This window comes from Alosa pseudoharengus, unplaced genomic scaffold (assembly GCF_046254945.1).
Source record: "Alosa pseudoharengus isolate Yale_2024_CS ecotype anadromous, Long Island Sound unplaced genomic scaffold, YU_APseudo_1.1 YU_APseudo_1.1_scf_15, whole genome shotgun sequence".
In the NCBI taxonomy this organism is placed as follows: domain Eukaryota; kingdom Metazoa; phylum Chordata; class Actinopteri; order Clupeiformes; family Clupeidae; genus Alosa; species Alosa pseudoharengus.
In genome coordinates this window covers 5,609,961-5,681,529 of record NW_027468620.1, presented here as the reverse complement: position 1 = coordinate 5,681,529, position 71,569 = coordinate 5,609,961, and the positions used below count along the sequence as shown (strand labels likewise).

The 71,569-nt window shown below is 40.4% G+C and overlaps 5 protein-coding genes across 13 annotated transcripts in view; 3 read left to right on the top strand and 2 right to left on the bottom strand.

Moving 5' to 3' along the window:
• LOC143124069 (phosphatidylinositol 3,4,5-trisphosphate 3-phosphatase and dual-specificity protein phosphatase PTEN-like) overlaps positions 1–776 on the top strand; it is a 16,972-nt gene extending 16,196 nt beyond the window's left edge. Inside the window, exon 9 of one of the 2 annotated variants that reach the window (XM_076285349.1) lies at positions 1–776. This exon is cut by the window's left edge and continues 241 nt beyond it. The gene's annotated coding sequence lies outside the window, so the exon portion shown is untranslated. The other variant, XM_076285348.1, reaches the window with a different exon arrangement.
• An 18,218-nt stretch (positions 777–18,994) lies between these two features.
• Positions 18,995–28,099, top strand: fas (Fas cell surface death receptor). Of its 4 annotated transcripts, none has more exons than XM_076285345.1 (9): positions 18,995–19,142; positions 19,653–19,743; positions 19,830–19,964; positions 23,079–23,190; positions 25,095–25,159; positions 25,278–25,373; positions 25,705–25,736; positions 26,211–26,226; positions 26,706–28,099. In XM_076285345.1, the coding sequence occupies exons 1-9, from the start codon at positions 19,113–19,115 to the stop codon at positions 26,987–26,989; spliced, it is 861 nt and encodes a 286-aa protein (XP_076141460.1). In that variant the 5' UTR covers positions 18,995–19,112; the 3' UTR covers positions 26,990–28,099. The 4 variants fall into 4 exon arrangements, with proteins under 4 accessions (XP_076141460.1, XP_076141459.1, XP_076141462.1 ...); XM_076285344.1 differs by having other exon boundaries at positions 26,208–26,226; XM_076285347.1 differs by lacking the exon at positions 25,278–25,373.
• A 1,252-nt stretch (positions 28,100–29,351) lies between these two features.
• On the bottom strand, positions 29,352–35,591 carry morn4 (MORN repeat containing 4). The gene is made up of 5 exons (XM_076285343.1): positions 35,467–35,591; positions 34,790–34,888; positions 32,406–32,520; positions 32,204–32,313; positions 29,352–32,081 (listed from the first exon to the last, which is right to left on the bottom strand). Exons 1-5 carry the CDS (start codon positions 35,495–35,497, stop codon positions 31,933–31,935), a joined length of 504 nt encoding a protein of 167 aa, XP_076141458.1. The 5' UTR covers positions 35,498–35,591; the 3' UTR covers positions 29,352–31,932.
• Positions 35,592–36,274: 683 nt separating this feature from the next.
• On the top strand, positions 36,275–61,205 carry LOC143124065 (ligand-dependent corepressor-like). Of its 4 annotated transcripts, none has more exons than XM_076285339.1 (7): positions 36,275–36,371; positions 42,679–42,744; positions 45,220–45,299; positions 45,752–45,887; positions 47,564–47,878; positions 48,511–48,595; positions 56,511–61,205. In XM_076285339.1, the coding sequence occupies exons 1-7, from the start codon at positions 36,275–36,277 to the stop codon at positions 61,054–61,056; spliced, it is 5,325 nt and encodes a 1,774-aa protein (XP_076141454.1). In that variant the 3' UTR covers positions 61,057–61,205. The 4 variants fall into 4 exon arrangements, with proteins under 4 accessions (XP_076141454.1, XP_076141457.1, XP_076141456.1 ...); XM_076285342.1 differs by lacking the exon at positions 56,511–61,205 and adding an exon at positions 50,104–51,309; XM_076285341.1 differs by having other exon boundaries at positions 36,286–36,367.
• Positions 61,206–64,377: 3,172 nt separating this feature from the next.
• Positions 64,378–71,569, bottom strand: part of LOC143124064 (slit homolog 1 protein-like) — a 104,165-nt gene continuing 96,973 nt past the window's right edge. For both annotated transcript variants that reach the window (XM_076285336.1, XM_076285337.1), the window contains 5 exons: positions 71,271–71,401; positions 70,921–71,075; positions 69,460–69,748; positions 68,866–69,077; positions 64,378–68,463 (listed from right to left, as the gene is read on the bottom strand). In XM_076285336.1, the coding sequence (XP_076141451.1) occupies positions 68,225–68,463; positions 68,866–69,077; positions 69,460–69,748; positions 70,921–71,075; positions 71,271–71,401 (1,026 nt within the window). In that variant the 3' untranslated portion in view covers positions 64,378–68,224. The remainder of the gene's footprint in view (positions 68,464–68,865; positions 69,078–69,459; positions 69,749–70,920; positions 71,076–71,270; positions 71,402–71,569) is intronic.

The window sequence follows — 71,569 nt, the reverse complement described above, 5'->3', positions numbered from 1 at the left end:
AAAATACCCACAACCAGAGAAAAAAAGGAGAAAACTTGAAAACTGAACTGAAGAAAGTACCTTTCAGCCCTCTCCCAAACGGCAATAGAACATTTGTGTCGCTTCAAAAGAAAACACGCCATCAGTTATAGAAGAAGAAAAAAACAAATATCCTGACCAATATATTGTTTTATTTTATTATTACTATAATTATTATTATTATTATTATTATTTTATGTGCGGATATTGACACAGTTGCCTGCTGGGGAAGGGGAGAAGGTCCTGTAGCTATTCTGTGTACATAAAAAACAAAAGAAAATCCCTTTTTGTGTCAAAGACAACAAAATGCGTTGAAAAATCAAGGCAATCAGGAGAGGGAAGGAGAGGAGGGATGGACACAGGACCCTCTCTTTCTCCTGTCCACACCAAGGCCAGTGCTGCAATCACTTTTTTCTTTCTCTCTTCTCTCTCCTCCCTTCTCCCTTTTCCTCCTCTTCCTCCTCCTCCTCCTCCTCCTCTCTTGTTCCCTCCCTCTTTACTGTGAATGCTTCTTGTGCTGTCTGCAGGCTGCCCCCTCTGAACCAAGTGCAAATTGATTCAGCTTAGGTCGGCCTGCGTTAAGGAGGCTAAGGTGTGTTGGCAACGCCATCCTCCCCCCCACCCCCACCCCCCTCCCCCACTGTGTATAACGTTAAATTATGCAGAAAAAAAAAGAAAAGAAAAAAAGGCATCCCATGTAATTGTCAATGTTTTTTTATCCTAAGATAATAAAAAATCTAATACACGAAACAGCAGGTAAACAGTGTTTGCAATAATATTAACACATCATTTAAAGGACAAACTGATGTGCATGCTATTTGTATTTAGTGTCCATGTTTTAATAAATATACAGATGTTTTCATGAGAGGTTAGAAAAGAGAAAATGGAAAATATTATAAAACACCTAAGGGTTTTTTGTTATGGCCATCACTCTGATACTAAAAAAATGGCAGTGGTTATTGATCTACATGAAGTTAGATGAATACAATTCATAAGATTAAACCTCTGACCAAATAATGTAATAAACAGTTTCACACTTAGTTCTGGTAAAATATGCTTGGTATATGATGAGGTTTAGATGGAAAAGCAGTTGAGTTGCAGTTTAAAGAGTTGTTGGTCAATGTCATCAGGTTTTAGTGTGCTATTGGCTGCTTTTAGGCATCATTAACCTGCCTCTGAATGCACAGAATCGTATCTCACTAGTTGTAATTATTGGCTTGGGTACAGTGTTTTTCTTCTGGTGCAAAATGCCTGTCAACCAAAACTTAGCCCTGATGGAATATGGAAGGCATGTTAAAGTCTTGATGCTTTCTGGGACTGTTTTCTGTACATGGATTGATTAAAGTCCTAATTTAGTATAGGACTAAGATGAAGCCATGTATGGGGAATCTGAGATTAACTAAAACATGATGCATGCATTTTAAGAAATCAAATCTTATTATTACATTGGCTGTGGACAAAACAAACTGTACGGCAGGTTTTGGTTGAGCCGTTTTGTAAAGAAGATGCACTAAGTTTGGACACTTGTTTGGTGTTTGCAGGGTGTTGGACCATGTGTGTGTTAACAGTTCAACTCACTACTTCTGTCACATAGAACTATAAACAATGACATCATCTCTAGGCACTTACACAACACTAGACCATTCTATGTGACTGACTCATAAATGTGAAAAATGTGTCATGGTTGAAAAGAAACATCTCCCCTAACTACAAGACCATTGCAGTTGAGAGTAACAGAACTGTCCTGAGGTTTTTAGATGGACACAAAAGGTTGAAGCATCCCACCCCAACCAAGCCCAAATCGGGTTAGGGGATAAACTAGAGATGATGGGTATTAAACCATCTAGCTCAGGTACATCCTACTGAAATGCTGACCCAGTACATTACATGGATACATATATAATAGGACATCTTAACAAACACTAACACAAGCTCACAAACTTGCTTTGTCATTTACCTGACAGGACCTTGTGTGTGTGTGTGTGTGTGTTTGGAGTTGGTTGTGCGTTTAGTTCAGTGTGAGTGCACGTGTGAGTCTGTCTGTGGTTGGCTGGGTTCTTGTGTGTTGTCTGCAGGCCGTACTCCATAATGGGATTAGCGAGCATGTCGCAGGGAGAGGAGGCGTATAATAATCGCATCATAATGAAAGGAAGACGGCGATATATAATCTGCTATCCCTGACCATCTTCCTCTTCACTGCTCTCTCTTCCATTCCACCGTGTCTCTCCTCTCCGTTAGTGTCGATCTAACTCCCCTGAGTTCTCTGTTCTGACTCCGTTTGTGTCGATCTAACTCCCCTGAGTTCTCTTCTGACTCTTCAAGTTGTCTTTTTATCACCACCCCCCTCCCTCAGTACGCGTGTCTGCTTTCCTTGTGTTGATAATAGGACTGTATGTTTGCATGAATCGCATATCATGATAGAAGGAATGAAATATATTGCATAACTACCATCATGTTAGGAAGTAGGCTACACGACACCACAATATACATTCAGCATTTTCAGCTGCAGTTTCCTAGAGAATAGGCCTAGGTAACCCCCATAACCTCGGGGGAAAATGCAGTAGTGAAAATGTTGGTTGAGCAGAAACATTGAGTCTGTCCAATATGGCAACTGTGCTTTTCAAAGTTTGTCCACAATCCCAACCTGGCAACCACCATCTCCCACCCCAACCCCCTCTTTGGGAGAGCACAGCTGTGTTTGGATTAGGCCCAGTATGAAACAGGAAGTAGAAATTAAACACAAGCTAAAGGGAAACACTCACCAAGAGCTATCAAATGTTTTGTACACAGACGCACTGACTAAAAGCCATCAACTCGTACACGGCCTACGCCAGCATGCATGCTTGTCTACTTGCGCACACTCAGTCAGACAGGATTTTACACTGATTCTGATGAGGCTACAAACATACACTACTGCCAGGCCGAAACTCAAGTGGGATATCCTACGAAGCAAGTTAGAAATAACTAAGCTAACATGGTAATAACCTCTGATGAGCCTAGAAATAACTAGGCTCATCAGAGGTTATTACCATGTTTTGTTAGCAGCTAACTTTATTTCTTAACTCAGGCATTCTGCTTCAGATTCTGTGTGCGTTCCCATTGCAGGGGCGGTATTGTAACTATATGGCCAATCGCAAATTATGAATAGGTCCGAGGCTGCCTATTTGAAAAAAATACTTCCACATTCAATAAGCTATGACCATCTAGGGTGAATAATCGGACTATTCTATGAAATAAATTTGTTATTCTATGAAATAAATTGGTTGTCATGTATTCAGACCTCACACATTCCTGAAGAAATCCAGCAACGCAGGACCATGCACATTTGTGCAAATGTCTTTTGTGGAGCCTACATTCTTTCATAGCAAAAGATTTCTGAATACTGTACTGTAGGCTATATTGTAGCAGAGGATTGCAGTCTGGACGTATTTCTGCATGCAACTCTGTAAAGTACTGCTGACCAACTAAGCGTGTTCTGTTCACTTCTGTTAAACCAGTAGATCTGAAACTGGGGGTCGGCAAAAATATTGGAGGGGTCGCGAAATGATTTGCAGTCTGGATTAAAGACATTTTTGTAAAGGTTTTTAGGCAAAGGCTGCCATTGGCATAATGCCTTTGATGTTGACATAGCCTACCTATGAGAGAAGACATTTTCTGCGTCTGCTTCCAATGCCCATCTTACAACCTTTCTAAAACAAATTCCACTGGTTAGAGAGAAGGGGGGGGTCGTGAGACTTGGCCCATGTTTTTGGGGGGGTCGCCTGACAAAAAGTTTAAGAACCACTGTGTTAAACTAATGTTACTCTCAACTGCAAAGGTTTTGTAGTTAGGGGAGATGTTTCTTTTCAACCATGACGGTTCATCCAGAGTTAGTTTCCATGTCATCTTCTGAGCAGGCCATGTTTTTCACATTTATGAGTCACATAGAATAGGCCTAGCGTTGTGTTTAGTGCCTTGAGATGATGGCATTGTTAATAGTTCTATGTGACAGAAGTAGTGAGTTGAAATAAACAGTAACGTGAAGGTTCGAGTCCACTAATACATAGGTACTGTTTATTTGTGAACATGGATGCTGTTTGACTTCCACCCTTGAGGTTTGAAACCTGAACACGAGGAGTGAAAGCTAGGGAAGAGTATGGTGCACTTTCATCACAAAAACTTTGCAACCTCTTTTTTTGATAAGCACACATTATCACAGGCTCAACCCTATATACATCCACCAAGAAAGTGTCATCTGTGTTCACAAGTCAAATCTTGGATTTTTTTTTTCTCTGTGCATGTAGGAGAGGCCGTCTCACACTTCCATCTGTATCAGTGGAGAAGCAATGACAATGCTGATGAAGTGTGTGTGTGTGTGTGTGTGTGTGTGTGTGTGTGTGTGTGTGTGTGTTCATTCAAACATGTGTATCCTTTCATTCGCGACAGACTGCTGATTGGAAGGAATCCTGTGGGGTAAAAAGGATTAGGATTACCGAGCGTTTCCCCTGGAGCCGGATCTGCTACGGCGAGCTATGATCTGTCACCAGCAAATGAATAGAGGAGCTGTCTCTGATAACACACTCTGTGCTCCCCATATCAATACTGTGGAAGGTGTCCTCTTCCTGAACCCAGCTTGCAAGTGTGCGCACGCACGCACGCACGCACACACACACACACACGCTCGCTCGCTCTGTCTGTCTCTCGCTCACTCACACAAATTCACTCATGGTGTCTTTCTGTCTGTTTCTCTCTCTCTCACACACACACCCACACAGACAGACATAGGGATGTGCCGAGGAAAGGTTTAAAATCATTTCAATCAGAGGCACAAAGCCGAGCCCCAGATTACTGCTCCTCTCAAACCGCTCTCAATCTCAGCGCTTATTTGACCCACATTAACTCCAGCTGACACAAACACACATACACAAACAAATGCACACAGAGATTTAGCTCATCTATCATTATCCTACACACACACACACACACACACACACATTATCTGACCCTGATAAACATAAATACGAGCACCATTTAGGTTTGTGAGTCTAGAGACATCTATGGCACATATGGCTGAAGATCGTTTTTTAGGGGAGATGCGTCAAATGTCAATGTAGGGGAAAAGACTAAATAGAGGTTAAAGTTCAACCACTGCTTACTTTAAAATAGACATTGAAAAGTAGATTTGCAGGCAAAACTGAAAACAGGAAGTGATTACCGGTAGTCATAAAACAACAGAAGGTACACTTGATATAGCATCAATGGCCACTGTCAGATTTGGTCTTACAAGTGCTCATCAGTTTGGCAGTTCAGAGAAAATCTTCACCCAGAGATCAAGAGGGTGACGTTAGAGAGTGGTGCATTGAGGTTCGCAAAATAATGACTAAATGATCCTTGGGAGAGACTAGGGCAAGGATGTTCCGATTTTATGGCGTAGGAATGGATGATAAAAGGTCAAAGACAGGCAGAGCCTAGAGAGTGGATGTGTGGATGTAGAAAGAGATTGGTGATGGTTTCTAATCTGTAATATTCTTATATCACAACAAGCATGTGTAAAAGAGCATAAGGATCACATAATGTACACACACACGCACACACACACACACACACACACAGAATATACAACAACAGGGATCATTGAAAAGCAGGTTAACTTGACAAATGTCAATACCAGACAGGTTGACCTGACATCCTCTCTCTTCCTGGAGAAGCGTCTGAGGGTGAGGTGTGTTTGTCTGTCTGTGTGTGTGGGACCCACACTGTGGCAGTCTTGGTGGAGCTCGCTTCTCAAAATATATTCATTCATTTAAACATAAACCATTTCAATGTTATTTCATAATAATTGTGGTTATCTATTTCCCCATATGTTTTTGAATGGGTCCGAAGCTCTGATTCCCGTGTGCAACAAAGAGGTTGTGGGGATTCATTTACAGGCAGAACTGGACTAACCGTCACAGGCGTCACTTCCTTCCTGCCCAGCACGAATAGTGTGACCACAGAGGAACCTACAGTAGCTCACAGTGCTGCCCTGTGTGATCAGATCTCGGGGGGGGGGCATTCTCTCTACGTTAGTCCCATCAGAGATGGTTAGGAAGAAAGAAAGAAAGAAAGAAAGAATCAGTAAAGAGGATTGAGTCTTCATATCAAGACCTTTAAAAGATGTTTAAAAAATGTATTCAGCCTTTTTGCACATACACACACACACACACACACACACACACACACACACACACACACACACACACACACACACACACACACACACACACACACACACACACACACACACACACACACACACACACACACACACATTGTTTTGGGCACACTGTTATCTGCCCAACCTCTGGTGCCATCTGGCAGTGACTGTGCAGACATGCAAATCAGAAGCCTCACAATGCACAGCAGCAGCTCACCCAATCAGCACAACCATAGAAACTAGGTCAGACAACCGAGCAGCTGTGTAAGTGTGTGTGTGTGTGTGCGCGCACAAGCGCGTGTGTGTGGCAGTGCATGCGTGCGTGCATATGCTGTGCGTTGATATAGTCTCTTTGTGTGATGCCAACACCACAGCTGAGTTAGTCTTTGTGTGTGTGTGGCCGTGTGTGCGTGCGCACGTGTGTGTGTGTGTGTGTGTGTGTGTTTGTGATCATTTGAGACAATTGCAAAAAGACCTAGGTTAAATTAGTATATCCAATTGCCATGAGATATTTAACAAACTAAATCTGATTTTGAATCAAACATACAACAATCACTGTTGAACTGTGTCGTGTCTGTAATAGGAAATAAATTGTTAAAATATTGCTTGTTTTAAAGATGTAGGAGGAAAGTGACACTGGCTTGATTTTCCACGAGTCCATCTCAATCAATTCGGTCAGGTACCGAGTTGTGAGTTGAATACACATCAGCATTGTGTGTGTGTGTGTGTGTGTGTGTGTGTGTGTGTGTGTGTGTGTGTGTGTGTGTGTGTGTGTGTGTGTGTGTGTGTGTGTGTGTGTGTGTGTGTGTGTGTGTGTGTGTGTGTGTGTGTGTGTGTGTGTGTGTGTGTGTGTGTGTGTGTGCTTACACGCATGCGCAGGCACACATGTGCATCAAAGCCTAGAATCATAGCTGATGTAACTGAGTGGTAATACTGCAACCACATACACACACTCACATATAGAAAAAAAGGGTGGAAAAGAAAACCAAAAAATAGCAAGTTAACATACACCCAAGCAAACACAAACACACCCCAAAAATCTATATATTAGAGTATGTGTGCATTGGTGCATGTGCATCAGACTGGATTATTGGTTCAACGGCAAGTGGGTTAGTGTCTTCACATACATTATTGATAAAGCCTGAATATAACCACATCTTGTGAATAATATATGATTACATACATCAAAAGAACTACATAATTTTATTAGTAGTTAATGGTTAGCAAGTGAGTCATGTTGGACAGATTGTTTGTGCATTATGTATTATGAACATCATATATTATATATATATATATATATATATATATATATATATATATATATATATATATATATATGTGTGTGTGTGTGTGTGTGTGTGACAGAGAGAGAGAGAGAGAATAGTCATACCAAAGTTTTTTGGTTGAGTAATGAGGTGATTGGTGAAATAAAAAGTACAATAGTCAATGAGGGCTTGCCTAGGTAAGTGTGCAGGGTTCCCACGCATCCTGGAAAACCTGCCATTTTTGAGACTAGTTTTCCAGTTATGGGAATGAATTTAAATGATCAAATACCCTTGAAATAATCTATATTGCATTTTAGCACTTCATTTACATTGCCTACTATGTAAATCTCAGGGCATACTGTGCAATAGGCCTGTATCTGTACATGCGTGGGATAGCTGGTAGCAAGCTACTCAGACAAGTTATAAACATAAGGGGCAAAAGAGCCTCCCCTGCTGTGGTGAACCTTAATAAGGTGCTGAATCGATGCAGGGGCAGTTGCTGCTCCAGTTGCCCCCTCTAGGGCACGCTTCACAAGGGCCAGTGACCCAATCAGTGTGCCACTTTGACTTGGCTTAGTCAGTTTTGGCTTTGCAAGTTACTCGCCATCATGAATTAAATAAAATTGTGCCATCTGGTTAGCAGCAAATCTAATGAGGCTACTCTACCACCAATGCTGTGGTGTCTGCTATTACTGATGCAGATCCTTAACAATAGTGCCAATTTTATTGACATGGAATTGTTTCATTGATCAAATTCAAAACTCCCCTCCTTATATGACTTGGATGGATAAAATGTGCACATAGTTCTGAAAAACATCTGATATATTGTTCGCTGGATAAGGATCAGGTGGAGGGCACCACTATAGCCTTGATGTAGTGAAGGGAGAGTAGCCTAGGTAGGCACTGCTTGGAGCAACAAGACCTTCCTTGCCCTGTCACACAATATTAATAGAGCACACACACTTTTTGGGAAATAAGCAAATTTGCCATCTACCCCAGAATAAGATAGGATACTCTTCTCTCCTCTGAGCATCTAATAACCCAGTCTGACACCCCCACCATTAGCCTTGCTTAGCTTAAGTTTATGAGTGGAGTTGGGTTAGGTCAGGGGTGTCAAACATAAGGCCCGGGGGCCAGATCAGGCCCGCCAGCAGGTTTCATGCGGGCCCCAAGATGTTTTGGGTAGGAAGGGAAAATTAGAAAGAAAAGATATTCACATCCAGCTGTCGTCAACAATTTCAAATAAGAAATATCTGTGATAAATTGATTAAACCTAGCACTACAAACCATGCTCAGGAAGGAAGAGGATATGATGAGTAAATGAGTTGTACTTGTTTGCATGAGTGGGTATAGTTAAGGAGTATATCATCAAACAACACTCTGATACCAATGCAGAGAAATGATAATGACCATGACAATGAGGAATCATTCCAACAAATCTGGCCCATTGCCTAATATGAGTTTGACACCCCTGGGTTAGATAGAGTTTTCCAATATCTAGTTTTCAGTGGACGCATCTGCACATTTAGCTTTGCAAGCTATGCCAGCTAACTTGAGTGAGCTATCACATTATTATAACATTGTTAGCCATTTGATAAAGTATTCAAATCTCATTCTACAGGCAGAGGGCATAGAGACACACTAACTTGTCAATTTTTCAATTTAGACTTAAATTTTGTGGATAAAACACCAGAGATACAGACTGTGAAAATGCTCTTGTATGCTCTTTGTTGCCACAGTTCCATTGATTTTGCATGGATTGTTAACATGCTTCTGTTTCGATATGTTCATAATAACAATGCAGCCCCATATGCATTAGTGTTCCCCGTGGCCATCAAAATATAATCAATTTCTGTGAATTCTGAAGGCAAGTAGAGAAACAGGCAGATTATAACACAACTAATCCATTATTTAGCTCTAAATTCAGTGTAGCTTGCTGTAAGGCCGACATGTTCCAGTGTTTCATGATTGGTAGTCACGAACAGTAGGCCTAATATAACAGAGATTTTGTGACTAACTGTAATGCACAACAGTTTACCCCTTTAAGGACAGGCCTTGAATCCTGCTTATCTAGCATGTATTAACTGTGCAGTATGTCTTTTACTATACCCAAGAACTATCCAATGAAGAGATCCATGCTGGCTTAATCTTCACATCAGTCATAGGATGTAAGCATGTGAAAACTGAATCTGTGTGTGCTGAAGTCCACAGTCCTCAACTCCATGAACTCTGACTTCAGTCAAGGAAACTGAACTCCCTTGCCTCATGCAAGTGGCTCAGTCTCCCATGAGCATCATGACAGAGAAAAGGACAATGAAACCTTTTCTGAGGTTCATTGGCCAGACTCTAGTCAGTGGATACACAATGCACAAAACACAAAAGCATAATACCAGTTTGACATTATGTCCAAATAGCACCAAATATCAAATAATCTGATTTGTAATGGAAATTGTCATTCATTTGATCAATCTTGTTCTGTGAGGAATGCAAGGTATATAAGATTTGTGAGAAATCTTGCTAAGAAATGAGGACTTGAACAGAAATAAACTGAAAGTGACATGTCATTGAGAACACAGGGCCTGCATGTGTGCCACCCACGTATCAGTCTAAATAAAAAACACTCTTCTGACGAAATTCCTCAGTGACCTTTGACCCATATTACACCCAACTGTGTTGGTGATGATACCGCTCAGCTATTATGTCACATTTGCAACTCAGGACAGTTCCCTCTCTATGACCTATGATGTCCTCTTGCGATGAACCAAGACAACAAACACACAGCGGACTTCACTCTTCCTGGAATCCCACAGAGTACAAAGAGCTGGAAATTTAATATGGATCCCAATGGACCGTCCCTCAAGGAAGTTTGGATTCTCTGGCCAAGAATGTTGTAGGACTACTTGGAAAAAAAGGGGGAGACCTAACAAGGTCAGAGTTACAGTGATCATTGAGTCCACTTGGCAAGATCGAACAAACCGAAGTCTTCAGCCCAAGTCTGCACTCATGTGGAAAAGCTACAGACCCACATGTGTGTTACAAGTGGTATAACCTTTCACCCTGTGACCCTTGCAAATGCCTTACTCAACCAATATTTTAAGAACAATTTACGGATACTTTTAGGCTTGACAAATGTTATCGTATGCCCTATGATGAAGCTGAATAGCATTAGCAGCTTATCAGAGAGTGTATAAAAACGTAGGCCTAACCTACTCAGGCTCAGCTTGATCTAGGATAATTGGCATAATTCTGTGATTTGCTCACAGAAACCCAGTTAATCACAGATGCTCGATGACAACACACAATTGTTACACAATAATGCTGTAAAGTATAGCAGCTTTGACTTCGGTGTGATTTTTTTCTAGACATTAAGGCGAATGTAGCAGGCTCAGGCTGGCCATTCATCAGTCAAATTCGTAGGCCTACTGTAGGTCAAGTCTTATGTGCGGCTATGGCCTGTAACAGATATAGGCTACATAGACATCTGTTGGTCATGTCTAGTACTGCAATCAACATCCTCCTCCCTTCCCTGGATCATTAAAAACAATACTATGTGTATCCCAAAGAGATTATTAACATGCATTGGGAAAATGCCACTTATTTTTGTGCGAACAAATAGAATAGGCTTTATCCCCTCAGAACTTTTTGTTGTTGTTTTTAAACAGCATTTAGCCTATGTTTTAACAAAGGCTTAATCTTATGCTCCCCTAAGGTAGGTCCCCTTTAGGTAGCCCTAAACTATCAAAGACTGAACATCCGTTGATGGGTGGTTGACATGGCATGGCCTTTTTGTGGTCCTGAGTGTCAAACATAAGTAAAGAAATGTCTAATCTGCAAATAAATGTGGTTATATTGTTCAGAAACCAGGAAAAGCTCATATGGTGTGACTGTCCCAAGCCCATTTCAAGTTTTTTTTTAATAAAACCAATACAATGAACATATTTCCCCTTATTATGACCGCCGCGCAGCGAAGCGGCGGTCATATAGGTTTAGTCAGATTTTTTTTTTTTTTTTTTTTTTCGCATGCCCAAATTTCTGTCAATGATTCCCGGGACACTGAAAGACTGGGGTACACGAAACTTGGTGGGCATGTAACCCCACATGGATAGCATGGAACCATCGTTTTTCGTTTTGATCTGTAGCCCCCCCGCTGGACTGGACCCCCCGAAAGGAGGGTAGGGCAGACACAGTTCTCTGTGAATATCTTGAGAACTGTAGGGCCTAGGATGACCATTTTTTTCCGTATGTTTGCCTCCAGGGGTCATGTTAACCCATTTCATGTGCACACATGTGCACAAACAGATACACACACACACACACACACATACATTCACAGTAATCATACGTATGACACATACTCACACAGTAGACATATGTACGCTTGCATGCACAGGCACATACGCAGGCATACACACAAGCACGCACACACACACACACACACACGCATAACATAAACATGTACATGCACACATGCACACAATTCAAGAATTTCTCAGAATTATGAACAGGCAAGATGGAGGTGGGGTTGTATAAAATGAATTTTACATGTGAAATCTATGAACTAATCATGTTTTGCTACTTGTTGTCTAGCAGATACCAGTGAGAATTGAGTGTGGATAATGCAATTTAGTGAGACAGTTAGAATCATATAGGCCTTTCAGCGTGATTTATTTTTGTGGAAAAAATGTGCTGGACTGGGCGGCGGTCATATTTTGTACCGCTCTGCGGTACATCTAGTTAATGTACATAACACCACAGATGTCTACTTGTAAGTCTGCTGTTTTAAAAGTCCAGGCATAATATTTTGAACCAGCCCTGAACAAAATGATTTTGTCCCAAAAATCGATATGGTGTGAGCCTACATATATAAACTGCAACTGATAGTAGCCTATGTGATATAAACTACATTTTCCCACATAAATAATGTTTTTTTCATACAGTTTAACTAATAGTTAAGTGTACTGTATATTTTTACATAATTAATATTTTTTAACATTTATCATTTAAGATGTGCATGTTACATGTACTGTATGGTGAATCACATCAAACAGAAATCACCCCCTCACACACTCACTCACACTACAGCCTTGGCATATAAATTAGTGCAGATCAATCACACAAGCTCTAAGAACTTTGAAACGTGGCATGTGTATAGTCAGGAAGTTGCTTTACCTACTAGAAAAGACTGGATGTGAATATCTTGATGTATGGAATGAATAGAGACATGTAAACATACACCTAATATAAGCGGACATGCAAAAAATGAATATCTATGCAGAATGTTTTCATTTACTTTGTAGCTGCTTTACCAGGGATTATCATAGAAACACATATGATGGCTTGTTGGAAAGGTGGGGTTGTTTTGAATCCAACAATACCAAATATGTAAATATAGTATGACGAATCAGGGTGTTCTGTCACTCAATGTATGAGGTGTCCAAAATGAAAGAAAATGGAACACTGGCAAAATACAGTCTCAAATCCAAATCACATTATCAGTGGTGAGAAGAATGTTGACAAATTCATTGTTACTGCAAGGTAAGTGCTGCTCTATATTTACATTTAATAATGATACATTTCATATGTCCCAGTATTAAACAATTCATATGAAACACAGATCCAATTGAATCAGTTTAATATTGGAATGGAACACCTTTATTAAAATATTTATATTCATACTTGAATTTTGTTTTGGTAAGGTCATTACTGAATAATGGAAAATAATATTGTTAGCTTTTGTTTGTCCAGACCAGCAGTGGACAGTACAGCCTACACTGCTTACTTCACCCCTAAGTAGCTAAACAGATAGTTGTAGAAACTACTTTCCCTAGCTAAGAAAGTAATTAGCCCTCTGACCAATGTTGCACGTGTAATTCAACTTGATTTGCATTTCAATGAAAATTCTGAAATGTATATCATTTTTCCTTTTCACTAGTCTTTTGAATTATGGAGAATGTCTTACAGGCATTGGATCTGTCACGGACAGAAGACGACCCAAGAGCGCAAGTTCAAATTCAGAGTCTTTTTATTGAAGGGTTCAGGGGGGGAAGAGGAGTAAGAGAATCGTGAGGTCTTGGAGGTTCCGGTTCCAGGGGTGCTAGGAGTGCCAGGGGTGTCAGGGGTTCCAGTCCAAGGTACTGAGTGTGTGTGTCCCCCAGTGATCGAGCGGCGTCTCGGGCTGAGGGTGGTGACGCGTCTGGGCTCACTCGTCTGGTGGTCGGAGGCCTGGGGGAACACACACACAACAGCAAGATGAACAGCAGGCAGTAGTACAGACCAGGGCTAGGCACTAAACGTGGTGAGAGACAGAAGGCAGATTCGAGTTACCGGGGGGGCTGAAGATCGGAGAGTAATCGAGAAGATCCGGAAGGCAGGTCGGGATTACCGGGGCAGTAGAACAGGGAGGCAGTCAAGAATGGATCCGAATCACAGGTAGGAGTCAGAGAGTAGACAAACAGGCAGGTTACTGGTCCAGGTTTGAAGACGATCTGACAGGGCTTGGCTGAAAAACAGGGCTTTATATACTGGGAGAGGTTAGTGGAGAAATGCAGTGCAGCTGGCAGAGTAATTAGAGCAGAGTGGGGCAGAGCCAGGTGGAGCTCGTTAGGCAGAGTAGAGAGAGAGTGAGCAGAGTGGCAGAGAATTGAATTCAATTAAGGTTGTTACCAGGGAGAGAGAATGCTCATGACAGGATCCAAAGCTTTGTATCATTTGTGGGAAACATTTTGAAAAGGGCAAGAAAAAAGATCCCTATGTCCAAAACCCTACAGTAGAAGGCCTCCAACGCATACTTACCCTTGCTCAGCAGAGAGAGATGGTGATATCCATAAAACTCTGGCTCCAAATACAGATGATATTTCCTTCAAAATCAAAGTTTCATATCATGTAGAGTGAACTACTGCAGTAAGACAAAAATCAGTGAGCAGCAGCAAGTTGCAAATGTTGAGAGTGAGAGCACATCTGCACCAAGAAGGCTGAGTAGGGTTGAAACAACATAATTTCAAATACTGAGAGATTGTTTAATTTGTGGGAAGGCCAGCTCTAGATCAGAACCTCTGACAGCCAATTCGACTGGTACAGGCCAGGGGCAATGTAAATTATAGGCCAAGTATACTTGCGTATACAAGTATACAAGGAATTTGGTCTCTGCATTTATCCCATCCGTGAATTAGTGAACACACAGAGCACACAGTGAACACAATGAGGTGAAGCACACACTAACCTGGAGCAGTGAGCTGCCTTATTACAGCGGCGCTCGGGGAGCAGTGAGGGGTTGGGTGTCTTGCTCAAGGGCAATGTGGATATGGGCATGGGAGAGCAGTGCTCAACCACTTCCCCCGCCTTTTTTCCTTTCTGGGTCGGGGATCGAACAGGTAACTCTTTGGTTAGCCCGAACCTCTAACCAGTAGGCCACGGCTGTCCCCAGTACCAGAGACAAGGTCCTTCGGGCAGCTTCTGAATGTACATTCAAATTCTTTCATGCCCAGATCTCTTTGCATATGATGGCAAATACCATAAAAAAATGACCAATATCTATAACAAAGCCTTTATTAAGCTCACTGAAGACATTGAAACAGTATTGTCCAAAGATATAAAAGTGAGGACTCAATTCTTTGACTGATAGCTATGACAACATACTAAAGACCATTGCTGAGCAAGAAGGTGTGTCTATAGTTCAACACAAGAAATTATAGATCCTGGAAACTAAAGGAAAAGCTGATACAGCATTATAAAGACAGGCTTGCATTTGTTCCACGTCCATGACAGTCAGATCTGATCTGCTCAGATAGTATGACCATATTGTGCACTGAGGGAAGCTGCTAAACTCACAGAAATAACAGTAGACTGAGACTACACTTCCACAGACAAGTCAGAGTCTTTCTGAAATCCAAATATTACACAGGGCTGCAGACATATTGAGGAAAAGCATGGATCAGGTAGAGCATGACAGTGAGTGTGCAAGGCATTTTATGGTATTTGGTATCATGCAAAGAGATCTGGGCATGAAAGAATTTGAAGATGTCTTCATCAAGCCTTTCAAAAGCTGCCCGAAGGACCTTGTCTCTGGTACTTGCAACTTTTGAAATTGCTGTCAGAGGTTCTGGTTTAGAGCTGGCCTTCCCACAAATGAAACAATCTCTCTGTATTGGAAATGATGTTGTATCAGCCCAATGTTGTATCGGTCCAATCGCGAGCCTGCTCAATTCGTCGGAGAGGACAGTACGGCGTAGAATGCAGGAGCTTGGATTTAGGTACTGTCCTCTCCGACGAATTGAGCAGGCTCGCGATTTTTGTTGCTGTCATTCCTAACTGCACATAGGCTGTAATCGTCTCGGCAGGGATATCCTGCCTGGGCCGGCCTCGTGTGATACAAGGGGACTCTAGGGCCGCTACGGCCTCGTCTTGGACCGATCTGGCTGTCATCTTGCCGTCAACCAACCGCGTTTATTGATCTAAAGCTAAATCATGATCATGGTAGGCGCATTTAATTTGTCGTCACCAGAGCACCACCCACATAGATCTCATTAACAATGCAGCTCATTTGCATGTTGTGAACTTGAAAATGAAAATGAAAATCGAGAAATGGAAAATAAATCGCAGGTGTCAGTTTTCATTTTATTTATTATTTTGGCATACATTGTGCGCATTGTCAGGAAAAGGCAAAGTCAAAGTGAAGTTTGCATTTTCATTTTCCAACTAACATTTTCATTTTCATTTTTGGCAGTAATATAGCCTACCAGGATGGTAATGAAAATGAAATGACAAATAGACGTTTTCAATTTATTTTTATTTTTGTCACAAATGTATCGTGTTTATCAGGAAAATTAAAAGCCAAATGTATATATTTAATTTTTTTTTTTTTTAAATTTGGTAGGATAATTGCACTGACACTGAACAACGAGTTTTTCATTTTAATTTCACTGTTTTCATTTTAATTTTATTAATGGCAGGACAAAACCCCCATATGACTGTCCCAGGCACATTTCACAAATTTTGATTTTGAATAAAAACAAGAAAATGAATTCATTTTCTGTTTATTCAATCATATATTGATAACCCAGATGTCTACTTGTGAGTCTGCTTGACTAAAAGTTCAGGCATAATATTGTGAAGCCACGCTTAACTAAAACACTTTGTCCCAGAAATGGATATCATATGGTGTGACGCCATATTACTTTTTTTAAACGGGCAATTGTTTGGAGACCTTTGGGGAGTAGGGGTCCTCCTTCTTTCAGGAGGAAGAACAACACCTCAGAAGGACACTGAAAGTTACAAGGCGAGTTATTTCTCTTCATGTTTTCAAAAAAATCAAGTATATCCGGCACTCCTTCTTCAGTTCCCTTTTGCACTGTCTTTTGGTGTGAGGCATTTTACACAAAAATGCCCAAATAAAATTACTTTTCAGTGAATATTACCTTTAAAACTATATTGTCATATTGCAGTTAGCATGGTTTTAGGATGTTAGGATAAAAGCACATTGCTTAATGTCATGCTAAGTACATGAAACCTCATATGGTGTGACCCCATATCATATAATGTGACCGGGTTTTCTCGTCACACCATATGATTTATTTGTCACACTGTATGATAGAAACTGCATTTTCCTACATAAATAATGTTTTTTTCATACATATGTTTAACTCATAATTAAGTGTAATATATATTTTGACATATTTAACATGATTTAACATTTATTATTTAAGATGTGCAACTATTGCATGTATTGCGAATCACACACACATAAAACACAGAAATCACCCCCACACACACTGACTCTACAGCCTTGGATACAAAAGATACATATTTGACATTCTAAATATCAATAGTAGTCTGAGAAAATAAATTCTGGTGTTAAAGAAAACCGTAATATTAATGTTGTCTTTAGCACTATAAGTAATTGCAACAATTTAATCTGATTATAATGCAGGAAAAGTTTTTAAATTATCTGAATAAATTGTTAAATTTGTCTTTTAACAGATATAAAGAGAATAAACTCAAAGGGGAACTACAAACATTCAGATTGAAGCCCACCATTGAGAAGAGAAAATCTCAGGGAACCCAAGAGCTATACAATATTTGGTGGCATTCTGTTTTACATAGTTGTGATTTCTGAAAGTTAACCTTTACATGATATACCTGTCTTAAATTGTCTTTTGTTGCTTGTGAAATACATATAATACACATTTTTGTATTAATAGATTGTTATGTGGTGTTATTTATCATATGGCGTGACACCATATAATTTGGTGTGACATCAAGAAATTATGAAAATAAAAAGGCTTTTGGGGTCTAAATCATACAAATCTCAATGGAACAGATAGAAAATAGGGTCAGCAAAAGTCACAAGCATTTTCTTTCTTTTATATCAAGGTATGTCAAAATGAATATGACGTTTATTGAAAGATTGAGGACATATGCCTTACTCTGTGTATTGATGAAGAAATATACTATAAAAATGTAATACATTTGCACAAGGAAATGCTAGATCTTGATGAAGTAATGATAGAAGATTATAATACATTGCTCACATTAAAAACAAAATATCCCATTATAATTTTACACACAATAACTTTCATGTCACACCATATGACAATTTTAGTCACTACCATAACTAGTTAGTGAATAAATATGAATTTCAACACAAAATATAAAAGACCATACATATTTTTGGGAATGGAAGGGTCAGTACAACAGGACTAAGTGATTTCCATGCCTAATATCTGAATTTTTTTCCAAAAACTTTTTTTCGGCCTAAAACGTCAACCACCCATGTCCGCTTATTTTAGGTGTATGTTTACATGTCTCTATTAATTCCATACATCAAGATATTTACATCCAGTCTTTTCTAATAGGTGAAGCAACTTCCTGACTATACACATGCCACGTTTCAAAGTTCTTAGAGCTTGTGTGATTGATCTGCACTAGTTTATATGCCTTAAGTCTTTTTGTTTTTAGGGTGTATAACAATATCTGTTAATTTAACAATCTTAGCAGTAAAATATTTTTAGCCAAGAATCCATTTCATATATGGGAGACCTTAGAGATGAGGAAAAACATTGTTGGGTTTAGTTCTACCTCCGGTGTGGGGTATCTTAAAAATGTGGGGCCATAGACCTCTGAAGTTCGCCTACAAAAAAGAAACAAAATGGCCATCTTTGCCCATATAAGGAGATCCGGTTGTTAATTGAAGCTAACTACCTATGGCAAGTTGCATTGTAAGTTAGCTCTGGGGTAGCAAAAATCTAAGTGTTCCGCCTTCACGTACCGGGGATCACAGTATCCACTCGAAGGCAGAGGACAAAAGTGTGTTCAGGAAAACGTCTGCATTTCAGACTTTTTCATCCCTGCGAGAGTTAAAAAGGTGAAATAATTCAAAATCCCCATGTTATTTTCCCATAGGGAAAATCGCCAGATACCGGATGTCAAAAGATGGCTGCTTTTTTGTAGGCGAACTTCAGAGGTCTATAGTCACCATAGATATATACATATGTGTATATATCTATGTATAGTCACTAGCCTAATACATCACATCTCTGGTTGGCTGTCATTTCGGAAGGAGGCGCCGAGCGAGGCGGTGTCTTGAGTTAGACTTGAGAAACACTTTACCTTCTTCGACGGCTGAGGAATTCTGACCACTAAATTGTGGCTTTGTAACCATGTTTAAAAGTGTGATAGTCTGCGTACTGGTGAGTCAATCTCAACAGATTGTTTCTTACAGCCATGCCATGTCTGAAAGCCTGGGCTAATGTTAGCGTAGGCTAATTTTTATGTGATTTGGGGAAGTTTTACCATGGCACTTTCTGTCATATAACTTAGCCTACTTTTGTGAACAGGCTTCGCAGACTTGTCTGTAGTTAATGTATTTTTAAACCAACTTCAGCAACATTTTATCACAACAAATGACATTAAGACATAGATAAAACAAAACTCGTTTGCAATGGTCTGTCAAAAATACTTTCAGTTTCGATTTCATTCCCAGAAAGTACCTACGTTGAACTGTGCTTTTGTGTTAGTAAAAGTGGTTGGTCGATGAGGTTTTTCTTAGTAGTCACATGTAGTATAATATGCATTACATTTGATAGAAATCGAACATATGACATGGTCTGCACTTTCGTCCGCTTCTCCGCTACTTTCGCCTGGCACTTAGAGGAATGTGAGGCGCAACTTGAATGTGCATTTCACTACTGTATGTGCAGGTGGTCTTCGGTCTGCCATTGGGACAATCACTCAGCTGTCTATATGGGAATTACAGTCACGACGGGAAGACATGCTGCCTATGTCCCAAGGGTAAAATAAATCAAGACCACCCTCGAATCTATCTTGTCAATGAAACTGTTGAATTTTTTTCTAATTTGTGTTTGTGTGCATGTCAGGTTATTTTGTTTACAGTCACTGCGACACAGCCAACCCCCAGCCTAAATGTGACCATTGCCAAACAGGATCATCATATACTGCAGAGGCAAATTCCCAGGAAAAGTGTGAACAGTGCACTGTATGCAACTCTAAAGGTATTTGATAATCAATCCAACCCTAAAATTGGCCACTCCACTGAAACAGCTTGATACTCATCTTGATCGATTTGCAGCTGCTTTAGGCATGGTCAACCAATGCATCCCACTATCCATAAACTCAAACATGGGCATCACAGCCAAAGCACACTCTTGGTTTGAATCCTACCTCCTACCTCACTGGGCCATCGTTCAGTATCATGGCTAGGACAGACGTCTGCATGTCACCATCTTGACGGGGTGCCTAAAGGCTCGGTGCTGGGGCCCCTTCTCTTACACCACCTCTCAGTCAGATTATCCCCGCTTTTCATGGCTTCTCATCACTTCTCATGGCTTCTCACATCACTGCTACGCAAATGATACCCAACTCTTTATGTCATTCCCACCTGGCGACTCAACGGTCTTGACACGGACCTCAGATTGTCTCTCTGACATAGCCAAATGGATGAAGGCCCATCACCTCCAGCTAAACCTCTGAAAGACCGAGCTACCAGGTTTCCCAGCCAAACAAAGTATACATCACATCATCAACATCAAATTTGACTCCTTATCTCTTGCTACTTAAGGTCACAAAAAACTGGGTTGCATCAAGGTTTGCATCACTCTCCTAACGGACCTCCCGGCTAGTGCGGTGAAACCATGACACATGGTCAAGAACAAGTCTGGTTTTCAATCAACCAACACAAATTTTACCACCAGACGTGCATTTCCTCCATAACGCGGAAGCGATTGGGCCATAGTTTTGCACAAATTGAAGCAGAAATACACCAAATGTTGAAAAAAAAATCACGTGTGATGATGTCTTGGATCTGTTATTCACCTATTCTGATTCTGAAGGAGAATATCTGCCTTTTGGAGAATATGATCGATCGTCTATTGACTGATAGTCACGGAGCGTCTGTGAATGGAGGTGCGTCTTTGCGACAGTGTCCACTAAGCATACCATGCTTATTTCGACCCTCTGCCCAACATAGCTGGAGGTGCCAGTGGCAATAGTGATGATAGTGTCCGTAATGGACGTGGTATAGACAGCAGGGGTTGTAAAAATAGGGCTCTGAAAAACTACAAAGTCACCCGCGATAGGAACTGTTTTGACTAGGCTACTTTATTGTATAGTAGCATAGGGTTTGTGATTATAGTAATAGTTTACTATTGTTGGTTTACATGTGACTGTTTTCCTGTTCATTTGTTATGTGGGTGAAATGAAAAAAAAAGAAAGTAAAACTGCTCAAATATGTTCAACATCTAGTATTTACTGAAATGTGCATAATTCACGGTGGTTGCCATCCAGTGACGTCATAATATGCTATTAGATGAGTAAATTTACCTCATTCATAAACTTCTGTTCATACTCAATGATTTTCACATTTACAGTAGGACTTTATCTCTGACCACTTGCAAGCCATGGCCTTTTGAAATTTTGATGTAAAAATCCAATTTATTTTTTTTAAACCCTGGCGGCTAAAGGGTTAATCCTCATTTTCACTCGCTTTGGATAAAAGCATCTTCTAAATGAATAGATGTAAATGCAAATGCTAATGACACTCCTCCTCACATCAGTTATATGTTTTGTTATATGTTTTGTTTTGTGAACAGTGGTGAAGAGCACATGTGGTTTTACAGTGATAATGGATGTTTTAGAGCCTACATAGTTATTTCTGTAGTTATTTCTGCCAACATTAATTTCATTAATGGTTCAGTTTCGTAGGCCTACTAGTATTCTCACCTGACTCTCAGCTTCCAACTCTGCTCATATTTTGACAGATCCATACAGATAAAGCAAATATATGTGACGCTAGGTAACAATAGTTGGCCTTCAGATGGTTGATGCTAGATAATCTGGGTATAGAAATCGTATAGTGTAGTGTGGTATAGTAAAGTTTAACCAGCATTGTACAATAACATGTACAATAACAATCCATATCCACTGCTGAACATTTGTGTGAAAGGAACATGTGGCTTGTGTTGTGTTTGTTTCAAACTCGATGATATTGGTTGTTGTCTTTGTTAGCCAATCTAGCAGAGAAAGATGCTGCACAGTCCCTTTTGGGTTGTGTGGCCAGATTACCATGGTTCACTGTGATTATGTAAACAGTATTGAATCCATAACAACACCTTAAACTAAGACATGTTTTAACAGGGGCGTGCAGAGACCTTTGAAGGGGCAGGGGCTCAAATTTTTAAAAAGGGCACATGGAAGAAAATTTTCAGAAAACGTGTTAACTTTATTTAAAACTTAATTTTGATTACAATTTTGATTATGTATTCTCTATCAAAATTAAAACTTAATTTTGATAGAGAATACATAGGCTACATGAGTGAACTACCACCATTAGCAAGCTGGTGTCTTGCAGATTCAAGTGCTGTGCGTGTGGCCACTGAGTGAAATGACGCGTAATGTAGCTGTAAACAGAGAACGACGTGTGGAGTTGGGTTAGTTAAACAACTACATTAGCCTATGTTGTCGGCTTATGACGATTTAGAAAAGGTTTGCCTACTCTGTTTTATGAACTAGGTCTACTAACCTAAGCTACTATAACATAGTAAAGTAACAAGTAAAAATCGGGTGTTGTCAAAAGGGCACATGGACATCAAAGGGGCAAAAGGGCAGGTGCTAGAGCCCCTGTAGCCCCCCTTCTCTGCACGTGCCTGTGTTTTAACTGGATAAGTCCTTATTTCCTCAATGTTTCTTTCCTCACTCATATGCTACCTTCCATTCCTGCCCAATTGGCATCATCATGTGCTCTTTTTCTCTCTCCATCTCTCTCCCTCTCTCTTTAGTCTACTCTGAATGCACCACAGTGAATACATTAGAAATAGTATCAACAGTTTCTTCCATGTTGTTCAGGAATGGACCACTAGTTTTTTTTTTAATGGCTTGAACCGTAAGAAGCACCAAGTATGTTGTTGGGACTGTTTTTTTCCTATTGTTGCTGAGAAAGTTTCGGCCGTCAAGATGGTGTGGATGTTTTTTTTTATTATTACTCCACAAAGTAAAATAAAATAAAATCCATCTTCAGTTAATATCCACTGCTGAATATTTGTGTTGATGAATTTGTGAGCTGTGTTGTGTTTGCTTCAAACTCTAATGATATTGGTTGTTGTCTTTGTTAGCCAATCTAGAGGAGGAAAGACATTGTACAAGCACATCTGACGTTATATGTACATGCAAGAAGGGTTATTTCTGCGAAGAGGAGCATTGTAAAGCATGTCATCAGTGTAAAGAGTGAGTATTATGCTTAATTGGCCATTTCCACATAAACTAAACTCAAAAATCATTTCTGAGAATTTGGAAACATTGAATGAAAATATTGACATTGGTACTAAATACTGGTAATCATAAATATAAGATTAGCACAATAGGGCTTTTCTGTGTCGTATCATTATATATCATATCAGTACATGCACGCGTATGCACACACAGGCACGTGCACACACGCACGCAGACACACACACACATAAACACATGAACGAATGCACACACACACACACACACACACACGCACACATAAACACACCAGCAGGCATGCACGCATGCACAGACACACACACACACAAACACATCCACACATACTCACACAAAAAGGTGCATGCAGGCAAACAGGCACACCAGGGGTCGAAATTAACTTTTTGGCCTACTAGCCAAAGTGGCTGGTAGATGAAAAAAAATGACCAGGCCAAAGCTAAACAATGATTTTTAGAATTATTTTGAAAGTTGCCTATCATTAGCCTATTTTACAGCTTTTTAGAAGTTCTAGCCTATTTGTGTGGTGATCTATTTGTTTTCTCAGCAGATGCATGAAAGGGTAACCAAATAACTGTAAGACTTGTGAAGTTTACTTTTCTCAAATTGGCAAGTAGCCGTATAGCCTAATAAAATGTATTGTCCCCCATTATCGGAAAATAAATCCTGTGGCACAGTACCTGCTATAATTCAGCTGGCAATGCAAAAATCTACTCGCCATTGGTGCTTGGCGGGTGCTTCGAGACCTGAGGCACATGCACACACACTCACATATACACATGCACGCATGGACGCACACACACACACACACATAAACTTACACACACATAAACACACACACAAACATAAACACAGACACACATGACACACCCCATTACCCCATAGGGATATCTGGCTTTTGGGTGAAATTGAATGTTTCAATACAGAAGGTACTGATACATTGAACTGTTGGACATGCACATTCAAAAGTTTAGAGAAGGTCACATTAAGTTCCCCTGTAAAAATTATAGTGGATTTTAGTTCATCCTGAAATTTCACCCGAAAGCCAAATATCCCTGACTTTTTCTGAGTCAAGAGTAGGGGATGGAGTAGGAGATGGAGACAAATTGACAAGCGGAGGAAATGTGCAGGACTGAGTGGCGGTCATATTTTGTACCACTATGCAGTACATCTAGTTTGCTATAGTTTAGCCTTTCATGATGGCTATTGTTTGTGTTTGCCTGGCAGTCAGGACTGTGTATGTTGATGTGACTTGTGGCAAAAAGATAGTGTTGAATGGGAATACTATTTTCATGTCATTATAGCATTACCATAAAATATCTTGGTATGATTTTAAGTCCAAATCGCCCAACCTTATTGTGCAAACCCAGTGATTTGGAATAGGATGGTAGAGCACTATTCCCTTGTTACGAGATGCAGTAACTGATTCTGTTTATCATTGTTACGAGATGCAGTAACTGATTCTGTTTTACTCATTGTTACGAGATGCAGTAACTGATTCTGTTTCTCATTGTTACGAGATGCAGTAACTGATTCTGTTTCTCATTGTGATGCAGTAGCTGATTCTGTTTCTCATTGTTACAAGATGCAGTAACTGATTCTGTTTCTCATTGTTACAAGATGCAGTAACTGATTCTGTTTCTCATTGTGATGCAGTAACTGATTCTGTTTCTCATTGTTACGAGATGCAGTAACTGATTCTGTTTCTCATTGTTACGAGATGCAGTAACTGATTCTGTTTCTCATTGTGATGCAGTAACTGATTCTGTTTCTCATTGTTACAAGATGCAGTAACTGATTCTGTTTCTCATTGTTACGAGATGCAGTAACTGATTCTGTTTCTCATTGTTACGAGATGCAGTAACTGATTCTGTTTCTCATTGCAGATGTGAGTTGGGAGAGGAGGAACCATGCACACCCAGGAGCAACACTGTCTGCAGGAAACATTCTGGTGCTAAGGGTCGTTTATAAACTAAAGCTCACAACAAGATATCCACACTAAGTAGAATTCATATTCATATTCATATTACTAGTGACTATATTGATAAGGTGTACTGTGTATTTTTCAGACACAGCTCGTATTGCTATTGGTGCTGTTGCTGCTGTTGCTGTTGTTGCTTTTCTGATTTGTGGTGGCCTTTGGTGGAAAAAGAAGTTTTGTTTTAGTGAGTACCATATTGCAGACAGTTAACATTTTGGGATAAAAACATACAGTAGATGTACAGCAGAGTACTAAAATCTTTGGCTTACACAACATGGGTTTTTTCATGTAATTCTAGATATACATCTTATAGCCTTGAATATCTAGACAGTTATTTGACTAGTTAACAGTTTGTGTTTCTGCAAAAATCTGAATTTTCTTGATGGCCTGTCTGGGAACAGTGGATGGATTTGACCAGTGTGGTGGAATAGACCCAATTGTAAATGGTACATTTTGCCAACAATCTCTGTTAATCAACTCACATTAATCAACTCATGTAATTTCCCATTGTATAGCCCAGAGGCTGGCAGCTGCAGATCATCCAGAGGTGAGTCCATGAGAAGGTGGCCTTTCATGGCCATCTTGTGGTTTTGTGGTGGAAGTGAAGCATGCATGAAAAAATAGTGTCCACATATTACTGCTGAAAAGGTGTGCATCGATGTATGTCTTATAATGTATTTGGTGAAAATGTATTCCTCAGGCAAAAAAAAAAGATTTTTGCCTGAGGAAGACCCAGACGGGTCGAAACGTTGCAGCACACAATAAATGTATGGGAGTTTTTAGCAGAGTGCGGGCATTTCATCCTTTTTGAGTTCTAGTTCCATTTGCCCTGCACCTCACCGGTGGGGATGTGCACACTAGTACAACTACTTTTTGGTGAAAATTTATACATATTCTGTAGTGTAAGATAAGGGAAATTCTTTCATATGTGTAATATATTCTTATGTTACATGCATATTTGTTTGCTGAGTGTGATATGGCCATTACTAACTTCTACTCAAAATCTTTTTATTTTTAGCAGAAAATACCGCTAAAAGGTAGGTGAATTAATTCCCTCACTGTTTCCCCTTACTTTCTGTACTGTTTATGATTGCTAGACTGTAATGTGTAAAAGTCATTCTTTTTTTTTTTACAGTAAATGTATGGGTCTTTAGCCTTTATTCAGAAAGGACAGTGAAGAGTGACATGAATCGAGTGGGAGAAACAGAGATGGGATTAGATAGAATTGGGAAATGACAACGGGTCAGATTTGAATCGGGTCTCTGAAGGCTTTCCCAAAAGTCATTCAATTCTATTGTTGTTACGCAGTCCTCCTAAATAGAAGAAAGAAATACTTCGACAAAGTTTGAAAAACTTGGAGGAGTTTCTCATTAGTTTTCAGTTTGTGTGTAGACAAAAGGCCAAAAATGCCCAAAAAACATACTCTAGCAATACCCAGGTTCTTGTGGATGGAACATAACTAATGGTTTGGGATTTATTTTTTGTTTTATATGTTATGTATCGTATCCGTTTACAGGCATCGACTTGAAGCAATTCATAGGCGATATTGTTGACCTTCTGTCTTGGAGTGACATGGTGAAGGTTGCCGACAGGACTGGGATGGATATTGTCCAGGTGGATCGACACAAGCACGACAATCCTACTGCAGAGGAGCAGACCAGAAGCCTTCTTATTGCATGGATAGAACTGCAAGGTCTGGACCAAGCCAGTGAGACCCTCTGTCAAACACTCCGCAAGTGTAACTTGAACCAGAAGGCTGATAAGATTGAACGTCTCATCTCGCCAAAAGTTGATGTCTGATAGGGCCTGATAGGTGGCGTCAGATATGTACCTATATATATCTTAGGGATTTGCTGATGTTTTGTACCATAAGAGGTAATGAAAGGTGTTTTTTCTACATTACGTATTGTATGCTGTTACCTGGAAAATGTACAGTATATATTTGTGTCTCATTTGCCATTCTCCCTCATAAACTGTTTGTAATTTAAGAACTGAAAATGACCCACAATTAATGTACCTGGTTCATCAGTGACCTGGTTCATCAGTGACACTTACTGTTTTTGAGTTTGTGAAGATAAGAATACAGTCCCTGGAGCGTCTTGTGGGTTAAAAAGTAATTCATATTTTTGGCTATCTAATGACCAATCTATTGACCAATAATGAACAACCTATACAATTGAAAAGCCTACAAACACCAATGCAGCACTAGGAGTTTCTCTATATCCCACACAAAACGTGTCATAGGTCTGATTGATTTCAAATATGCAAACAAGGTAGAGGCTCTGTCCTTCTGCTTGATCACCTGGATTTGGATGCTAGAATTGTTCGTCTTGCTTTCTATAACATTGCGAGATGAGGGCAAGGGTCTGCTGTTGTCATGAGTATGAGTATCACTTCGAGCTGTTAAGTGTTGTCAAGTTGGTGTTGATGCATCCCTGCATCCCTGCCTATCATTGGCCCACTCCCCTTATTCAGAGTTTAATAAGATTAGAATTGTAGTCAATCTGGCCATGCTCTATAACTGGGTTATTTGCCATTACATCATACTCAAGACATGTAATAAGCACAATCTGATAGTATTGCCTTTGTTAGTCTCATCACTGGATGGCTTATTGTGATAAAATGGAAAAGACGGCAAATTCCCAACATTTACACACTGGATCAAACATGCCGTTTATTTTTTCAACCATGAAAATATTAGATACTCTGAAAGGACCGTCAAAGAACTCATTACATGCATTCCAGTAGAGTAAGCAGATGCACAGATGCATGCATTCTTTTATGGATGGAAGAATATTCCAGTGTCATGTGGTCAGTGGTATGTAATGTTTTTTATGTATATTTCTGTATTTTTTAATGTGTGTTTATTAGTCTATGTTGAACTAAATATATCTATTTTTAAAGAGAAAATTGTGCCTCGGGCTGAACTGAATACTGATATTTACTAGTAGTTACCACCAACACCAATCAGGCACCAACAACAACATGATGACTTGTGCTGAGGCCATATGCACTGAATCTGATAATGGAGTACTGAGGAATGTTCAAAGTGCCAGAAGAACAGTGCTTGCAGTACTACATTCAGACCACACAATGGCACTGCTATTTCCACATCTGAAAAACAGTAGCTGATCATACCTTCTGCGTCTCTTAACTTTTGTCAGTGCGGTAGCCTACATGATTTAATTACATGTTTATTTGAATCTGTTTGAAATGCTGTTTAGCCGTAGATAAAATCTGAATAAATTGTGTGCTGTATAGAAAACAGCTTTTTCAAAAAGGAATTACACAATTCACAACTACACAGCTACTTATCAAATTAATTTATGACGGACAGTATAGGGTACCATCTATGTCAGCACAAACAGATGTAGAACAGTGAATGAAATAAGAATTAGTTCGACAAAATAGAGCTTCTTTATGAAACACTTGAACACATTCCACTTACGAAATACAAAGGAGAAGCAGTTATTCATCACTCTGTCACTATCACTGCTATGAGGCTTGTGAATGACAACCCTTTGCCACAGCAGAAAAGAACCATAGGAGTTCGCTGTGAATAATCAACCTGCATGTAAATTCACTGAGAGAACTGAAAGTGGTTGCCATGGTAACGAGCCTCCCTCTTTCTCAAGGTGAAAGTCCAGGCATATGCCACAAAAGCTATTTATACAATATGACTAAAAAGGATATGGCAGAAAATTATATGTACACATGTAAAGCAGACATACACTATTTTATGGCTTCCAAACCTGTGTATGCACCTACACTGCTATAAAGACAAGAGGAATTCAATATAGCTAAAAGGATTTTTATTGTCAACTGTGTTGTGAACTATGTCATTTATTCAGCAGAATGAATAGCCGTTCACATTTCCTTGCTGGTCTGAATGCTGGATCTAGCTTGGTTTGCCTCTGTGTCCACTTAAAGAAGATGACAATCAAGAAATGGTTGTTAATTGGCCTTGGGGTTTAGTGTGGCACCTATGTAAATGATTTGATTGCGTGCCAGGATTTATTGGGAAATGTAAACAACAGGCAAAGGGTAAGTGTTTAATGGATGAAATCTCCTTGGATGCTATGTCTGACAGTTGCACCTGAGTATGAAACAGGTTTTATTTCTGGTACTTCTTCCAGTAAAGTCCACAAAATGTATGCAATGAAAGTTTATTTAATAAGCCCGTCTCACAATGGAGAGTTCAGTACATTTGAGTGTATACTTCTTGAAAGTATTTGTGGATAGGTATTCATTAACATACTGGAATAAAGGAGGATTAATAGCACTTTCAGAAACACTCCACGGTTTAATATTGCCAGCACTTCACAAGACCTTTGGCTGCCTTTCAAGTGCATAATCTATTTCACTGTTAAAATGAAATTTCAGTTGACACACCACGCTCGAGCAATTGACAGAATTGATATGGTCTGATGTGAGATGCACACAAGATGTTCAACTTCCAGCATAACCACATTACAAACAACAAAAGATTGACATTGTAAACAAATACACTCACACACACAGAGAAACACACCAGCCAAATACTCTAAATTCCCTTACGCTATCAAAAACACGGTTCACTTGAAATCAACGTGAATTGTAAGAGGTCACCTATTTCATATGCATACTGTGTCAATGGTTTTCAGGTGACAGCATGCAGGCGTTCATTTCTGAGTGTATGGATTGACACTCAGAGGACAGGGATATGAAGACATATAATGAAAAAAATGATTTCATTTATGCATGTTGTGGTCTTGGTTTTAAGTATCTGGTAACTGAATCATAAATAGGCTTACATGTGACCCTGCTCGGTAAAAGAGATACATTGCAACCATCAGTCACTTACTATTTCACCAGAGAATCAGTAAGGTGATTCTGAATTGTGATATAGTGAAAATATGTATATTACTATTTAAACCAACTTATTTTTAAATCAGCTACAAGGCTCCTAATCTGTTCCAAAACTGATGAAACTCACGATTGAATTGACTATTCTGCACACAGAAACTCTGCTTTAAGAAATATCAAAGCCATAGTCTGCTGTCCCTAGGGACTAGCCAACCTGAAAGTATACCCCATCCTCTTTGTGGTCTTCCCAGAGCCGCTCTGGAGAAGATACATGATTGACACACAGAGTATTTCCTTGATTGGATGGGCATAATAGTGACAGGTGATCGAGCTATTTTAATACTGTTCGCAGGGATAAGATTGTATGAATGTCCCTCTTTCAGAGTTAATTAAGCAAGAGGACATATAATGTTTTATTGCCCCGATCACCAGGACTAACAATATTAGTCTATCTGAACATGTAATAGTTTCCCTTTTCTATATTTCAAACTACTCCACTCATTTCAGAATTTCAAAAGCAAGTGGACCAGCTGTTTGCATCTGAAACACACACATATGAATCTGTGGGTATTATGTATATGTTTATCTAATGGGTATTATGCATATGTTTATCTAATGGGTATTATGTATATGTTTATCTAATGTATATGCAATATTATGTGAACTGCTTTGAAAAGGATGATATATTAAGAACGGCTTTTTGTGAGATGCTACTCTATAACAATACACACATTTATAGTAAAATGACTTGCTTCTGAACTGAATGCATTTTACGATTAGGATACTTCAATGCTTGTGACTACTCCCACCCCTATTAGTTGCGTGGTACCATTAACAGCAAGCTATAATCACACAGATCTTAGACATGAGTGAAACAAAATGACATGAGAATGAAATTAGTCATTTAAGAGAAAGCCATATGATACTGAATATTTAAAAAATTTAAAGTACACTTAGTTTTGTGTACTGAGCAGCTGTAAAAATGCTTGCCTTTGTTGTGAAGAAAAAAAAAACAATCTTGTCTTTTCATCCATTTTCACCCACACAACTGTTACAACACTGTGATAGTGTAATGCACAATACCGTACATCAGTCACTGATTCCATTCTGAAAGGCAAAGTGAAGGCAAAGATAGATAACAAAAGTGATCAAATACAAACTTGTCCACAGAGCCTCGGGTGTATAAGCCAAGGTCACACCTTTTCACCCTGAAATAAGTTCAAAGGTTAAAACATTCTCATTCTTCACCCCACTGCAACTTGCAAGTGTCTGTTGTTGTAACAGGAGATGGATAAGGTGTCAAGTTCAGATAAAAGATTTTTGCAGTTTGCATGTGAGGTTATAGAGGTGGCTCATTGTAAGATGTTCTAAGCAGTCAGTCAGTCTGCATAGGTGAGTGGCAAAGTTTCTCAAATTGTTGCTCCAAAATAGATTTTTTGGACTACATTTGTTGTTCCAAATAGATTATTTAAATTACGCTCTACATTACGGAGCTATGGGGTGAAATGTACTCCCATCATAGGTGTAGACCAATACAGTTAAGGAGAATGATTACCATGCCATGACTTTGAACGTCTGATGCCCAATTGGGCTGATAACTAGTTGTTAGCCTGATCACTCTTTGTAATAATAACTACATGGAAATTAAGTATTTTGGTGATCCAGTCCTAAAATGGAATACAGCAGCAATGGGTCGAGCCAAGACCGAGCAGCAAAGATGGGACAGTGTTGCCCGACGAAAGGCAAGAGTGGGTGGAGTGGGCCACTCAGGTTCAGCATCAGTGATGAGGCAAAGGCAAATGTGAAACAGAACCCACGTGGGTAAGAGGGAGGCGATGTGAACCCTGTCACCCATCCCTGAGGGCCAGCCAGGCCTGCAGGCACTGTGGCTCCTTTGGTCATACTGAGAGGCCGCGGGCCTTGGTGGCCGAGCCCTGCGCTCTCTGGACCACCGCCTGACACTTCTCCCGCTTCAGCAGCTTGTTGTTCTCGAACAGGCCCTCATTCCGTGGCACTCCGTGTGTTCCGTCGGGGAACGTCAGCAGACCTACAACCAACCGGCAGTGACACAAGATTGACAGATGATAATTAGATTATGTGATTTAATCAGAGGAAAATAATCTTTGCAGGAGGACTAAATTGATGTTTTCAGCTGTAATGAACAATTACCGTATCCTTCCACACGTCCACTTTTATATTCTCCCTCAAATTTCATCCCGTCAAAACGATTGAAGATCCCCACACCCTGAAATTTACCTTGTACAAAATCTCCCTCGTACCTTTGGCAAAAAAAACGTGGTTATTTTCACATAAACAATGATACAAACTACCAAATGATCACAGGAGAATGCTAAATAAAGGTAAGTAATACCTGGATCCATCAGGGAACACAAGAACACCACATCCATGGAATAAGCCATTTTCAAACTGTCCCTTATAGCAGGTGCCATCAGCAAATTTAAGCTGACCTAGCCCATGGCGTCTCCCTTTACAATAGAAACATCAAAAAAATCAAACATCAATGTGTCATGCTTACATTCACCCGTATTCATTTATTTTTTTTGTCCAAAGTATCTTACAATTATATGTGATAAGTCAACCACAATTCTAATTGAAATGGTGGAAATAACCACCTGAATTGATATTTTGTGCCAAAATAAGATAAGCTACTAATGCTAGACAAAGCTGTGCTGGTGATACTGTGAATTTGTGCTCCACACAGATAAAGGTCACGTCTCAGTAGGTAGGCTGCATCCCAGGCAGCTGTATCAGAGAAATCACCCTCATTTGTCAGGCTCCACAGAGTGATGTCATAACTTATGATAATATGTTCAGTTTCTGTAATTCTCCTGTGGAAATGTCCACTGTTCTTGAAAAAATTCCCAAAAGAGATAAAAAAAAAAGAACAAGGCAAGACACGCCAGCCTAATTGGCAGACATGGCTGCGATGAAGTGTTTATGCCAAGCAGGTGTGTGAAACTGTCATTCATACTCTTTTGGGAAACCAAACAAGACAGTCTCAAAAATCCTGTATAAGCCCCAAGAAACCTGTACATGGATATTGTGTGCCTTGGCTGCAGTCTACCATTTAAGTGATGACCAAAGATTAACACAATGAGTATAGATGGTACATGGTTCTCTGTTGCTATGGTTACTTTTGCAACAGTATGCTGGCTTAAAAAAAAAAAACTCAGTGGTCAAGAAAAGTTTTCTGAAAGGAGTCTTCATTTCAAGGATGTGAGTTAGCGAGTATTGCAACTTGCCTTTAGCTCCTGTCTGACAAGCATAATACCAAGGTAATTTACTGATACTGAGGTATTATACCCTAGATCAGTGTTTCTCAAACTTTTTCAGACGAAGGACCACTTAAACAATAAAAAAAAAAACGGACGGACCACTTAGCTAAAAAAAAAAAGATTAGACCTACTTCAACAGTATATTAGCCTACACAATAGGCCTACTCACTGAGCCACCTTGTTTATTGTCTTTGCACTTTGCTTATTGTGTCAGAGGATTCATATAATTTAAACCGGCATAGCTTACATAGACAGTGTTCCAGAACTGTTTGGATTTACATACAAGTTGGTTCAATATTGCAAACAACTCAACTATATTAGATTTTACCACGTTTGCTCGCGGACCACTTAGGATAGCTTGCTGACCACCAGTGGTCCCCGGACCACACTTTGAGAAACACTGCCCTAGCTGACCGTTTCAAGAGAGTTCCATTATCAGCATCATAGTTGTTCCCACAAGGCTTCCGTTTTAACATTCCATATGTTATCTTAATGAAGAGGAAGTAGATTGATAACAAAATAGAATGTTCAAGCATTGTTTTTGTTTTTCTTGTTGAAAGGGTCTATAATTAGAGCTGAAACCTGTAGTTAGTATAATGGTCACAGTAATATAATAGATTACAATGTAACACTTCATGTCCCTTAATTCAAGTTGTTTTTTTATTGTTTGTTAACAACTTGTTTGCAAAAACATATGCACACAATGCATTCATTTGTGTTGTACACTGGTAAGACCAGACAAAATCACATAGGCTAAGCATACAATCAAAACTATTATGGCCACTGGACGTTGCCTGTCCCTGCATTTTCCCCTAAATATGTAATCAAAAAACAGTTGAAATAGTCTACTATATCAAACAGGTAAGCCTATGAAGTCTCTTTCAATCTAATTTGATATTTGGTTCAAGCAAATGTCTTTACAAATACAGTTTTTCCAAAGGCAGGACATTGTCTTTGAGGATTAACTCAACTTGGTGTCTTGTCTGGCTAGTGATTTTCTGTACTTTGCTAAATGAGTCAGTGGCCGACTCAAAGTCAGGCCAATTGTAATACCACAAACAGATGTAATCTTACAATGATGCATGCACATATTTCACTTTTAAAGGTGACAAACACATTGACTACCCTACTGTTTCAGATAACTGCCCTGGGTGTTAGTTTCTGTAGTAGCCTACTTTCATCCCTAAAACCCCACCCCCTCTGGTATTCAAGAGATTATCCCTTAAATACCTATAGCTAATGCTAACAGATTTGAAGGTTCCGTCAACGACCATGTGCCCAGAAGTGACTCACTTTAAGAAGAAAAACGAAATGCAGTGCTGGGTTTGATACTACTGCAATGAATAGAGTTCACTAATAGTAGGCTAGGCTAAAAGATCAATGGCATTTGTGATCTGATCTTCTGATCTTTGACAGCCAACGGCCTGTTCAAAGATGTGTGTGTGGCTATGCATCTTGCCTTCTTTCCACTCGCCGTGGTACTCCTCTCCACTAGAATAGCTAAAAGATCCTCTTGTGAGCGTCATACCTCCTCTGACGCTGTCAAAGACACATGCACCTGTAGACAGAAGCAGAAGAGGGTGCGTGTTGTAATATTTGACTTTGGGTAGGAGGTAGGCCTAGGGCTATAAGAGCAATTGAACTGTTGATTGATGATTGATTTAATGTCATTCTTTTGTGTAAGCTATATGGGATACATAGACAGCTGAGCCAAAGTTTAGTCTACCCCGAAAAAAACAAACAATGAATGACAGAACAAGCGCTAGGATAAAATCAACTGAATGAATGTATGAAATGACATTTATTGGCCTAGGCCAGCCTACTGTCAAATTCCGCAGCCTAATTCAGTATCATGAGCAGCAACATTTAATGAATAATACATTGACTCATGCTTGTAGCGTCTTATTAAGACAGTGGTGAAATGCCGCCTTAATGAACATTCGAGAGGATCTTCTATGCATTCTAAAATTACAATCATCTGTTTTTCAACAATCCAGAGCTACACGGATGCATTGATATTGGCAGTGTTACTTAGGTAAATCGTTTCAATAACTAGCGACACGTACGTGAACGTATAAAATATCAGTTGGAATGTCTGCATTCGTATACGTTAAAACTGAACAGGTAAATGTTTACCTTGTACATTAGGTTGATGTCTCACGGGCATGCAAATTCCATTTTTATATTTACAATCGGTCTGCACGGTTGACAATTCCTATAACTGTAAGCAGCCTCTGTTGATTAGCTTCTCATAACCCCACCTCCTCTCCTGGCAGGGCAGCCGACTTCCTGAAGGACACGTTGTGTTATTGAGTGGTTTTCTTGGCGATTTATTTATACTGTACTCTGATTGGCCAGTCTAGGAACAGTGCTGTTTTAGACAACCCTGTTTCGGCTAGACTGCGCACAATGCCGATGTCTGTTTTAACTAATAGGTCGTTTTGGCCATATAGCCTGTCTATCAATGGAAGGAGGATCTCTTGAGTCTTGGAGAAATCGTGAGAAAACGAGTTATTATCTAAGCCCTCACCGCTCCATTATGTTTAGCTAGATATTTCGATATATCTGGCTATACAGCGTATATACTATAGTGTAAAAACATGCGATATAGGAAGCCTCGAGTTTGTATTGCATTACGGGGTATTCTGACATGAGACAGTATGAGCCTGCTCGGCTAATACACTGGTAAGATAATGTTTCCATTTTTACCGTTATCACTAAGAGAACATACAAATACAATACAATCTGATAAATGATTCCATGTGGCCTGATCGCCTGAATAAAAATATATGTCGCATTTTAATTAAAGGGACGTAGCTGGGTAGCTTACAGGGTAAGATATTTAGTCATACACTGTATTTAGCAGCCATTCAGATTGCACAAACTTTGAGGCGACGTAAAATAACCCTGTGAGCGTGCGCGTTCACGTATCGGTCGACAGAAAATGGCGAGTCTGTGCAAGAGGCAGCAATGTATGATCGAGAGACGCGGCATTCGACAGGATCTTGATTCATGGCGGTATAAACTTATTCAATGTGTAGGTAAGGTGGTTGTAGGCAGACGTGTAAACTAATGCACACGTCCCCGTGTGTTAAAGGGTCGTATTTGTTTATTTGTTCTCTGATCGGAATCGCTAGCTATTTAACGTTAGCTAGCTTGCGAACTAGCCAACTAACATTACGAATGTATCATTAGCATTGCAAGCAAACGCATACGCCAACGTTAACGTTGACTACGTTCATAAATTCTGATAATGTTGCCAGTTATATAACTACATATCGTTGCACTTTCACTCAGCGAGCGTATTGCACAGTTTGTCCGCCCAGCAGGGCGCTATCTTTCCTATTTCTGACAGTCATTTTGTGTTGTAGGCGATCTGAAATGCTCGGTGGGTGGTTTTAACCCCTTTAATTGTGAGGGATATTATATCAGTTCCTTGAAGTTCCTTGCTGCAACTGGAGAGTGATTATACACGACGTCAATAAAGCGATTGTTAAGATTTTTTAGTGAGGGACGGTGGCTGAAACTAACGTTGCCATATTCGAACACTCGTTTTGCTTGTGTGCGCGCTCATGTGATATGTTTTTTCCCCTTTTCTTTCTTGTGTACTGTAGCTATATTAGTGGGGGGAGGGCGACACTCGTTGCACTTTGACTGACGCTCAGGGTTAGTGGCTTAGATTGTACTTGCCAAACTGGATTTTCTCCCATCTGCTTTGGGGTGTGTTCGCGTTTGCAATGGGGGAAGTGGTCTTAAGTCACGTTCAATATACTTAACGGCAAGCTAACGGTAATTGTATCGCAATTTGTCAACGCTGCCAGTGCATGTCAATTATTCCAACATTTACAAATGGCATTTTTGAGAGTAAGTGGTGTGCAACTCTTTAACTTGTACTTACGCCACACATCTTTACATTAAATAACCACAAGAAAGGCCGTCGGTTCATTTGTATTTTCAACTGCGTTTTGTAGAAGGGGTGGGTGGGGTATGCACGTTTCCAGATAAGTCGGAAGCGTTGTGTTGCATTGTAATGTAATATTTCATGCTAACTTCACTCCACTTGTTTTGTTGTTCCTTATAGGACATAGATCTGTAAGATCTGTAAATATAGTGTTTAACCTATAGTTTTTAAATGGGCTGAATTTTCTTTATTGAAGTGCACAATTGATTTTAGGGGAAATTATTAAAGTAGAAAGTGCCGTTGTTTAAAATGTGCACTGGGCACACGGCTATTTTTGTGTGAGTTAAACACTTGACCCACAAATGGCTTTTGTTTGGAAATGTGCTATGTAGTCCAGATACACATGCTCTGAATAGGATTTCTGTTGCAACAACCGATGTATTTGTTTGGCTTTTCAGTTTTGGTCTGAAAAGCCCTCTACATCGTAACCCCCGCGAAATTTTGGCGTCACAGTAGTGCACATTTAATATTCATGACAAATCACTGCTGCAACACACATGGTTGTTTGTAGTTTTGTCACTTTAGACCCGTAATCCTTTAGGCTTTCCACATACATTCATTTTATAATATTTCGTTGAGTATAACATTTGAACCTTTTCTACTTATAACACGATCTCGCTAATTCACTCATTTTGCCATATTTCATTGTCAGAGTTCTGGTCTTTTCAGTCTGGCCTTTTTGTTGGTTTTTGAGCTGTCCTTTGTAATCACAAATCAAGTTGTCATAATTGGACAGACTTGAAGTTGACATGTCAGATTCTGCCAACATGCTCTGGTTTTAGTTGTTGTATTGCAAATGTAGGTCAAAGAAATTGTTGGATGGAACTAGGCAGCTAGCTGCATTTTTGTTATTGATTTAGAAGGGAATGGTCCAGGAGCAGTTTTACAAAACAGCAAGAATGGAAAAATGTTTATCACTCATGCTTATAAATGTTAAAGGCTTTTCTGGCAGATGCATCATTATGTTTGTTTAAATGCAGCATTAAGCCAGCCAAGCAATGGTGGGAGATTTACTCGATCATGCTATGAATTACAAATATGAAGCAATTCAATTTACTCATGCATGAATGAGTATATTTAGGTTTGATTCAAGCTACATAAATGGTTGGATGCATCAGGCAGATTATGATGAGATCAGAATTTTCTGACTGTCTAAGAACAGTTTCTAGACATTGCTAGTCACTGTATATCAAGAGTGCAATTCTTCTTTTCAAAAGGCACTTTTTTTTTAGTCCGATTCCTGCTTTGATGTTCATCATTCCCCAGGCTCACCCTCAGTATTAGACTACATTATAAGTTCCTTACCACTGTTTTTGGTAAGTTTTGGCACAGTTTTGAGCTGTGCTATGTGTGGTTAGACTACAGGTTTTTGTGTTCAGCTGTACTGTTTGTTTTTGTGCAGACAGGATGTCGCGTTGCAGGTGGTTGCACAGCAACAGTATTATCATCTAGTTGTAGAAATAGCGCAGAAACCTATGCCTGCTATTTCATACCCATGTTGATAATATAAGTCCCACTCAGGATTTTCTCAAGCTTCAGGTAACTGGCAGTGGTAAACTCCTTAAATTTAGAGAGTTTGTTAGTCAGTTCCCTCTTTTGTTATCTGACTTGTTACAAGGAAATCCTAAACTGAAAAGGAATTTGGGGCTGTCCAAACCTTATGTCTTCATATATGTTTCAAGTTCCGTAACGTAACCCCACCCTGCACAAATAGGAATGCATAACTTTACATTCACCATTTCAATGAGGCTCTTTGTGTGGAAGTCAAAGCCTCACCACTTCATGAGAAGATCATATGATAAAACATGTGCCCTTAAGAACATGGTGTTTTTGAAGGCAACTCATTTTCTGGTCTCTTTTAAGATTATTCAAACGTCTTTGTTGTCTCTGTCCTAGCTTTCATGAGTCTATTTTATGACATTTTTTTTCTTTTTTGAATACCAGAAAAATATGGCTGTAGGCCTAGGCCACACTACCCTGAGGCATGTAAAATATGTCAATGTTATCAATTTGAGTCAATATTGTATAGGACCACAACTGCACCATGGTGTCAGGCCTGTCTAGTTCGGTGCTGAAGTGGCTACAAAAACAATGTTGATCTAACATCTCTTGGGTGTAGCGTTTTGTTCTCACTGGGTTGACAATATTTAAAAAAATTCATCAATACCTCTAGAGTCTAGTAGATCTCAAACAACTCCAGAATTATTTACATTAGCCGCAGTGGAGCATATTTCACTTTAGTCAGAGGGTTCTAATTCTCATCTTTCAGTGGCAGAATTAAGGATGAATATAAAAAGCTTGATTGAATTTTTAGCCTAATTAAATTAATTTTCAAGCATGTCTGGGCTAAGGGGAGGGTGGAATTTGTCACTGCATACAGTTTGCACTGTTCATCTGTGCCATTTTAGAACACATTTAAACGCTGATTGATTGTTCAATAGCATTGGTGTAAGGGTGGGAGGCTGTGTCAAACGTTACACATTTTTGTAAAAGATTATAGATCTGTATTTTAGAAGTATGTCTACGCTTTATTCTCTATCAGCGTTGTAATAGTCCCTCCAATGGTGCTGCAAATGAAAACTGTTCAAAAATGAATTCCTCAAGAACTTTGATGTAAGCCTGGTGTGTCAAACTTGGGATGTTGACCTACTTTTCCCTCTGAGCCTGAAATGCTTGAGGAGCATGCTTGGATAGCTTCGGTGGAAAGCATTTATTTAAAATGAATGTGTCTGCCTGCTTGTGAAAGAGAGCAATCAGGCTATGCATTCAAGCTCTTACAATACTCAGAGAATTGTATAGGGCATTTCCCCAAAAAATGCTTGGCAGGTTGTGCTGTTTTAATACAGTTAGCATTTAGTAAATGTGGGCTCTTCACTTAGTGTTTAGGGATTACTAATTGCATTAGCTTTTTGGCTAGATATATTTTTCAAACTGCCATTTTAATTGGGCTATACCTCTACCAAAATAATGTAATTTGTTCAAATAGATTATTTTGCCAGTTTGATAGGGTTGAAAGCAGCTGCCGCTGAGGTAGCCTCATAATTAGCTTAACATCATTTTTGCAGCAGCATTTGGGTGTGCTTAACCTACATTCTGGATGCAACAGCACGGCAGTCTGCCTTCTATGAATACTTAGACCTATAGCTTAGTATATTGCTTTTGTGTCAGTCATTTGCAGAGGTGTGTCGGTTAAAGGCTTACGTGGACTATGCATATCATGAAGTCATTTGTTTTCTCTCCCAATCATGCCAGTGATGTAATACAAATACTGAGATGGTTACAAGTATTCGTCCTTTCAAAACTGTAGGCCTAGTAATCGCTGTGAAGAGTGTATCGGAACGCCCCCCATTACCACCAGCCCTCTGTTTCCGTCCTCTTGCGTGTATGTGTCACTTAATATTAATTTCTATACAAACCAAGACGGCGGACGACGAAAGAAACGCAAGCACCCACACCATTGGTGTATCTAAATTAGCGATGTACCAAAAATGACATTTTACCGTGACTCGAAGAGCTGTAAACAGTATTGTAAGGCTGCGTGTACAAATCCGCTTGGCGCTTCAGTGGAATTTTGAAGTAGCGACGAGAACCGTTCATGTGCCGTGTGAAAGGGTGTAAGTAGACGACCCACCAGGCCAGCACTAACCTCCGAGCGTGGTAAACAAAATTGGATATTTCAGGCAGTAAAAGCCCCGGTAAGAACCAAACCAGATTTTGTTCAAATCTACACACCTATGGCTAATACTTCAAATGTTATTTTAAAGTATTAAAAAACATTGTTGTTTTAGAATTTTCGAACGACATGGGTGATAATTGGAGGTGTTACGATAGGTGTTTTATTCAAAGATGGACTGGATCTCTGATCTGATTCATCTTAAGGTTCTAGCTCTAGCCTATATAGTCAAATGAAGGAATTATAGTGCAGGGATGGACAAATGGTTTGCCCGTGAGCCTGGGGCAAGCAGATGCAGGCTGAGTCTGGTCTAGCTATTTTACATTTGTAATTGCCTGATGGACAAGTGGACAATTGCTATGACTTGAAATTTTGTGCCAAACTGTGAGAGGTTCTGTTTGAATTCACTCTACTTTCAGTAAATCCAGTCAGAAACGTCAATCTCCAATCATAAAAAGTAGGGGAGGGATGATGGTGAAATGTAAGCTGGGAGTTTTTTTTTTTTTTTTTTAATCTGCGGCCACGTGGAACATGGTAAACAAAAAACAAACGGCAAGAAAACTGAATAAAGACAAGCACCATAACCCCCAAATGATGAGTGTAAACAGTGTGGGTATGGCTGTTAATTCATTGAGTTACAAAGGACTGCGCTAATGAAGAATGACTGAAAGCTGAACCCTAAAATAGCCTTTTTTTATTTTTGTTTTATTGACATCTGTGTTGATCAGATGAATCTTTTGTTCAAAGTAAAGCAATTTAGGATGGCAGATTATGTTTTTGGCATTATGTATGGCAAAATGGGATTCTGTATTGAAATGTAATGGTAAGCTACTGTAACTCGCTAATGTGGGTCTGGGTTTTTGCAATCTATGTGCACTCAGTTTAGCAATAATTGGAACAGCAACACATATGTAGACTGCTGGGTATCCCGTGAAATATCAACATAAGAACAAAAAAAAAATTATAATACAAATAAAGCATAACATTAGTGTTATTTGTGAATGCCTATTAGACACACTAGTAACAAGGGGGGGGGGATCATTTGTCCATCCATGTATTAAAAAACTGGCAGCATTTTAAGAACCTTTTGTAGCCACATTGTATGTAGCTTCAAACCTAAGGCGCTCTATAAGGTGCCGTGTTCAGTAAACCCTTTATTGGTCTGAAAATATAAGACCCCTCTGTCTAACTTGGTAGTAGATGCATGTATAGCCCTGGTTACAATTCAGCATTAATTTGAATAAACACCCACCCCCCTCAAATACTCTCGAGCCCTGCAGTTGTGCTTCTTCAGTAATAACAAGCCATGTTTTCCTGATGTATAGGCGTGTATTTTTTCATATTGTCATGAATCGATTTTTACCCCCCATCCCTACCATGAAGAATGCTAGTTGAGGTTGAAGTGGTTGCTAGGCGACATGAAGAACTACTAACATTTAACCAGCACACTCCTGTGACATGATGACTGTTGTAGTCATGATTTCGCATTAAGCTCTAACCAATCCCCCCAAGACGAAACATCCAGTTGCCTTGCCTGTAGTAGTCTGATTGTCTCAGATTAGTCAGCATGGATTTTCACAGGAGTCCGGATGCATAAATATAATGAAGATGCACCATTACTAGTGTCTAAAGGAAATGGTCCTGGCATCTAATGTTGTTCAGAATGCAACCAGATAGATTTGATTGTGAATGACCTGTGTTTCCCCCACCACAGGTTTTGAGAGCATTTTGGAAGGATTGTTTGGGTCAAGGCTGATAGAGGACCTTCGATTATTTAAAGGTGAGTGAGTCATGTCATGAAAAATCTCATCTTTTGTGACATGGCATCATCAGCACACTGAATTTAGATATGAAATACACAGATATGTCATGATAACCCAAAGTGGCAATGCATTATCCTTTATAGACAAAAGAAAACTGGTCTTGTATAGAGCAAAACTCAAATCTCATAATTTTCCTTTTTTACTGGAGAGAAAAATATGTTGATCAAAGTCCTGTGTCTAAGAGCTGGGGTGGGTGTGGTAGTGGTCAAAAAATGTCAATCTGATTGTGTAAACAGGCCACACCTCCACTTTTTGTACGTCAAAAATCACAGCCAGAGTAGAGCATCACACAAGCTGGTTCAATGGCAGTCATATTTATTATTTGCCTGTCACAGTCGCACAAGCTTAATTCTGTCTGCAGTACATTCGGAATAAAGAATACCCGACACTTCAAGAGGCTAGAGTCGCTCTGAAAGCAGTTGTCGACAACTTGCTTGTCATTCAGAGCGCTTGCTTCAGTGGTGTAGGTGGTAGCTGCAGTCATGCTGCGAGAGTCTTGTCAGAACCAGAACTTAATTGCAGGGCTATTTGGGTTAAAGAGGTGATGTATTGACTTGGGCCATGCAGAGACCACCATTTTGAATTCAAAATGCAAGATTGTGACAGCACTTCATGACCAATTTAGCCCAGGTAGTGGGTGTTTTTCCCCCTTCATATTTTTGTTGTTTCAGAAAACCAGATAACCTTGAATGAAGTGAAATGCACCAACTGATCCTATCAATACTTGCTGTCATCTAAAATGTATTGGCAAAATAATGCTCAAATACCCTTTCCTGTGCTGTCAGTAGTTAAATAATAATCACAGATTGTCCTGCATCGCCCATGTCGTCAGTGCATTGTGTACATAATTACATAGCTCTTTTCCCTTTGTTACATCAGTGGAGCATATCTCGGTTGATTAGCTGAAGATCTCTGAAAACACATACAATACAATATTGAGATGTATATATTTTAATATCATTGCCTTTGGCTAATTAGCATTTCTCCTTGCTCATTGACATTAAAAGTTCCCTCTAGTTGTCATATTGCCATTAAACCAACAGACATTGTTATTGGTGTCATTTCTTGTGTAACATGCTGTCATACTGTCTAATTTGGCATGGTCTTGCCCATGAGGTACTGCTCACAATGGGGCATTATCACAACATCTGGCACACTTATCCATTCACTTCTCCACGCAGGGTGGCCCCATTAGGCCATGCTGGTAGAAAGACGCTTTGTTTGTATGTCGAGATTGGGTTTTGGCTGGAGTTGTGCCAGTGTAAAAGTCCAGTCCTTTCAGATATTTTGACAATGTGTTTTGTGGTGCAGACAATGCTGGCCATTATTTGGACTTACTGTTGCTCAAGTGCTGGAAAAGACAAACAGTGCGAGGACAATACAAGAGATTCTTTTGACCAAGTGCAGATTTTTGTTCATCACTGACATTCAGTTGGGTAGTGACCACCAGTAAGAGACAATACTTCCAGTCACATGACCCATGCCATTTCATGACATCGCAACTCGTGCCAGTAGATTTGGTCATGTTTGGGCCCTAACTGATATACCATTCATTTTTGTTCCCCTGGAGCTACCGCCTCCTGGGTGGTTTAAATACTCCTACTGCACCATTTAGCATGTTTTTTTTTCTGATGTTGAATGGCAGCAGGACAATGACTGAAGGTCAGAAGGATTGTCATGCCATGACAATGGCTGGGCCTACATTTACTTGACTTGTGCTTAAGTGTTGTATTTATTGTATTGATGGAAATGGCCTTTTGCTAGATAAAGATGTTATGTGTTGGTGAGAATTGTAATTTGATGTCACTGCATAATCCTACCAAGGAGTTGATTTACTGGATCCAAAAAAGATGACATTGGAGTAATCATTCCGATGTCCATATCAGATATATCATTTGCAGGGATTTGCAGACACCCCATTGCAATAAGGGTGATCGCATGAACCAAGCAGTGAGCAGAAATACCAGAGGGTGTTTCCATAACAACGACTTCTCCATATAGCTATCGACAGATACCGCGCTGTATTTTTAAACCAACCAGTGTCAACACTTGTAATTATAATCTGTCTGAACCATATTAGGTGAGATACTTTTTTCAGTTGATAAAATATAGAATGCATAAATAAATAAAAGACAAAAGTGAGGTCTCTGAGCAGTGGCCTGACATCGATAGTCATTAATGTCACATTGCTGTTAAATATCACCATATCCCCATAACATTTATCTTCCAGTCTCAGTGTGACATCTTCAGTGTGTCACGATGTATGAACTGAAACAATTCACAGTATGATTTTTATTGAAGTAGTGAAAGCATCATCCATTCAAATCACCATTTGACCACCTTTGTTCAACATACGGGTCTCTCTCTTGTGAGAGCCAGTTTATTATTTATTGCTGTCTTTCAAATCTGTCCCCTCTCTTTTGGATTTGCAGATTGTCAGCCTGAAGGTGTGTCAGATTGGTCATTTGATGAAAATTGTCTTTTCTGCCGCTTAAGACGAGAGAAAGTCAAGGTAGTTTTTCTTTGCCTCAGTGTTTTTTCAATTTCCCCCCACCACCTCCTCCTCCTTGTTGTCCTCTTCCTCTCTGCATTTCTGTCTCTGTGCTACCTTTTCTCCCCATCCCCCTCACCTTCATAATAATTTCTTTTATAAGTGGCCCAGTGTTGTGTAGAAATGGCTGGATGTAATTCAACCCATTTATTGGCCTACTCGCCGCCGCCGCACCCCCATCCATGGTTTTCCACCTCATTGAAAGATCCGATAGCCATGACGAACACACAGACGGCAGAGAGACGCAATTGAGACTGAACATTTTGTTTGCTTTCTTTTATTGCTTGCTTCACAGATACATTGGCTTCCAGGAGCACACTCATATAAAAAGGCCTGGTGGCGAATGTCTAACATCCTTAACCTCTGTCCCCCACCTCTGCTCTATCTCTCTCTCTCTTCATCATCTGTTACAGGAACACTTACTTGGCCTGAACAACGACAGTTTGGGCAGTGTGGCAAGACCATTGTCCTTCATTAAAGATCAATTCAATATCAACAACCTTGAGAGGGAAGCAGAGGAATTCCTCAATGCAGTCTTGCACAGGAAAGGTACATCATATTGTGTGTGGAAATGTACATTTAGCTAGTATATAATCTTATTGTAATTGTTTTATCTCATGTGTTGTAACAGAAATCGAACAGTTTTAGGTAAGGTAAGTAGAAAGTAGGGGTGTAACGGTTCATGTATTCGTATTGAACCGAAACGGTACGGGCGTCACGGTTCGGTGCATGAATTTACACGGAGAATACACGGTATAAAAATACATAAAACTCGTGTGCGCATTAATTAATGTAATGCGCAATTACTGTTAAGTAGCGAGAGTTACGGGAGTTCTTTAGCGACACCTAACGCTAATCTGTAGCCTCGCCTTAGCTCTGAAGCTCTGATTGGCGCCTATGTTTTTTTTGTCAGGTCGTCGGTCGAGTCCGTCAGTCATTAGCAGCACTAAGGTTAGACCCACAAGAGTTAGAGGATCCGCTGGTCTCTTTAATATCGCAAGTTTGAGAACTTCAGTTACAGTAACGTTAGTACAGGCGAAAGAGTGGTGGATAAGATGAAACTGTGTGTCGGCGTTGTTCAGCAGTTGTTGGGTATGTGAGTGGAAAAAATGCTACACATATTCGAAGCCATCACCCAGATGATGTAGGCTACCAATCACTGAAACGAGGGGAAAAAACTTCCCCTGCGCTTCAGCAGCCTTTGGATACACATACAAATAGGGCCAAAACCTATGGCTTAAATTAAATGATTTCGTAATGACAGAAAGCTATGTAAATCGCGTGGTAATTACCTTTAAGTTGGGGTAACTTGTAACTTCTCACATGAGGAGCTGGTAGTGTTAAGTGCATAGACAGTAAAATAAAGTGACAACGCTAACCAGGCTAATAAACAAACCAGTTGCCTAGGAAGAAAAGTACAGTGCATTTTCATGCACTGTAATAAGAAGAAGAAGTTGCCTAGGAAGAACAGTACAGTGCATTTTCATGCACTGTAATAATAAGAAGTTTTCGGATTTCAATAGAGGGGATGCATCCCCTCTAACCAGGCTAATAAACAAACCATGCTACGGTGAGTTAACGTCAAAGGGCAGTCACGTGACTTCTAGTTGTAGTCTTTATGAAATGAAAGGAGCAATTTCGTTTTTTTTTAAAAGGCAAAATAGTGTGATATTTTCACAGTTAGTAGGCTAGATTATTACTTTACACACAATAAAAAAAATATTGAGGCACTTGTATACCCTTCCATATACAACTAAACACAGATGTTGAAGGTCTTGCTTAAGTGGATTTCATTTCAATCATTTTTCTATGTAATTTGCACTTTCAGAAATAAGAGATGCTGTAGGCCTATTTTCAGTTTCATAGCTGATTGTCTTATTTTGTTTACAAGTTACAGATGGAGTCTGGGTACTTATTGTACTGTTTAGCCTACATCTTACACACTTCAGGCTGTTGCAGATAACTCAGGGAAGAGACTGTATGACACTAGGTGGTACAGCCTGAGACATGTACAAAAAAAATGCTTTCTGCATTTTTGTTTTGCTTTTCCCTCCATTGTATCGAACTCGTACCGAACCGTGATGTCCGAACCGAGGTATGAACCGAACCGTGACTTCTGTGTACCGTTACACCCCTAGTAGAAAGTGATGTATTTGTATCGGGAATACAAAAATTGTATTGAATCAAGACCATTTGTTTTGTTGTTGTCGTCTCCCCAATTGTAGACATCCCAAGCTTCTCAGACCCGGACATTCCTGTAGTGGCTCGTGAAATAATGCAGCGAATGATCCGTCAGTTCGCTGCCGAATATACCTCAAAAACAAGCTCTGCTCAGGGCACACCCCAGCCCAACGGCACCTCGGACCAAAGCCTGCTGACCACACGCTCCCAAACACCGGCTCCCGCGGCTCCTGCTGCTCCCGCTCTGGCCGGCCTCACATCGGCCAGGAACCCTGTCCTCAGCCAGCTTCTTATGGCGGAACAGGAAGCTCCCCTCGACCTCACAGTCAAGAGGCCCGACATCATTGTCTGTGAGCAAGGTGTGTCCGGGGTTGGGTTGTGGGGGAGGGGCGAGTTCTATAGTTGGAACATGCTGCAGCTATATATAAAAGCCACTGTTCCAGTATCAGTGCTTCCCATACATTGACTTATTTGTGGCGGCCCACCACAATATCAACATTGACCACCACACAATGATTTTCTATGTCGTACTAATTTATATGTGATGATATCCTTTTCATCTCTCTCTCTCTCTCTAATTAAGTTATGTGCAAGCATATAAGAAGCAGTATCCCTACGCTTATGTTAGAATACTGTTGGGTTGTCGAGGTTATCACAATAGAAAATTACCCCCCCCCCCCCCCCCCCTTGATCTACCACCACAAATACAATTCAATTCTGTGGGAAACACTGAGTATGCATTGGTGTATGTCTGTTTTGTAGTGCAAGTTGGTTGGGTTAATAAGCATAGTTGAAATCTCTAAATGTGAATAGGTTCCACCATTGGAATTCCTGTCCCATGTCATTCCATGACATTCCGACCCCACACACTTGGCTGACTCACTTGATTTGGCTTAGACACACTTCATTTGACATTGAATTTGCCTTTAAATGTTGTTAAGCAAGTGAATGATGGCAGCCTCGGTGACCTTGGCTGTGTTTATGTCTTTAGATGGTGTCCTTGATCTCTCAACCAAGAAAAACCGGAACAGAGGAGCTGTATCAGTCAGAACCCCTGCTGCGCCTTTGGTTAAGGGGTAAGTTGAAACCTGTTCTTAAAACATATATTTTTTACATGTATGATAGTTGAAAACTGCCTTGTAATGCTTTTTTTTTCTTTTTTTTCTTTTAATAAGTCTGAGTGATTTTTGTTTAGATTTAAGGGGTTCAGAGGGCTACCTAGGGTGCAGAATACTGCATTGCAACACCTTGTGTTTGCCCTAAGGGCACATTTCTGAACGGTGTGCAGTCACATCTGAGTGACTTTCTAAGAAAGGGAATACATGTTGGAAACAGCCATGTCATTGTAATGTGAATATTTCAGTTGTCATATTTCACACCTCTTTGTATTATTTTCCCGTTTGTCCACTGTTTTATTCTGATTTTGTTCTGTTGTCATTTTATTTAATAGAAAAATCCTTCAAATACTTCCTTTTTGATTTGCCTCTTTTTATCATCTCTCCCTTAACCGAACAACTTTGACAACTTTTCTCTCATTACAGAACTGATCTAATTAGTTTAAGTTCTGTGTTACTGGTAGAGATGGAGAGTTTCCATTTCATGGTCTTTGAGTTAAAAAAATGTTTTTTCCATACTCTAGCCTGATTAAGATCCTCTTGTTTGCACAAAAGTTAAATATGTGCTTCTGGAAATTAAATTGACTTTGGAAAAAGTGGGCACATGAATTGTATAGAATAATACAAGGAAAAAAAAAAAACAGGCTTATTTAAGGAGACTTATTTAAGCCAAATTACATACAGTGTCACTGCCTTACTGTGAGAGTAATGCTGTCTAACAGAAAAGGAAAAAATGCCTGTCATACTTACAAATCAATTTTCCTCTCTCTTGCCTATCCCCGCTCCAAATCAAAGGAGTAGCTTGTTTTGTGGTGGAGTTTTTCTTTTGTCACTTGTTTTCCCATAATCATTTGCAAAAAATGGCCACTGATAGACATTAGCATCCCCCCCCCCCCCCCCCCCCCCCCCCCCCCTTCACTAACACCCTTCTTGGTGGACACTAACTTTCTCCCTGTACCTTGGCTGACTCTTTTATAGCTGTGCTTGTTTAGTGGTAACGTCATTATTCCCAGCTGCACTTGAGTGTGTGTTTCATGTTCACTGCAGAACATACTTCTTTCAGTCCTTGGCTTCACTGAACCTTGCTGCTGGATTTTTAGCCTATCCTTTTTTCCTAACATTATTATTGTTTTCTTTTTATCCCTTTTGTCCCCTTGTTAGTTTGTTTTCCAACTGGATCTCCTTTTGTTTTTGTTTTGTTTGAGTCATTCTTTATGTAATATGACGACAAAAAAAGCCAAATAAACTAATTCCAAGTAACTGGAGCCGTCTTGTACCTCCTGTAATTCAGCAGAGCAAATTCTTGACAAATGGAAAAAAGAGTGATGTTACCCTGGCAAGGTCATCTAATAAAGGAGCGGCCACATCCTCCCCCTCCCTAATCCATCCTTCCCTTAGAAAGAAAGAGAGACAAAAAAAAAAAAAGCTGTGCAAGCTCTGCTTACACCAATTTCCTTCCATTCAATCAGGATCTCCCCGAGATGTGACCACAGCTCGAGAGATGCAGATGACCAGCCGCCTCCCTGGAGCTCGCGGGACCATGGGATTGGGGAGTTTGACAACCACCCTTCCCTTCTTAAACTGTTTACTCACTCCGAGCAGAACCTGCCGGGCCGAAATGCCACTGAACGCCAAACCGAACCTCTGGGACTCTTGAAACCCAAACCGTTGCCCTCTCCATTACTCAGGAATGAATCTTGGACCAAGCCGCCTTTTAACCTCTCGAAACCCCCGCCGAACGCTGCAGGGAATGACCACAAGGGCTTATCTGATCTCAGTGAAACCTCTGTTGTGCCTGTACGAAGTCCTGCCGCTCTCAAGTCGCTGCAGCACAAAACTGACATGGGTCACTCGCCGCCCGTGGGCCTCAAGATTCCTCAGGTCAGAGGCATGGATCTGTCCTGGAGTTCCCACAACTCCAGCCTGCATGGTTATGGCCTGCTGATGAGCTCCTACTCCGAGGACGCCCTCGGCAAGAAGCTCCACTCCATCTTCCCCAAACACAGCCGCAGAGGGAGCATGGGGGGGCTCCACGACGAAGCCGGGGAATGCTTGGGGTCTGAAGCAGAGCGTGCCATATCTGGCCAGCCGTACTCGACCTCTGACCCAGAAGTAGACTCCAGCTTCAAGCAGCCCCGGAAGAAGAGGGGCCGCTACCGGCAGTACAACATGGAGAACCTGGAGGAGGCCATCGGCGTGGTGATGAACGGGAAGATGAGCGTCTCGAAGGCCCAGACCGTCTATGGAATACCTCACAGCACTCTGGAATACAAAGTGAAGGAGCGCCTAGGAACACTCAAAAACCCACCTAAGAAGAAGCTTAAACTGAAGACCGAGGAGCACGAGGAGGAAGTTGCCGTGAAATGCGAGCCGCCTGAGCTCAGCGAGGAAGCATCACCCAGCGCTGATGTTTCCAAAGATGAGTGAAGGAGAGAGATTTCACAGAGCAGATGGGAGTTGGCTCTTTTTCTTTTGCAGTCATGTGGGCAGGATGCCCAAGCAGGGATTTTTAAATACCAAAACACATTTTTTATGATATTGTTCTCTGGACAGCAGATACAAAAATAGTGATTAGTTTTAAATGAGTGCAGATTTTCTTATCCTTAATAGAGAGAAAGGAGAGAGACCTTTACTTCAAACTGCTACAGAGCAGAATTCTGGCAATTGGGGGGGGGGGGGGGGGGGTGATCCTGGATTTGAGTTGCCACTGGGAGACGGGGCAAGCAAACCAAATAACAAAAGCACTCTCTAACAACTTGCGCTTACTACACTACGTGACTTAAGGTGATGACAGTTAGGCATTCTTTTTTTCCTTTTCTAGAGGATCTTGATCAGGTTATTGCTACTGTTTTGTGCCATAATTTTTACTCAAAGCACTGATGAAAGTCAGGTTGCTGCTATGGCCCCTAAAACACTGAAGACTTCGATTGAACCACTTTACCCAAAGGGTGTTGGGTTTGTATATCGAATGCAGAATGCAGATTGGAGACCGACTTAACCCCTACAAAGGATGATTGAAGAACTTGTTGGTATCAAAGTGAAGTGTCCTAAAACAGCACATACCATATACACCTCATATCTGTACCTTAGGTCAATACTACTTACAGAATGTTCTATACTTATTCTCAGAGTTTTTATATACATCAACGGCAGTTTTTCTTTTGCAGTCGCACTTTTCAACAGTTTGTTCAGCTGAACCAGGAATTCAGTAATAATCATCAGGGAAAAGAGCCTTCCTTTGACTACATCAAAATTGAAGATCGTAGGGAAGTATTGATGCACATGGCCTCTCTTGCATGTGATGCTTGATGCTTTTCTTTTTAAACTTTCGCCAGAAGACTGTCGGGAGTTTCCTGAAAACGTTGTAAATTTGAACATAATGTAAAAGGCCTAGTGCAGCACTATGGGTCTTAAAATGTCACTGAAAGGTGAGCGGCCTTGTAGGCTATATGAAGACAAATATCTAAATAGACAGGATGAGTGTTTTGAACACTTCAAAAGGCCATAGGAAGACCGTGAGAAATATTTTTAACAAAATATTTAGTTTTGTTTGTAATGTATAGCAAGTCTAAGTTCACTTCTCATCTCTGATGAAGAAAAGACATAAAGAAAGAAAAAAAAACCTCTAACAGACTAAACGACTTCAAAATTAAATGCGGAAAGCTGCATGTTTCCATGACAATCCTCTGGCATTACTCATTTGCAAGGAAGGGTGTGTGTGGCCAGTGGAGGCACTTGTAGCTCAGTGTTTTGTCCAGTTGTCTTTGTCAGAGGCAAGAGGTTTTTGTAACTAAATGTCCCCCAAAGTTTGGTTGTAGAAATGCATGGTTTGTATCGAAGGATGGCTGGTTATATTTCATTTGACACTATGGGACTTTTTTGATGGACTAGTAGCATGTTTGGTGGTGAGCATAGCAGAGGCGCACCCTGCTTTGTGCTCTCTCAGCCATTGTGTTTATGAATGCTATGTACAAGCAAAGACTTCATGTAAGCCACACAATATCCTACCGTTCTGACTACTCAGATGGAATAGTCAATATCGGAGGATCTTACACATGTGATTTCTCAGAACTGGTGATTTAATTTTGATCTCACTCAGGAGTTGCGTGTGAATGTTTCAGGTTTTAGTCTAAAAATTTCATGTTCTCCCTCTTGAGCTGCTTAATATTTTAAAGGCACTGTCGTAAATGTTTTACAATCTTTGGATTCTTTTGGGTTTGGGCATGGCGAAATGGGGTTGCACTTTTATTCCTTTCCCTATCCTGTTTTTTTTTTGTTTGTTTTGAAACGTTATTTTATTTATCCTCTTGGTCTTAGGAAATCTCAAACTGTACAGCTACATGCAGTTGTTTGTACTGTTTTTATTATTTATGTATTGCATTTTAATATATGAAGGCAGATCTGTGATTCATTAGAAAGGGGATTCTAGCGTACTTGGCTAGATCAGTGTAAAGGTTTTCCTATCATGGCTTTGTTTTGGGTGTTGTAGCCTCACAAGTTGCATAATTAAGAGATAATTAGGAGGATAATACATAGTTTTATTTATATATATACACAGATTTAAGTAATTAGCTGACCGGTGCAATACTTACATGTTGACTACCCTTTTTTTCATGTGAAATCTATCTATATCCGCAGAATGCCTACTACTTCGTTGGAATTACTGAAATACCTCATATACTGTACATATAGGCTTTGACATGTTGTGTATCAAATGTATGTGTATATTTGCATCAGAGCTCACCTCAAACATTGTCATTGTTAGAACACTGTTTGTGTGCGTGTGTATGCGTGTGTGTATCTCATGAGTGAGATAGCGTATATTAACTGTTTTAATCAATGTAAGGTGAATTCCTTGATATATTACAAAGTTAGTGCGTCTGTGTGGGTGAGGGGTGGGGTTGGGAATTAATCAATCATTGAAGGACACGTTTTATTAAATTATGCCTGTTCTAATACATTTAACAAATCGAATAATCAAATTCATTGAAGTGAACGCTACTGTGGTGTACTTACAAAAAGCTGTTCAAGATATTAGCTCTTCGTGTATATCTATCAAAGCTACTTAATCGATAACAAAACGAATGAAAAGAGCAGCCAGGTGTTTTACCACCTCTAGCTGATGTACTTTTTTGTGACTGCTTTCTATAGGTTGGCAGGCTCAACATTGTAATTTGGGATAAAACCAAAATATTTCCAGACTGTGTAGACACTTTTTTTTTTTTGGTGTAGGTGGTTTGTTTGCTTTCCCCTACTTCTCCCCTTCTGTTTTATTTGCTTGCAGTTTCAATTTGACAAGTGCATCTTTGTTGTAGTTAAAGCTTATCAGGAAGATAGAACACCGATTATACCATTTGACTGACCTCAAGTGGCGAAGGCCTCAAACAGCTGCTTAAGTTCATCAGCAAAAATGAGCAACTTTTTAGACTCTGTCTAAACAAACCACACCGTCAATACGGTGATTATACTTTGGACCTTGCATCGGTATGTCCAGATACCATGGTATTTAATATTTCTGGTATATTGTCCTGGCCTGCGTGGATAAGAGGCAAACTAAAATGCACTTCAAAAGAATAATATATTCCAAAATGAAAACATTGCTATGTTGTGTTTCTGTTTGTCTTATTTTTTATTGCGGACTTAATGCACTCCATAAGAGAAATATTCCACAAATCTCCACAAATTTATTATTGTTATTAATATTATTATTCAATAGTTTACAGGATTCAACTTGTTGACTAATATCTAGTCAGGTCTTTGATGCTCATTCTCATCCTCGATTTCTGCTACCATGGTAGCAAGAAAAGAACGTTCATCACATGTATATCCCTTTTATTTTACAGGATGCAGACTGATATCTGCCAGTAAGCTTAATGTTTTATTGAAGAGTGGAATTAAGCCATACAGTTTAGATACCATATGTCATGAGATGCATTGGTATGTAACCTTTAATTGATTATGGATCAAGGTTATAGCAATCACAAGACGCAAGAATTTCAAAATAACAGACTGTAATATCCTGGAGGCATGGAATGAGCTTAGTTTGACTTTTGTTTCTTTTATCCAGTTGGCATTTAACGTTTTTGTTAACTGTTTTATGCATTGTTCACACAATTGAGCTTTCTGAAATGTGTTAATGCACATTAGAACCAGGTGGCGTCATGTGGTTAAACTAACTTTGATTCTTGCACACACCTCATCCTCAGGAAAAAAGTATACTTAACATTTCATTTCATACAGATACGTTTCTGTTAACAGAAAATCCTTTTTTTTTTTCTTTTTCTTTAGGCTTAAGAGATTTAGATGTTCCCCTTTTTTGCCAGATGAATTACAGAGATCTACATTGGCATGTAAATGTCAAAAATCCTTAGATTTTTGAAAAGATGCTTTGAAATGTTCTTGATGTCAAACCTCTAGGGTAATTCCCCTCCGCTGTGAAGTGTTAGGTGCATTCACTGAAGTGCTTGTTTGAATTCACCCCCTTGTCCAGGTTAGATGTTGGCCAAATGGATATAACAAACTCTGATGCTCGCAGTACCTCAGATATGCGATGACATGTTCACATGCTGAACTTTTTGGTTTGTGTTCACTGGCATCTTTAGTGATGTAGCATACTGGCCCAGTTTTAGGGTGAAAATAATTTATTTTCATGCATTTTCTAGAACCACTGTAAGCCAGAATGTTATCATGCTTCATAATGACACATGGCAGTATAATAAGCTGTGTAAATTCTGGCCTTGGCCTTTTGTTTTTTGAAACGGGCAGGTCAGAGCTCCACTGGACCTCATTTCATATTGTATGTAATTCAATGTTTTGTACTGTAAAATATTGTGTGTATGCCCTATGTCTGTTTTTTTCTTTTCTTTTCTTTTTGTGGGGCATCTTGGCGGTAACTGGCATTTTATTATAGCACTTGCTACTGACATTTTTTGGCCCTTTTTCATTGTTTAAGAAAGATGAAGTATTATTTGAAATTGTTGCTTACCAAAAATATTTTATTTGTTTCTATTTGTGATGTGCTGAAGTGATTTTTTATTTTTATTTTAGCCTGTATTGTTTATTAATTAGCCTAGCCCTAGAGCATCTTGATTAATGCATGTGAAAACAATCGGTGGTTTCATTCACAAAAGAGTGGATCTAACTGTTTTATTACACTGGAATATTACAGACCAACTAAAATGAATGTTTTAACATTTTCTTTCAATAAATGTTTATGAGAACTTTGCAATGTGACAGTCTTGTTTTTAACTCCAGACATTTTAAGCAGAATAAGGAATTGCACATTATCACATACACTACTATTCTACTCCATTATAGACAGAATACCAGCTGAGATCAGTTGCATTGTCAGGGCAGCAGTTTTCAGGTTACATTATGTGCTTACATAATTGCAAAAGGGTTCTCCAATGTTTTCTCAGTTAGCCTTTTAAAATGATATCAGATTGGTAAACAGAATGTGCCTTTGGAACATTGGATGAATGGTTGCTGATAATGGGTAATGTAGATATTGCATTAAAGATCAGCCATTTCTTTCTACAACAGTCGAGACCCCTTTTGCAATTATGTAAGCACATCATGTAAGCACATAATGTAATCTGAAAACTGCTGCCCTGTTTAAAAAAACAATGCAACTGATCTCAGCTGGTATTCTGTCTATAATGGAGTGGAATGGACATTTCTAAGTGACCCCAAACATTTGACTAGTAGTTTATATTTAATTCACTGGCTGATTAACCACCCTTTTTCCTGGAAACAGGACTTGGCATTGTAAGTCAGCAGGTTTTTTTTTACTTCAGAAAAGGTTTCTTATTATTGCAAAGCATTGCCAAATATTGATAGAGTTATCTTATGTATGTCTTTCCCTTCTGTTTTTCAGTGACTCTCACAACCTGGGTCTTGCTTATGCAAGAGATCAACAGTCCACGTCTGATCTAGAACGATTTATGGCCAAGCTTTGTTTGCATCACCAGCGTCAGATTGTTGATGCACTGGGATATTTGGAGACTGAAGTCAAGGCTTCAACCAGTGTTTCACATGTGTCTGTAAGAGCAGTCCCAGATGAACAGACACCTGTGAGTGCTGGTCAGGAACGCTCAGAGACCCAACATCCTGAGAGAACGCTTGCACTTTCCTCCAAAGCCAGATGCAAAGCAGAGTTGTTGGAATCGGCAATTCAGGGGAACAGCAAAAAGGTAGCATTAGAAAAAGACACTTACTTTCCTGATTCACACAATGTGAGTGGGAGTTCACTTTTGGATCTTCGTAAAGATGGGATCGAGGGTGGCAACATTTTGTCATCTCTTCTTACTAGTTCAAATGAATATGAAACTGTAAGCCGCCAATATCAGTCAACCCATGGACTTAGTAGTACCAACTCTGTACGTCAATCAAAAGCTAAAGACAAGATGTCAAGCGGTCATCTCTCTATTGACTCTTTAGAAGAACAGCAGTGTGCATCTGACACTGTACTACAGTGTACAACAAGTAGCAGTGAATTGGAGGTCATTGGAGTGTCCCCATCTTATGATAGGCATGAATTCTCAGAACATCTGCAACACTCCAATCAAGGTTTTCCAGGACAAACCAAAGATATCCCAACCCGGCAACCACTAGTCCTGAGGCCTAACACACCCAGAACAGCTAGAAAGAGCAGACGAGGATCCTTCCCTCGAACAAAGGATGGTTCTGTTTGTCGCATTGATCCTGATAGTCATTGTGACATTGTTTATATTGGGAAATCAATTACAGAGTGTCAGTTAGAGCCTTTGAACCGAATGTTACCACGACGGAATGCCAGGAAGAGCATAAGAGGGCACATGTCAACTGAAGATTACCTGGAACTCCGAACTGTAAGAACACTGGCCAGGAAATCAGCAGAAAATGGAAGTGGCAATTGTCCTGCACCAATGCCCATCATCACATTAGTCACTCCAAAACAGGCCCTTGCCAAGCCTGATGGTGTCCCCCCAGTGGACATGCTATTTGCAGGAGGTTGTGGGGAATCCATACAGCAGACGACACCATCAGAGACCTCAGCGGAGAATGAAATGCTTGGTGATGTGTTGACCAATGTGAATGATGTAGATGTGATTGTAGAAACAAGTCAGACAGGTCAGACAACATACCAAGACAAGGTAGAAGCTTACCCTGAAATTTCAGCACCAGCAGCAGCTCAGAAGAGCAGTCTGTCTGAACAACATGAGGTTTTATGCACTGCAGAGCCACTTTCCGAGCAGTCAATGGAGCTACCTGCTAGAGATGATCTAAACAAGGCAGATATTGCACCAATTAGTAAAAATGCTGAAAATGTAGAGCCAGTATTGGAGATGACTAAAGAAGATCCACCGTGTGAGCAGTCCCCTGAGCCACTTTCTGTTTCAGAAGACATTGATGTTGAGCCCTGTGGCGGGGATGAATTGTCATCCGTTGCACAGGAAGATGACCTCAATTTGAAAGATAAAGAAACTAATAACGAGTTGATGGATCAGAATACTGATCTAGACATTTCAGCTGAAACAGAAGGACATTCTGAAACTTCAGCATTAGAGAAACAGACTGACAACGTCACTCAAAATTATGAGGTGTTAGAAGAACAATCTGGCATTGAAACAGAATTGAACATTGTCCTTAGCAGCGATGAAACAGAGAAAGAAGTAGTTGATGAGCCCTCTAGTGAATATACTTGCTCAGATACTCCCCCAGAAACATATATGGACAAAGAAGTGTTGAGAGAGGTTTTGAGTTCACCAGAGAGTAAAAAACAGAAAAAACGCAGAAATGTAAGGACCTTTGGCAGCTCTGACAGACGATTGCGCAGTAGGGCCTCTGGTGTTGAAGAAATATCCGTGACCCCTGAGAAAAACGATCAGACCGCATTAGCACAAGTCTCTGATTCTGTTACTGAAGAAGCCAAGACTCCTGAGACAAAGCGCCCTTTGAGATCTGTTAAGGCAAAACCATTAGAAAGTGATGTATCTAACAGTGAAGCTCAGCACAGTGAAGTGGTCGGTAAAGAACAAACACAACAGTCTAACATTCATCAATTTGACAAAACAGCTGATTTGAGTCCATGTGAGAACCCAATAGCAGATCACGTGGTGCAGACTAGAAAAATGCTTAGGTCAATGCAGGCAAGGCCGGCACTTGATGATGAGGGAGAACAGAAGGCAGTTCCTCCATTATCAAACGTTACTGATGCTCCGATTTCATCATCTAAGGAGCTAAAAGAGAAGGACGTGCCTACAGAGAAGGACGTGCCTGCAGAGAAGGACGTGCCTGAGGACGTGCCTGCAGAGAAGGACGTGCCTGCAGAGAAGGACGTGCCTGCAGAGAAGGACTTGCCTGCAGAGAAGGACGTGCCTGCAGAGAAGGACGTGCCTGAGGACGTGCCTGCAGAAAAAGACGTGCTTGCAGAGAAGGACATGCTTGCAGAGACAGACAAGTCACTTTCAGAAAAGTCTGAACAGACAAGACTGGAAGATTCACATGCCTATGACCCTCCCAGTAAAGATAGTCTTATGGAACCAGTTAGTCTTCAGTCAGACCCATCTTATGTGACTACCCCTACTAGAGTCTCAGCACGTATGCCTTTGAGAAGCAGGAGTGGCCCTGTGGAAGGCAGTAAGAATCAACCTATTGCAAAATCTTCTATGGAAAAGTCTGGACACATGCCTCTAAGAAGTGCAGGTACCATTGTAGCTGAGGAAACACCAGGGGATTCCCAAAGTACCCCTACAAATTCTGAAGAAAAATCAAGGCACATGCCATTGAGGAGCCGAAGTCAAGGTGTTGATAGTGATGGCAGTTCTTCCACTGGAAATCCCCCTGATAATTCTGGGCGTATGCCCTTGAGAAGTAGCAGCGCTAATACAGCCCCCCAGCCCATGAGCCCCACAACCTCACCAAGGGACAAGAAAGCTCAGAGATCTCCCAGGCCAACTAAATCTGGGGCTGTTTCGTCAGATTCTGAACAGAACCTTACAGGCTCCCCTCCTAAACTTAGAACTGAAAAGATTAAGCAGGGTCCAATAAAGGAACCTGTTAAGCCTGTCATTTTACCTAGTATTCCAAACCCTGGGCCTGTAGTACCAAATCCCCCAAAGTTCTTGGAGGCCCTTAGAGGAGAAGAAAACCAACAGCTAATTATGAACCTGAACACCAAGTTTGATAAAATGCAAAAAGGATGGGTCCATGTGGACAAAGAGGGGCCCCAAACACAAAGATCAAGGAACAAAGCAGACAGACTGAAAGACATCTGGAAGAGCAAGCGAAGAATTCGAAAACCCAGAACATTAGAGCCACATAAATTTTCCCCTGTACAGATGCTTTTTATGAAATCTTTTGATTTGCCAAGCATCTGTCGCTGGTTCTTGCAGACCACAGAAACAAAGTCCCTTGTCATTGTTAAAAAGGTAAACACTCGACTTCCATCTGAGACGCAGCTATGCTTTCACAGTTCGTCCTCTATGGCAGGGACGTCACATGGTGTACATATGCAGGCTGAGCGTTTGAAGAAACACCTGAAAAAGTTTGCCATTGCCTCCCCAGTCAAGAGCAATGCTAAGAGTCAAAAGCTTATTGCCGAGGCATTGGAACTAGAACCTGTTTGCATAAAAAGTAAAGAAAAAAGGCAGTTAACCACTGCTACTCGGATGTCCACCAAGCCTCAGAGTTTCAGGGGTGTTGCGCAGTCTGCTGATGGCCAGAAGACCTCAGGTGCTGTGAAAAATCCAACTAGTGCCAGGATTCTGAGGAAGTACTCCCATATACGGGAGAAAATGCAAGGACAGCAGAATTCAAAGAAACTCAAAGACCAGAAGGCTGAACCTCACAAAGGGGCATCCAAGCAGAAGTTGCCCTCAGCAAGCCAGCAGAAACTGGCACTTTCAAAGAGAAATGGGGGTAAAGACTCAAATGTTTCAAAGAAAGAAAAGGCACAGCAGTCCCCCATGAATAAAAAGAGTGCAACAAGGCCTACTGGTAAAGAAAAGGTCACAAAGACAACCAGCACAAAAGCATTGAAGGAACCTGCCCGTAAAGATGGTCCTGCACCAAAGAGGCCTCAGCAGACATCAATGTCCCCCAAACCACAGAGGACCGCTTCGGCTACAGTTGGGAGTCCAAAAGGTAGCACAAACAAAAAAGAGAATTCAGCTGGTGAAAAATCTTTGCAAACTGCAACCAGTGACTCTAAGGCAGATGCAAGGAAGCCAACACCTACTAAAGCCTTTGTGAGTTTGGTCTCCCCTACACAGAGTCCTGAGCCATCAGTCTCACAAGACCAAGTTCTGACAAGGTCTCAGAGGAAAATTGAGGCTGCACAGCGCCTGAGCGAGTCTCCCAAGTCTGCTACCAAGAGAGCCCAAGAACCTGTTGTAACTCCTGTGAAACGTACAAGGACATCTCTCTTGAAAACAAATTGAAAAATGCAGACAAACTGCCGTTTTGGGAAGTATTGGTGACCGCTCTTAGACTGAGGACCGACATAAGTCATGCAGTATATGTACCTTCAAAGTTTGCTCATAAATTCTTTTTTGTCCCTATTAAATGGGTGGGCAAGACATGCTTGAAGTTTTTTTTAATACATATATATATATATATGTATGTCATATATATATATATATATATATATATATATATATATATATATATATATATATATATATATATATATATATATATGAATGAGAGAGAGAGAGAGAGATATATATATATACAAGTAGAGAGGAAAAAACAACAACTTGGCAATGATTTTGCAAAGTTATGAAGATGTAAATATGGAAAAGAGTTATTTAAATTCAATTTTGCCATTTTGATGCTGAATGTTTTTGTGATGTTCCCATATAAACAATGTGACCTGCTGCTGAGGGGCATATATCCTCTATCCCCCTAGAGCCGTGTAGCGCTTGCAAGTTAGGGCTGCACATGTACATTTGGTAGGCTTTAAGAAGATTCTTATTTACATTTACAAACCATTTACACGTGGTTTTTATTGGTTTTGTCGCATGTCAGTTGAATGACATACATATCATCAAACATAAAAAAGCCATGACTGAACAGTTAATGAAATGAGAATTTATGATGAGTGACTGATGCAGGACATTTTTTTTTTAGTGATCGGTGCTTGCATTTTAACTGTCACCTGCATCTTTTCATGGTAACATTTGCAGTCCTACTGGCAAGCAGTGGTTGTGTGGGAATTGGATCAGGTGCCTTATTTGTCAGTGTGATGTGGTAGACTATTCCTGGATAGAGAGCCTCACTTCTTGGCCTGTTGCGCAGGCATGTACTGTAGGGAGCCCAAGGTTATTCTCATGCACAGCCTTGTTGTTTTCCTGTATTTGCCCCCCCCCCCCCCACCCCCATATGTTTTAATCATAACTCTTTACAAACATAGATAAAATCATTGTTTAACTTATGACCTTTACCATGGATGCATTTCTTCCAGTTTTTTTTTTTTTTTTAAGTGTGAACAGTAAAGCAAGCATTAACTGTAGATTGTGTTTTATATTAGATTATAGATGGAGTTATTTGACAGTGGTTACATTTTGACTCTTATGTTTTTTGACCTCAGATTGTTAAACCTTGGCAATAAGTACATCATCCTTAAACAACCCCTCCCGTCCATACTCTTGGTCCATCTGAGAAAGTAATAAAAATGAAAACGAATAAAAAAAAATAAAAGGTTGCACACTTTTTCCTTGTAAGTAGGGCACACTTAAGCATTCTAATTTCCCCCAAATTACAGGCTTGGTATCATTATTCAGAAAGCATTATTATACCCTATTTTTGGAGCTCTTCACATAAAATGAAGTGTCATTGTGTCAGCAGCATTAATGTACTGTCTCTCGCTCACTTAAATTCTACAGCATTGTGGTTTCGCTGAAGTTGCGTTTCATTTGCTCATTTAAGCCACTGAAGCTGTTTTTGTAATACAAAAAGCTGTAGCATTTTGCTTGATTGTGCATGCAGTCTTTTGTAAGGCAGCCCAACACAGTTTCATAATTTTACTTTTGGACATCCCCAGGTTTTCTTAAGTCCAATTTATAATGCTATGCATGTACAGACCTACCATGGTAAGCTGAATTCTACCAATTCTATTCATTTAAGATGTAAGATATGGTCCAGAACATTGATAATGTACACATTTCTTTGAAGATGGTTCACTAAGGACACTTGTTAAACACCACATTTTGTGCCAGAAAGTCTTTTTTTTTGCCATTCCCCAGTGGTTATGTGTTAAGTTATTTAGAGTTCTAATTTAATTTTTTGCTGTAACAAATATGAACTATAGATTGCTTGCAGACAAATATGCTATCAAATACTTTGATTCTATGACGTTCTTTCAGGCGAGTAAAATGTGTGCTCAGTCCGTATCTGTTTATTTTCCTTTTAAAGAGAACCAACCTTTCACGGCTACGTATTTATTTAGGAGAATTGTGGTTGCTAAACAAATTACCATTATTTCCTGTTCAAAAGGTATCATTCAGTATTTCCTGAAATAACTTCAGAGTATTTGGAAACATGTATGTATTTTGTATTTTGGGGAACAAATGTATTGTACTATTTTCATCAGTAGCCTGGTCTCTGTATCCATACTTTGGGAAAATAAATAAATAGCACAGTACTGTCTTAATGGTTTTGGCTGTACATTTGTATTCATTGTAAATGCAAATTATAATAACGTTCTGTTTTATTGTTTATTTAAAAGCACATGGTTGTCAGTATTGAATGCAGTAGTAGTTTTTCAATCCAACTACAAACCGACTTGAATGTTTATACTTAATGATATGTAGTCTTGTCCTTTGTCTATGTATTTTATGACTTCAGAGTTACTTGTGCTGAGCCCGAGGTAATTTCTTTTCAATTTGAAATATTATTTTTTAGGGCTGTCAATTGATTATAAAATGTAATCGAATTAAATACCTTCTTCTAAATTTAATCTAAATTAATCACATATATTTTTGCTGTGAAAGAATTTTAAATATTTAAATTCAAATGAATCATTAAATAATCAGCATTAATGACATTAAAGTTCAAAAACTCTTTTATTATTTTCACTGTTCAAATAATGGCCATAATAATCTATGATATGACCTAATATGCTGAGGAAATAAATTCAAAAGTGCTTCGGGAAGAACTCCAGTGATATGCAAATTCCTTGCTGCAGACATTGCAGAGGACTTTATTTTAATCAACACCATCAGGCCGTTTTTTTAAAGTAAATGTTCCAAACAATGATCTAGGCAGCACATTTTCTACTCTCTCCTTCATTTTACAGTCTAATGGTTACTGACTAGAACGGCTCGGGGTCAAAGGTCATATGGAATCGATTAATCTGCGCTATTTTTTTAATTAGTTATTTTTTTTCTCAAATTCTGTTATTTTGACAGCCCTATGATTTTTCTCTAGTTGATATAAAAACATTTTGAATGTTTCACTTCGGTTCAGGTTTATTTCCTCCTGGTGCTCACTATATTCACACATTCATGCTTATCTGCAGGCAAATGTTGTAGTGGTAATTAGTAGCAATAATGTGTGTGTGTGTGTGTCCAATTTCAAACATCAATAAGCAACTACTGGTATATATGCGCGCTTACACAGATTGCAAGAAGTCCACTGGGTGTTTTCTATCCACTATCTCCAGCATTCTTTACAAGTAATATAGCACTGCGTGACCACTGCATTTGAGACTGAAGAACCTGAAGGTTGACAGACTGGTGAGTGGCCAGACACAGTAAAAGCACACACATTTTTTTTTAATGAATGAAAAGGGTGGATTTTCAGTAAACATTTTGTTGGTGGCACTACATACATTCAGAATTACTGCAATTATCAATTATAACCATCAAATCCTGGAGACTCACGAAAAAAAAAAGCAACAGAAGCACATCCGTAGGAAACAAACAGTAAAGATTTCTTTCACTTGTTCAATACAACAGAGACACTGCATCGTTCACAATACATGGTTCATGGGTATAGCTTAGAATGCTGTGGGAGGCTCTGGAACACAGAATCAGCCGCCTTAAAGTACGACTGGGAAGGACGGACTGTTAAAGACCTTTAACTTTTTTTACATTTTTTTAATTATATTTCCCCCAGAAAGATGGAAGTGCATCATTAACATGCGATGCGCTATGAATGGCGTGGGCACCACGGAGCTCACCTCCATTTTAAAAGACAAGGCTCTTCTTCTATGAGGGCTACAAAATAGTCACTTAATAGTCCACAGCAGCAGAGTATAGAAATGGTCACCACCTAAACCCCTCCCCTCCCACCTCGAAAGGAAACAAGGAAAAAAAAGTCAAAGAATCAGAACTGGCCACTCAATATCTACTGTACTGTACAGTGAAAAGTAAATACACTGTTTAGAGTTACCACTTCATGAGTGTAGGACTCCTTTTTTGCAGTTTTTTTTTAATGATAGAAGCATTTGCCCAGCTGTCGCCAGTACTGTTTGGGTGTTCTCCGTCAGGTACACACTTGCGCACAGCCAGACCAAAGCAGTCATGTTTGCACAAAATGGATCTTGCATCAGCAAAAACACCGCCAAGCTGCCCAACAATCCATGTCCACAGTGTGACATCAACATCATTATTGGATAGAGTTCAAATAACATGGGGCAACCCTTACTAACTGGAGTCATGTGTACCAGATTCTGTGTTCACCTAGTATTCTTTGCTGATGGTTTGTGTCACTGTAATGAAATGACTGATCATCACCTAAAGTGAAGTTAAAACAAGCATCATACTTACATTGGAACAATAGTAGAGTAAAATATTTAACACAAAGGTACAATCTGTTCCATTTGTAACCAGCATGGTTTCGCTGTCTGATCTCCCAGCTGGCCCCTCCCCAGGTTTGTGTGGATGGAATGTGTAAGTCAGGACAAATCAACACTGTAGTTTCTGATTTTCAAGTGATGTCACCAATACCTTACATCCTTTCCCCCTTTTTTGACTTTTATTTTTATCTCTTTTTTTTACTTGTCATTTTTGCATTATTATTGAAAATCAGCAACAAATATTATGCCTTATATATTCTACATCAGGAAAAGCCTTTAGATAAAATAAATAAAAAAAGCACAGACTTTCAAATGAATTAGATGTAATATTCACATGGAAGACAACATATACAATATTAAACATTTTTTTCTCTAAATCAATACTGCCTCCTATATAACAAGGCCAACCATTTGCTACCTTGTCTTGGCCAATTACAAACTAGTTTGTTTGAGCAAATTGAATAAACAAACAAATCAACAGTTAAGGGAGCCTACCAAGTGTCATTCTTCCTTTGTCCACAGAAGCTTCCAGGAAACAGATTTACTCTTTAACATATAAAAATACTATACCAAAATGAAATACAAATATATATTAGAATCTGTTAGGCATTTCTGTATAAAGAGAGGGCTAAAGGAGTTAGGTTACGTCAGGAAACAAAAAAAATACAATCAAAATAAAAAAGGACACAAAAAGATAACAAAATTAGATCAAACTAAACTGAAACCGCTGAAGTGTTTGTTCGTAATAACAATAATATTTATTATTATAATAAAAAAAAAAGCTCTACACAACCATTTGCAAGATCTTCCAAACATGCAAGAGTTTGCACAAGTAATACTGCAGGCATAGAGGAGGAGTGGTGCACTCCTGCTCCCACTGTAGGGCCAGGGAGAGAGCACGGGAGGGGCCTATTCATCACATCCCAACGCTAAGGCAATGACAACGCATGCTAGGACTACGGCCAGCACTGGGCGCTAACAGTGCAGCTCAACTACCACCTCACACCAGAACGAGCAGCACTTGCTGTGTATAATGTAGGCGTGTGTTTGTTTGGGTGGGGTGGGGTGGGAGTGGAAATCATGTCAAAGTAATCAAAAGCCACTTGGCAGGGTAACCCTAAACAGCAACTGAGTCTCTAATGGACAGGGCCCTGACTTCCACCAGAGGAAGACCCTATCTGGGCTCTGGTCTTCTGGGATGGTTTGGTGTGGAGGCTGGACTTGACAATGTCCACCCAATGCTCGGAAAAACGCCAAAACGCCAGCGTTGCAGTCGCTAGGTGGGACAGCATCACGTGGTATTTGACATGAACATGAAGCTTCACGGATGGAGGCAGCAGCTTGTCCGGAATTTGTTTTCCATCTTTGTGTGTGTGTTTTTTTTTCTTAATGAACTGTCCAGGTACATTCTGACAACAATGCCTTACATTAGAACAACAAAGATCTGTAACAATGACAGTGCAAAAAAAAAAAAAAGAAAATAAAAAGAAAATCAAATCCAGAAACAAACAAAAACAAGTAATGGTTGCCACGTAAGCCACATGAATGACACAATCCAATTGAACTCCTGCAGCTTGGAGAACCTGCCAGCTCTCTCCCATTGCAGAACGTGTTTGAAGATGTGGAACCAAAGCCCTAAGGGCTGTTATTCAACCTAAGTGACAGGGGTTCAGAGGGAGGCAGCGGACGCCAGGCAGCCAGGGCCAGCCGTCTGGCAGCGGGAGCTGGGATGTGGAGCGTAGTGTGCTGGGGCACATGCAAAGGTCCCGTGTGATGAAGCATCGCAATGTCTTTGTTTCATCTCTCCTCTCTGTACAAAAAAGCCTCAGCTTATCCAAAGCCATCTGTGTGTGTGTGTGTGTGTGTGTGTGTGTGTGTGAGAGAGAGTATGTGAGTTTGTAGTGTGTGTGTGTGTATTTTAGTATGTGCCTTTCTCAGCGCCTATTTTTGTACTTTACATCTATGAATGTCTGCTGTATGATTTTTTTAATGAATTTGTCCATATCTATATGTCTGTGTGTGGTTGTGTGTGTGTGTGTGTGTGTACACCTGCACATAAACATGTGTATGCATGAGCCATAAAGCCAGTTAACTTGTGAACAAAATTCTGGAAGTAGAGTAGAGATGCTGCTCTAAGTTTCCCTAGGTCCAAGAAAGTCCATTATTTTAACCCTTTCAAAAATCCATACGCTTGACCTCTGCACCCCTTAGCCATCATAAATGGTGCAGCCAAGACCATCCTTCCTTCACTGTCCACACATCTACTAGTACTCTACCACTGCACCAGGGGGCGCTGTTTCCCATATTACCAACTGCTTTTCTGGAAGCAAACTCGGGACAGTGTGGCGATGAGGCTCTTGGTGGCCTAACAGACAAGCGTTATGAGGGCTGATATCTCAGGCCATGTGTGTGACTATTTAAATGGCGTCTGTTCTGAATACAACACCTCTTGACATTTTCTCGGACCCCCTTGTTTTGAAAACAATGTTGTACGTACAATGATTTCTGTTTTCATTTTTTTTTCTCGATGACAATGACACTTTTTTTTCCGCCTCACACCATACGCTGTCGGGGAAAAAGGAGGAAATGTTCTATTATACAAACATTGTTGTCCATAATATATAGATAGAGGTTTTATATATATATATATTTCTGTATACTCTCGTGCTCGCATTGGCTCTCTTTTCTGTCCGTTCTCTCTCTCTCTTCATCCCTTTCTCTCTCTCTCTCTCTCTCTCTCTCTCTTTCCCTGACGCGCTCTCACTCTGTGGTGTGTGTGTGGGGGGCCCCTCTGGTGAGCATGCGTGCTACATGCACCCCACGCAGCCGCACTTGATGGTCTTCTCCACCTCCTCGCTGAAGGAGGTGCCGTCGCTGCACTCAAAGGTGTATTTCCGGCGCTTCATGCGCTGGCTGGCGCAGCAGGCGCCCGTGTCGCACACGCCGCTGCACTCCACCCACGACACCATGCGCGTGGTCTGGCAGATGGCGTAGCCGCGCTGCACCTGGTAGAAATCCCGCACCGGATCCCCTCGGCACTCCGACTCTGAATAGTGAACAGTCGGAGTTCATTACTATACTGTATCTTGGGACTGTAAGGATTCAATACAGACTAACACACATATAAGTCTTCAGTCTCAGTCACTAGTTTAGGGTCTTATGTGACTAATGTGAGTCTTTAGTTTAGCCTTGTGGTTGTGGTGACAGGTGCTTTCAACAGAGCTAATGGCCAGGTTTGGACATCCAATGTTGGTGCATCCAATCACCTACATCTATCTCTAATGATCAAATTATGGCAAAATTATAGCAAACACATAACCACTGAAATCTATACAACTACATTGATTCATACAGTACTAATTAGACCAGTATGAGGTATAGAGAGCCATGGAGCCCAAATGGCTGAATGTGCATCACATTGTATTCTCCTGAGGGTGTAGGTTCTCACCTCTGTCACACAGATCTCCAGTGTAGCCGCTCTCGCAGTTGCAGAAGGCGTCACCCGTGTCAGAGATCTGGCAACGGCCATGTTTGCACTGCAGCTTCTTACAAGGGTTGAAGAGCTCCCCCTGCTGGTTGCACAGGGCGCCACGGTAGCCCTCCTGACACTCGCAACGGTAGGACTGCGCGTCCAGAGGAATACACTTTCCATGAACACACCTGTTCAGAAAGTACAAAGGGATTGGATCAGAACACTGGATCAGACAGTTTCTTACTGTCAGCTTTTGAAGTACTCCCTAGTGAGAGAGAAGATCTGGCTAAATGTACAGATAGTAAATGCACGTTTTTCTACCATGCAAACAATGAGCCCATTGATACCACTCAACATTCTGGTTCAACAGGAAAATCACATCATTTGCATTGAAGGATGCAAATGATGAGATGGATGATGTGACAGTTTGTGTCATTTGTCGGGTGGGGGAGGAACGTGTCACACTCTGACCTCCACTTCCCCCTGCAGTTACCCACATTTTCAGACACGGACACAAAACCATGAAGTCTCATCCTCATGTCCCCCTAGTAGCCCCGTGTGGGTCCTTACTTGCTGCCTTGGCATGGGTTGGTGGCCGGCTGGTCACAGTGTGGCCCGCTCCAGCCGGGCTGGCAGTGGCACACGGGCCCCGAGGCGGCGTTGGGCTGGCAGATGCCGTGCAGGCAGTAGATCTTCCGGCAGGGCTCGCAGCCCGGCACCACGCCCGGCTTCATCTGGGTCTTAGTGAAGTCCTGCAGCTCGTTGTTGATGTACAGGTTCTGGATGCAGCCGTGGAAGCTGGAGCCGTTCTGGAGCTGCCACATGCGCAGCGCCGCCGAGTGCACGTCCACAGGCATGCCTGCAGAGAGAGAGAGAGAGAGAGAGAGAGAGAGAGAGAGAGAGAGAGAGAGAGAGAGAGAGAGAGATGAGAAAAGAGGGCAGAGGGGAGCAGCAGCACACACAAACACAAGACGGGCATGACAGACATGAGGAGAGGAGGAGGAGGAAGATGATCAGGGAGGCCATTTCAAAGAGCGTGGTGCCACATTTTGCACAGAAGTACTGTGCACAGAGTCCAAAGACCATACCTGCCTCAGGGCATTCGTTTTTTGCTGAGGTGACAAAAACATACTATGTAATTAAATTATTCACCTACGATGAAAATCTTGACTCAAATGTCTAGTTTTAATTACAAATTCATAATTTATTGGAAGATATAATTATTTTGGGGATGTTTATCACAAGCTGTGAGGTATGGCGGAGCAATTCAATCATTAAACTCTGTGGAGCGCAGCGTCTTTAAAATAAGATGGAAGTAAAATAGAACAGATTCACAGGGGCCTCATGCAGCAATACAAGCAGTCCTGACACTAATCTAAACACAGCCACAACCAAGACAGGACACAGCACCAAACTCCCAGAGGACCACACACACACAAACACACACACATAACAAAACACAAAGCATTGCCATTTTGAACGTCATACACATGGAAACTGCAATAAATGTTGTCCCTGGATGTAGCTTTCTCATCAGCATCTATGTTTATGACATCAATAATGGATCCCGAGGCACACACACAGACACATACACACACACACACACACACACACACACACACATACACACACACACATACACACACACACACACACATGCACACACTAATACACACACACACTCAAAAGGATAATAATCATCATGCAGATACCACAAAAACCCTGAGACTGTATCTGTTAGGTCTTTTAGAGCATATATGGGATAAGTGCATCAAACAGTGATCCGGAGGCCTGATTAGTCGCTGCTGAAATCACTGGTGGGGGAGCTCTAGCAAACACAGTCTGTGGTGGGAAAATCGGCTGGGGGGAGGGGGAGAGGGGGATGGTGCGAGGGGGTGGGGGGTGGATTGCGGTGTCAGAGTGAAGGGGATGGGGGCGGGAGTGGGGCAGGGGTTGGGGAGGGGGGTGATTGACAATAGTGTAATTTTAGAGTGCCTGCGGTGGAGGGAGGTATCTGCAGAGGGCCCCTACCCCCCACGTAAAGCAGAGCGTCTCCGTTCAGGGGCCGCACTGTGCCGAAGCTGTCCATGGTGGTGGGGAGGCCGCCGTCGATGGACAGGTTCACCATCTGGTCGAAAGTCACCAGCTCCACCGTGTGGAACTGACCATCATTGATGGTTTCAGTACTGAGAGAAAAATCGAGAAAAATATATATAGAAAAATTAGAGGGAGGAGAGAATATTACTGCAAATTGGAAACAAAAGAATGTTTTTTACAGTAATTGGTAACAAAAGAATGTATTTATATCAATGTTCTTGGTTATGAGCCACACAGTTCTATCTACTGCATGTTGCCTCCTACTCTACTGTCTATTGACTAACCTGTAGATGGCGTTGCCAGGCTGGTTGCCAGGATCGTAGCTGACCTTTACATGACCTTGGTACAGCTCCACAGCAATGTGGTCATTGTCTCCGTTGTACAGAAGGATGCCATTGTCCTCCGCTGTCGACACCTGGAGAGAGAGAGGGGGTCAGGCCATGTCATGGCTAGTCTTCAAACAAACACACACACACACAAACACACACACACACTCATGCACACAGCTGGCCATGTGGATGTGGAACATATCAAAGCTGGTGTACATTACTGGTGTCAGGGCCTGTATGTTGGAGCCTTAGAG

What these genes read in the sequence shown, in the direction of transcription:
- fas (XM_076285344.1), top strand. Translation starts at nt 19,113, where the DNA reads ATGTTTAAAAGTGTGATAGTCTGCGTACTG. An exon ending in GTGTGATAGTCTGCGTACTG is followed by an intron (nt 19,143 to 19,652) that starts GTGAGTCAATCT and finishes CTGTATGTGCAG; the next exon opens with GTGGTCTTCGGTCTGCCATT. An exon ending in GCATGTCATCAGTGTAAAGA is followed by an intron (nt 23,191 to 25,094) that starts GTGAGTATTATG and finishes TTCTCATTGCAG; the next exon opens with ATGTGAGTTGGGAGAGGAGG.
- morn4 (XM_076285343.1), bottom strand. Translation starts at nt 35,497, where the DNA reads ATGCCCGTGAGACATCAACCTAATGTACAAG. An exon ending in CCACGGCGAGTGGAAAGAAG is followed by an intron (nt 32,521 to 34,789) that starts GCAAGATGCATA and finishes TCTATTGTAAAG; the next exon opens with GGAGACGCCATGGGCTAGGT. An exon ending in GTGTTCCCTGATGGATCCAG is followed by an intron (nt 32,314 to 32,405) that starts GTATTACTTACC and finishes TTTTTGCCAAAG; the next exon opens with GTACGAGGGAGATTTTGTAC.
- LOC143124065 (XM_076285339.1), top strand. Translation starts at nt 36,275, where the DNA reads ATGGCGAGTCTGTGCAAGAGGCAGCAATGTATGATCGAGAGACGCGGC. An exon ending in GGACCTTCGATTATTTAAAG is followed by an intron (nt 42,745 to 45,219) that starts GTGAGTGAGTCA and finishes TTGGATTTGCAG; the next exon opens with ATTGTCAGCCTGAAGGTGTG. An exon ending in CATCATTGTCTGTGAGCAAG is followed by an intron (nt 47,879 to 48,510) that starts GTGTGTCCGGGG and finishes TTATGTCTTTAG; the next exon opens with ATGGTGTCCTTGATCTCTCA.